The 70,640-nt window shown below is 44.5% G+C and overlaps 2 protein-coding genes across 4 annotated transcripts; one reads left to right on the forward strand and one right to left on the reverse strand.

Moving 5' to 3' along the window:
• Positions 1 to 264: 264 nt before the first annotated feature.
• On the forward strand, positions 265 to 30,382 carry AHCY (adenosylhomocysteinase). Its single transcript, XM_054081579.1, has 10 exons — positions 265 to 352; positions 2,580 to 2,770; positions 5,637 to 5,712; positions 7,831 to 7,983; positions 13,436 to 13,548; positions 16,029 to 16,236; positions 17,412 to 17,499; positions 18,665 to 18,782; positions 24,729 to 24,923; positions 29,410 to 30,382. Exons 1-10 carry the CDS (start codon positions 325 to 327, stop codon positions 29,539 to 29,541), a joined length of 1,302 nt encoding a protein of 433 aa, XP_053937554.1. The 5' UTR covers positions 265 to 324; the 3' UTR covers positions 29,542 to 30,382.
• A 9,620-nt stretch (positions 30,383 to 40,002) lies between these two features.
• On the reverse strand, positions 40,003 to 53,873 carry ASIP (agouti signaling protein). 3 transcript variants are annotated; one of them, XM_054081951.1, is made up of 4 exons: positions 53,664 to 53,873; positions 46,836 to 46,990; positions 42,254 to 42,315; positions 40,003 to 41,390 (listed from the first exon to the last, which is right to left on the reverse strand). In XM_054081951.1, exons 1-4 carry the CDS (start codon positions 53,831 to 53,833, stop codon positions 41,214 to 41,216), a joined length of 564 nt encoding a protein of 187 aa, XP_053937926.1. In that variant the 5' UTR covers positions 53,834 to 53,873; the 3' UTR covers positions 40,003 to 41,213. The 3 variants fall into 3 exon arrangements, with proteins under 3 accessions (XP_053937926.1, XP_009563673.2, XP_053937927.1); XM_009565378.2 differs by having other exon boundaries at positions 46,836 to 47,038; positions 53,664 to 53,801; XM_054081952.1 differs by lacking the exon at positions 53,664 to 53,873 and adding an exon at positions 47,115 to 47,528.
• Between the last annotated feature and the right edge of the window lie 16,767 nt (positions 53,874 to 70,640).

Genomic DNA, 70,640 nt, shown 5'->3' on the forward strand with positions numbered 1-70,640 from the left:
AGGCTCAGCCCTGCTCCCAGTGCCTCCATACCCCAGTGCGGGGCTGGAACAGGACCGAACCCCACTCCCAGTGCCAGCCTGGAACGGGACCCAGCCCGGCTCCCAGTGTATCCAGACCCCTCTACAATCCCTGCTCCCAGTGCCCTTAGACCGCCCTACGATAACACCCAACCCCCTCGCAGCGCCCCCACCCCCGCTACGGGGCTCAAGCGGGAGCCCCTCCCCCGGACACCCCCCGGCAGCTCCGCGCCGGCGCAGCCCCGCCCCCCCCGCCCCGCTCAAAGCTCTGCCCGCCCCGCGCCGCCCCCCCTTCGCTCCGCCGCGATGTCGGACCGGCTGCCCTACAAAGTGGGTGAGTGCGGGCCGGGGGAGGGCGAGCTCCGCCGCGATGTCGCGCTGATGCTGCTGCTGCTTCTCTTCTTCCTCCTTCCCTCGGGCCGCTCAGGGAGCCCCTGGGCTGCAGCAGAGCTTGGGGATCCCCGGGCGCAGCCGTGCCCGCTGCACCACCCCGAGCACCTCGGGTGCCCCCGCAGGGATGGGGACTCGCCAGCTCCCCGCGGAGCCTCTGCCGGAGCCTGAGAACTGTTTTGATAGAGAAACGCTCCCCGCTGTCCGACTGAGCCTGTCCTGGTGCAGCATGAGGCCGTTCCCTCTCCCCATCCGCTCTTCTCGCTGTGCTGCACGTGTCCGCAGAGGCTTTGGCTGTTCCCGCACACCCGAACCTCCCCAAACCCTCCCGTTTGTGTGCTTTGAAGGCTGCGTTTGAAAAGAACGTGTGCGCTCACAGCCCAGAAACCAACCGTGTCCTGGTTGCATCCAAAGCCGTGGGACCAGCAGGGCCAGGGAGGGGATTCTGCCCCTCTGCTCTGCTCTATGAGACCCATCTGGAGCCCTGTGTACAGCTCTGGAGTCCTGAGCACAGGGAGGACACGGAGCTGTTGGAGCGAGGCCAGAGGAGGCCATGGAGATGATCTGATGGCTGGAGAACCTCCTGTGTGAGGACAGGCTGAGAGAGTTGGGGCTGTTCAGCCTGGAGAAGAGAAGGCTGTGGGGAGACCTTAGAGCAGCTTCCATTCCTGAAAGGGGCTCCAGGAAAGCTGGGGAGGGGCTCTGGATCAGGGAGTGCAGGGATGGGACAAGAGGAAGGGTTTTCATCTGAGAGAGAGGAGATTGAGATGAGATCTTGGGGAAAAAACGTTTGCCTGTGAAGGTGGGGAGACCTTGGCTGAGGTTTCCCAGAACAGGGGTCGCTGCCCCATCCCTGGAGGTGTTCCAGGCCAGGTTGGATGGGACTTGGAGCAACTGGATCCTGGGTGCCCCTGCCCATGGTAGGGGTGTTGGAACTGGGTGGGCTTTGAGGTCCCTTCCAACCCAAACCATTCTAAGATTCTATGATTCTGTAAGCTCAGATTCATAAATAATTTGCCCTGAAAGCTATGAATGTGAAATGCTCCAGGATGTGTTTTTAAGGAGCACTAAAGCCCTAAAGAGAATTGAGATTCCAGATCCCTTTCTCTTGATACCCTTGTTTCTGTGGCCCTTCCGTTACTGGGCTCTGTTCAGTCCCTGTTGGGGTGAAGGCTGCACAGTACTTGACTACAGCGTTGGCTACAGTCTCAGTGGCCCCTGGGCTTAGATCTCTAGCCAAATGCAATTAGCCTGTCCACATTAAATGGAGTAGTCTGGCTTTGAGTTCCTGGTTTTCCTGAAGGCTTTAAACTGCCTGTGTTCACCAAGTAGGTGAGAGAAAAGTGTCTGACCGTGTCCTCAGTGAAACTATGAGCTTCTGAAATCTCCCTCAAAAGAGCTAACCAAGTAAGGAGGATGCTTGGTGTTGGCCGGTGCCGCAAAGCAGTGCAGCTCGGCGTTAGCTGTCTGGCCCAGGCCTCCTTAAGACTGGAGTCTGACAGTGGTAGTAAGTGCGGTATTTTCTACCCTGATCCAGCCTGTTGGAAGTCTCTCTTCAGTATTTGCTTAACTTTTCTACTATAGTTCCTTTTTACAAAGGCAGAAGTAGGCTTGTGACTAAGGTAGTTCTGGTGCCTTGAGAATAGTCTTTGTGGATCCGAGGGGGTAGGAGCCTTGCAGCCCCAAAGAGGGGAGCTGGGCTGGATTTGGCTCCTGGAATGCACAGCACGGAGCATGCTGTGTGTGTTCTCTGTGGAAGCTGTTGCTCTGCAGGCAGGCCCCACCATGTGCAAGTCTGAATTTTGTGGAAGTAAATCTGTCAGAAGTGTCAGGACCATGGGCAGTATTTATAGGGAGGAGCGCTTAAGGCTGGAGTTCCCTGAATGAATGGGCCCTCAGGATGTCTGCACACAGGATCACAGCTCCTTACATGCTCGTGCTTTCTTCACAGCTGCTGTTGAGTTTAGTCTAAAGTTGTTTGAAAGCCTGTGTGCCACAGTAAAAAAGCAGTGAGTAACTGGGATCAGGTCCATTTTTCCCCCAGTTCTGTGTCCCAGCTGCTGCTGGGTGTCTGGTTCAGCTGTTGCAGCCCATGCTTACCCACAAGTGTGTGAACAGACCCCAAGGTCTCAGCTATATAAACCCTGACACCTGCCCTCCTTCTCTTGCAGCTGACATCAGCCTTGCAGACTGGGGTCGCAAGGCCATTGAGATTGCTGAGAATGAGATGCCGGGGCTGATGAAGATGCGGGAGATGTATGCCGCATCCAAGCCGCTGAAAGGTGCCCGTATCGCTGGTTGCCTTCATATGACTGTGCAGACAGCAGTTCTCATAGAGACCCTGATTGCGCTGGGAGCTGAGGTAAGGTGTCTCTGGGTTTCTCCTTCAGCGTGTTCTTTGGTAACGCTCTGCCTGGGGCACTGCTGATGCTTTTATAACTGCCTGAGGGGGTCCTGGCAAATGACCGTACTTTTTGGGAAGAGACGGTGCTGCGATCTCCAGGTGGATGGATTTATGTCTTTTCTCCTGAAGCAAAAACCTTGTCACCAGTACTGCACGCACCTCTGGAGTGTGGTATGCATTTTCCCTCTGGACAAACAGCATCTTCGTGAGTGCCTGTTTGTGGTGGGGCCACTGGCTTCAGCAGCTCCATCAGCTGTGTGTACAGTGCCTTGAGCAGTGGTGCCAAAAGCTGCTCCCACGCACTCATGTTGTGTTCGGGCACGCAGTGCTGTTGGTGGTAATGCTGGGGCTCCGGTGATTGCCTCCAGCACAGATTAGCCTCGAGATCCACACCATGCCCTGGTAAAGTCAGTGAAAACTAATGAAGCTTTTTGAAAGCTCATGCTGGCCCTTGAGCTTTGCAGGAAAAAGGCAGGGAGACTGTGCTTTAGTGACCAAGGCCTGGGGGCTCCAAAGACTCTGAATTTGTGTGACTATGGACTTGGTTACCTCAGTCTGTATTAAAGACTGAGTTATGATCCTCTCTGACTGAGAAATGATCCTTTAATGGATCATTTACTGTGTTGTGGCTTGCTAAATAAAGTCCAAACATCACGGCTGAGTGCTCACTGTACAGGACATGAGGAGAGCCAGGCATCTCAGCACAATCCACGTAGCTTATGTGCTGAGCAGGGAGCTGACTGGAACTTGGTGATGGATTATGTTAAGTCTGTATGTGATCTGAAATTCCTTCTCCTGAAGCTTAGCTGCCTGAACTCAGGCTGCCCAGAGGTGCCCTTTATGGGGTTCCCTCCCTGGGGGTGGTTAAAAGAATTGAGCAGCGTTATGCTGATCAAAATGCACTGGGAGAAGGGGAAGCACTCTCTGTAGCAGCTAAGGCTCAGAAAAGGAGAGGGCAGGCCTGGACAGCATGCCAGGTCACCCTGGGCAAGATCCATGCTGCTGTGCGGGTGTTCTTCAGCTTGTTCAGCCCTGTTTTGTGGCTGCAAATGATGCAGTGCTAAGAGAGCTCTGATGTGGAGATACAGTCATGGCTCGATTCTGGCTACTCTGTCTGTGAAACTCTTGTTCCTCCACAGGATTTAAAAGCGAGCAGTAGCCACTGACATTTGGGAAGGTCCTTGCTGCTCCTGTTGGTTGCCATACTCCAGTGCGGCCAGCCTAGGCAGAGCTGTGTGCTTATTTAAACGCTGCCAAGCTGCTTTACTCTGAGCACAACCCCGAGTCAGTGCTGTATGGGATTCACCAAAGTCATTCAGGGAGATGCAGGATTGTTTCCTTTAAGTGTAAGTTAGGGTTTTGCCTTTAAGATGTGCCTTATTAGCTCCTTTCTCATCCTGATGCCTGCACGTTAGTTTAGGCTTTGACTGGAGTTGATGTTCAGCCTTGGTTCATCAGTTCTGAACTTTGATGCCTGGGAGGGATGGAGGGAGGAGTGCAGCTCTGATGAAACCAGACCCTACATAATGAGGATCTGGCTCACTGCAGCACAATGATCCTGGCTGAGTTAACAAAGACGGAGTAAATACTCTGTGTTTCAGAATACAATTTCTCCAACTGTAATAAAAATATGTTTCCTTCATAACCACTGATGTAAGTGTGTGGCATTGAGCTCACCAGGTACGCCAGTTTTTGTAGGGTCTGTACCGTTATCACAAATTGGTGCTACGGATCTGAGGATGCAGAGTTGAAGCCTTGTTTCAAGTGCTTGAAGTGTAAACAGCATACACCTGTCCTCTATACTTTAAACTTCATGACGCCTCCTGATGGTCATCTGTACTAGTATGGAGGGAGCGTAGGAAAACTCAAGTGAGGAGGTGCAGTGCTTTGGATCATGAATTTGGTTTTTCTGAGCTCCTTCCAGGTGTGTTTTCACTGACAAGTGTTACTTGTGTAGGCTGAGGTGAGGTGCTTCCTACTGCAGCCCTTACTCTGAAGTGTCAATTTTGACAAAGTGGAATGGGTACCTAAAAACAGCCTGCAGGATTATGCCTTGCTGCCCTCTCTCCTTAAAGTCCGTTACGAATAAGTGTGCAAATACTTGTCTGTCAGTCCTTTAGGGAGCAGAGTGAAAACTGGTGTGTGGCTCTGGGATGAGGTGGATTCTGTGCCCGCTGGGGAACTGCAGGAGCTATGCAGCTGCTTTTACAATGCAACTCAGCAATGTGCTGTTGCTTTTCTAGGTGCCTGAGCTTAGTTATGAAATCTGTGTGGAAAACACTTAGCTCAGCTGGAAAAGCTTCCATGACTGGAGCAGAGAGTGGGAGTTGGGTGAGCATAATCTTGGAGAATGCCCATTGATTGAGTGCAGTGTTTCAGCTGTATTTCTGGCTCTTCTGAGTGCCAGCAGGTGTGTTGCTGCATGTCTGTACCCCTCAGGGGACACTTGTTATGTGGCTCTTCTGAAAAACTGAACTTCGTTGACTATAACTTTCTAAACCCACCCTGCTGTGCACTTCCTGAAGATCTATAGCTGAATGTACGCTCTGGCTGCCTGGCAGAAGCTCTCCGGGGGGAGTAGAGAGATGCTTGACTATGTGGCACAGCTAAAGCTCCATTACATTCTCTCCCAAAGTGGCATCATTTTCCCTGGCCTAGTCAGACACTTGGTTTTCACCTTAACCTTGCAGAGCTACTGAGGAAGGCAGGAATCTGCACTAACACACCTTTCTACTCTTGCTGCCTTTTTAACTCCTGTGTCTGGAAGAGAGTGCCAGATATCTCAGAACTTTGTTCAGCAAACAAAACTTGGGTTGTTTTCCAGGTACAATGGTCAAGCTGCAACATTTTCTCCACTCAGGACCACGCTGCAGCTGCTATTGCAAAAGCCGGTGTCCCTGGTAAGTGTTCCGTGTTTTCATTTGGCTCTGATGAGCTGGGATGTGCTGCCTATTCTAGCAAAATCAAACTGCTTACGAATCAAGCTGTTCTGAACAAGCTTTGGGATAGAAATAACCCATCAAAAGCAATGATTGTTATAAACCAGGACATTTAATTCAAGCTGCATTGCATCAGACTATGCATAGTACTTCGGACAATGGCTGATGTTAGGCTGTGAAAGAGTCTGGCTTTCTGTTACCAGCTTTAAGCCTGGTCATTAAAGTGATTGAATGGGCTGGGTAATTAAATAGATTGGCATGTAGGTGTATGTGGATGGAGGTGCTTTCCAGCAAGCCTGGAGTTAAACAGGAGATGGGATGTTAACTACGACTGCTAGGTTACAGTGACAGGGTCAATACTCAAGATATTTTTAGTTTAGAGCTAGGCCAGCTGTGTTGCCGCCTAACATCCCTGAAGCCGTTTATGAGGATGCTGCTGTTGTGTTACTGTCATCCTCTAATAAAGAGCTATTCCTTGTGGATCGGTATGAATGCATTTAGCTGTCTGTTGTGTTTCTCAGGTTAAGAAGGTACACTCCTCGTGGCTCTGTGCTGGGAACTGCATGGCCTGAGCCCAGATGTTGGCAGAGGCTAAATCTGATTTCTGGCAGCCTGGTTCTTTGCTTTGGGAGGCGTCTTTCGTTTCTGCTACACTCAGCTTTCCCCAGATGTGGTCCATTCTAACGTAACGGAAGTGGTCCCTTCGTCAGCTGCAGGCATCCCCTTCTCTGCCTGCCTCTGGCATGGGATGTCTGGGGGCCAGGTGGGACTCTAGATATGATATTAGGATATTGCGTTCTTTGCAGCTCCCAAAATCCAAAACTCAGCTGAAGAGCAGTTTGCAGACAGAGTGTTTGTCCAAGTTTGACCTCTGCCCTTGATGCCCTTTTGGTTTTGTTAATACTGCACTTCGCACAGTGAATTTAGGAGGCTTTGGAGGAATGCTGGTCCTGTATGAGATACTGATGCACATGGGGGGCCTGAAGAAGAGCTGGGGAGGGGCCCTTGATCAGGGACTGCAAGGATAGGATGAGGGGGGAATGGTTAAAAGCTCAAAGAGAGGAGATTGAGATGAGATCTTAGGAAGAAATGTTTTGCTGTGAGGGTGGGGAGGCCCTGGCCCAGGTTGCCCAGAGCAGTGGTGACTGCCCCATCCCTGGAGGGGTTCCAGGCCAGATTGGATGGGGCTTGGAGAGACCTGATCCACTGGGAGGTGTCCCTGCCCACGGCAGGGGTGTTGGAACTGGATGGGCTTTAAGGTCCCTTCTGACCCAAACCGTTCTAAGATTTCTTCAGAAGGGTCTATTGCATGGTGGGATCCTCATGGCTCAAGAGTTAGTTTTCTGTGTAAAGAGTGAAAACATTACAATTGAGCAAAATATTGGGGTTTGTGAACCCTGTGCCCAGCATAGGTTTGAATGGCTGAGTGCCACTGAGGCTCAAGAAGCTGGTACAAATGTCTGGAAGGGCAAAAGTACTACTAGATGGAACATGTTGTGGTGGTTGTGGTGTGTTGCTGCTGGTAGGTGTACTTGTGTAGAAATATGCCCTAATGAGAGCAGACAGTGCACAGCAGCTTGGATTTTAGCACTGTGCTAGAGACTAGAATTTAAACTTAAAGTTGCTGGAGTGTTTGTAGTCTGGTGCTTAGCTCATGCTGAAGTCAAGTTGCTCTTTTCTGGTGTGCTGAAAAGTACTGTAGTTCTGTTTTCATTTGTCTGTATCAATTTATCCAGTGGCTATTCCTGGTAATGTAGTATGTAGTAGAGTGGCAAGTAGGGTGTTGTGGATGTGAGTCTGCTTTAGTTTGTGTTGTCTTCTCCCTATTAACACAGAAGAAGAGTAAAGAGAGTACTGAAATATCAAAATTTTGACCAATTTTGTGGCCTGGAACAAAAGTCAAAGTGATTTCACTTCAGAGCTCTTTTTTTCAATACAAGTGTCTTTTTTGGCCTGCAGGCAAAGATAGTCATCTGTCTGTCCGCTCTCCTACTGAGAGCTGCTGATGAAATCCTCCTTTGGCTGCCTTACCACATGCTGAGTAAGTAACTGGCTAATTGTGTGTTTGTTCCCATGTAGTGTTTGCTTGGAAAGGGGAGACGGATGAGGAATATTTGTGGTGCATTGAGCAGACCCTGTACTTCAAGGATGGGCAGCCCCTCAACATGATTTTGGATGATGGTGGAGACCTAACCAACCTTGTTCATACCAAATACCCACAGCTGTTGAAAGGTAACTCGGATGTTGTTCTGTCAGGTGCAGTTCTGCTTGGGGGGCTGTTTAGGCAGTCTTTTCTGTGGGAATTCCCTGCTTGTGTAAAAGGGCTGGGGGAGGAGGGGCAGGCGTGTGCAAACATGCAGACAATGAGTCTGTGAATGCTGCTTACAGTCCAAGACCAGAACCTCTCACCTGCCAGAGCTGTTTCCATCTCTGTGAGCTACAGACCTGTTCTTCCCAGTGTTCATTACCTGAGAGTGACCAGCGCTGATATGGACTTGCCAAAGCTTCCTGGGAATGGACTGTGTTTAGAATTGCTTAATGTCTTGCGATTAATATTTTTAACACCGGTGCTTTTCCTTCTCCATACTCTTAGCGCACCTCTGGATGAAGTCATGACAACCTGTAACATTTCTTGGATAGAGAACGGTTCTCTATTTTATATAAACTAAAAGGCATTAACTCATCTGATTTGTGTCGGTGGAGATTCTGATGGAGTCAGGGTTGGAACTCTTTGTTTTGTTGACTTAGTACTTGGAGTGTAAGTTAGTAAAACTGGAAACAGATCAGTGTGGTGTTGCTAGAAAAAGGTTCATCTGAAGGGAATTGGGCATAACCTGTGGTAGCACGCTGGCAAGCAGACCTTGGAGCAGCTGTCCTGCACTGAAAGGGGCTCCAGGAAAGCTGGGTAGGGGCTTTTTATCAGGGACTGCAGGGATAGGATGAGGGGGAAAGGTTTTGAGGTGAAAGAGGGGAGAGGGAGATGAGATCTTAGGAAGAAATGTTTTCCTGTGAGGGTGGGGAGGCCCTGGCCCAGGTTGTCCAGAGCAGTGGTGGCTGCCCCCATCCCTGGAGGTGTTCCAGGCCAGGTTGGATGGGGCTTGGAGCAGCCGGATCCAGTGGGAGGTGTCCCTGCCCATGGCAGGGGATTGGAACTGGATGGGCTTTGGGGTCCCTTCTGACCCAAACCATTCTGTGATCCTATGATTGTATGAAGTATGACAGATGAACTCTGCTGCCACAAGCTGTGGATGTCCGGTGTTGCTGAAGGGCACGTCTGATCTGTGATCTGAAACAAGTTGGATGGTGATAGAGGGTAGAACCTAAACTGATACAGGAGAGTGTGCTAATGTTTGTTCTTGGTCCTTAGAGGTGAGGTTGCTGTAGGAGACTGCTGGATCAGCTCTCTTTGGATTTAAGGGAAGCTGTGAGAAAGAGGTGTGAAGGCAGCATGGATAGGGCCCTGTGAGGGGAGGAGTCTGGGACTGCTTCCCATCCATGTGCTCATGTGAGTAGGGGCACAAGGAATAGAGCTGTGTAGCATCCATAATTTTTCTGTCTTGAGGATAACAGAGGCTGATACATCCTAAGGGCTTGTGGGGGTACTTGGTGTCTTTGGGGAGAGGTAGGACAAGAGTAACAGTAGCAGAGGACGCACAGTGTGTGAAGGATGGGATTGTGAGCACAGGAGACGCTTCGGCAGGCAGCACCGGAAAGTGCTGTTTGCCATTTAAGGACTGGGCAAGTTTTCTGGGCTAATTTCAAAGGGAATTGTCTGTCTTCCATGCTTCAGCTGCTTCTAATTTAAATAGATGTTAGTTCAGTCCTAGTGTGCAACTAATAGTTGAAAGTAGGGCTTGTTCAAGTCTGCTTGAGCAAGGAGATGTGTTAAATATCATACGGAAAAGCTCGGGAGGCTTTCCCTCTCCCTAACAGCAACTGCTGTTAGAAGGCAGAATGGCCTTTGTACTGTTGGCTTATTCCTCAGAACTAAATGCCCTTAAAATCAAAATAAATAAAGGTAGGAGGGGGGAAAACTAGAACTGAACAAAGGAGGAAGTCCTGAACCCATGCAGGGGGAGGTCTCTGGCGTCTCTGCAGAAAACTGCTGTTCTCTGGAGAAGATGAGATCACATGTGATCCACTGATGCAGGCTTGCTCATTGATCAGGTAAGAAAAGCAGGGCAGCACAGCAGGTCTGAGTTTTTAGCAAGGCTGTATCAGTTTAATTCAGCCTTTTCCTTGTTGTAGGCCCATCGTGGTTCTCCAGTCACTGAAGTCGCTCAGGTGGTGAAATCCAGTGGTGTAGGCAGCACTTTTCCTGGAGCTGGGATGTAGTTTAGCCCAGCTGTTAGGTGTCACCTGGGGCAGCAGGCAGGCGGCCTTCAGGGGAGAGTTGCTGCTGGTGTACTTAGTGCAGGTTTAAAGGGAATCTGCCAAGCTTAGAAGTGTCAGCCTGGAGACCTTTGAAGGATGAGATATATGTCTCTGAGTTGCCAGACAGACCAGAGGAGAGAGAACAGGTTTGAACTGAAGGTTTCTGCCATAACTTCCTAGAGGTTTCTTTCATAGGGAGTGATTGTGCTTTGGTCTAGGCCATAGCACTGGAAAATCGGTGCTTTTGGGGCTTAGTGCAGATGCTGCACTTCAGTGTGCACCAGGCAATGTTCTTGAAACTGTCCTATTGTCTCCCTGTGAGCTCTAAAGATGCTAAACCCTGAACTTGGTCTCTTTGCAGGTCAGCGTGTGGGGGGTGTGGTTACCAAAGGCTCATCGTGACGAATTTTTTCCCAATGTCTAATCTAAATCTTCCCTCTTCCAATTTAAAACCATTCCTTCATGTCCTATCACTCCACGCCCTTGTAAAAAGTACCTCCTCAGCTTTCCTTGGAGCTTCAGCCTTCTCTTCTCCCGACTGAATAACCGCAACTCTCTCAGCCTGTCCTTGTACAGGAGGTGTTCCAGCCTTTGGATCGTCTCCGTAGCATCCTCTGGACCTGCTCCGACACTTCTATATCCTTATGCTAGGGATTCCAGAACTGGACACAGAACTCCAGGAGCAGCATACGTGATGGGCAACAGTTTTCATCTGAAAGAGGCGAGGGGAGATTGAGATGAGATTTTAGGAAGAAATGTTTTGCTGTGAGGGTGGGGTTGCCCAGAGCAGTGGTGGCTGCCCCATCCCTGGAGGTGTTCCAGGCCAGGTTGGATGGGGCTTGGAGCAAAGGGATCCAGTGGGAGGTGTTGCTGCCCTGTGGCAGAGGGTGGGACTGGATGGGCTTTGAGGTCCCTTCAACCCCAAACCATTCTAAAATTCTATGATTCTATAAGGCTCAGATTCATAAGGAATTTGCCCTGGAGGCTATGAATGTGAAATGCTCCAGGAGGTATTTTTAAGGAGCCCTGGCAGAACTACTAAGCTTTAAAGATGAGTGAGATCCAGGTCTCTTTCACTTGATACAACTGTTTCCGTGGCCCTTCCATCACCCGCAGGAAGCCAGGGTGGCCTTGAGGACAAGGATTCTTTAGGAGAAAATGTTGGGCCAGGTTGAGGGGGCTTTGGGCATCCTGATCCAGCGGGAGGTGTCCCTGCCCATGGCTGGGGGGGGGACGGGGACTGGATGGGCTTTGAGGTCTCTTCTAACCCAAACCGTTCTAAGATTCTATGATCTGTACAAATTCTGATTTGAAAGCTGTTTGGATCGAAGCTGCCCGCGTTCCGGAGCTCCTCCGGCCTTCCCTCGGCGGGCAGCGTGTCTTGGAAGGGACAGGATGGCTTCGAACCGGGCGCGGGGCTGCAGCCGGGCCGCAGGGGGCGCTGTGGGGCTGCGGCCGGGAACCCCCTGCTCCCCGCTTTGTCCCCTCCTTCCCCTCCCTTTTGCCCCACCTTCTCCCTCTTCTCCTCCCCTTTGCCCCTCTCCCTTTTGGGCCCTCTCCCCCCTCCCCTCTGCTTTGCCCCCCCCCGTTTTGCGCCCCCCCCCCGTTTTGCGCCCCCCCCCCGTTTTGCGCCCCCCCCCCCGTTTTGCGCCCCCCCCCCCGTTTTGCGCCCCCCCCCCGTTTTGCGCCCCCCCCCCCGTTTTGCGCCCCCCCCCGTTTTGCGCCCCCCCCGTTTTGCCCCCCCCGTTTTGCCGCCCCCCCCCCCGTTTTGCCCCTTCCCCGTTTTGCCCCCCTTCCTCCCTTTTTGTGCCCCCCCCCCCTTTGCTCCCCCCTCCCTTTTGGCCCCTTCCCCTCCCTTTTTGTCCCCCCCCTTTTGGGCCCTCCCCCCACCCCTTTTGCCCTTTCCCCCCTTCCTCTCTTTGGAGAGGCCCTTTTGGGCCCCCCTGTTTCTTTGTCAGAGATTTTACATCGAAATGCCTGTAAAATCACTTTGCTTACAAGCATCTTTTCACTTTTATTCCGAGGTCAGCGTCAGAGGTCTCTTGCCTGGGGGGCAATGTCTTGTCTGCATTAATCTCTGGTGCGCAGAGAACTTGGTATTCGTTGTTTCCATATTTTCTCCTGTGAATCTGAATTAGCTCCAAGTGCCACATGGATCTCGTTATAGAGATGTTGCTTGTGTTGGTGGTTTCAGCCTGATTTAGCAGAATTCTTCTGTTTTCCCTCAATAGGTCAACAAAATAATTGTCTTGCAGTGTGCCTCCAGCCCTTAAGGAAGAAATGTAATTACTGTATCCTCTACCGTAGAAATTCATCCAGATGGGATAGTTCACTTTTGGATTTATTCTGTTTGTCATCAATTGTGTACCTTTTTATGTAGAGAGGTTTTATAAGTAATCGAGGAGTTGCACAGTATTGCAACTGGATGGTTTGCGTACAATGTCTGGTTTTGAGACATTAGGAGCAGAGAAATCCAGAAATTGTGTGCAATTGATGCCCCTTCTGAACAACTGCTGCTGTTGAAAGGTCCGGAAAGTGTCAGGACCTTCAAAGCAAGATGTGTGTTCACAGCTTTGGCTTCTTGGTATAACGTGGAGCCTGGTAACCCCACCACAGTTCCTGCGCTGTTGGGATCTTCGTTGTATCATGTTTGTGTTTCTAGATAGACCTTTCTCTCTGGTCTCTGCTTCCTGGAGTGTTTTCAGACAATCTTATATCTGAAATAGTGCTTTTTGATTGTGCTCGTTTTACCCACAAAAGTGAAATTTCCTGTAGCTGTATCCAGATTTAGAGGAGGTGTTGGCTGTTTAATCAGAGCTGAAGTTGAGTACAACCAGAGGACTGGGAATGGTGAACTGTGCATTTGGTTTGTTTTTCAGTTGATCCGAGTGCTTTAGGTCTCGGTGTGGTTATCTAGGTATCATCTTCTCTTGAGCCACCTTGCAAGGATGGACTACAGTGCACAAACATCACTGAGGCGAACATCGGTCCCTTTCTACGGAAGAGCTTGTTGCTAATTTTGTGAGAGAACAAATTACAGTGGGGTTGTCCCTGATTCCCTCGTCTAGAGCCTGGTCCCTTCCATTTTTCTTCCTATTTTGTCCTGCTCTTTTAATTACCTTGTGGGGTAAGCTGGTTTGTTATTTTAAACTACTGTTTGAGGATCCAAATAAGGGTTCGCGCCTCTTCTCTGCTTCCTGCAATGCGTTTGCTTACCTTAAGCCACTGGAGGATGTTCCGAGCACCTGGATGTGTTGGTTTGCAGCAGTGTTAACTCCAGCTAAGGTGAATCCTTTTATTCTTCCTGCAGGAATTAGGGGTATTTCAGAAGAGACAACCACTGGAGTTCACAACCTGTACAAGATGAAGGCCAATGGGACCCTGAAAGTGCCAGCTATCAACGTTAACGACTCTGTCACCAAGGTAATGCAGCTAGAGCCCTTCTGCTATCTTCTGCTGTCTGACTAGTTTGGTGTTGGGATGCTGTCATTCCCGTGCAAGTATGGCTTAAAGCCTCCAGGTCAGTGGTCAGTACCAGCTGGAAAAGTGTGACCTACATGAGCTTGTGGCTCGTAAAGGTTGGTTCATCTAACGTGGTATCTTTGTGAGCAGCATAGAATCATAAAATGGTTTTGGTTGGAATAGACTTTTAAGATCATGGAGTCCAACCATTGATCGAGCCCTGCTAAATCCGTCACCAGACCACAGAATCATAGAATAGTTTGGGTTGGAAAGGACCTTAAAGATCATCTAGTTCTAACATCCCTGCCATGGGCAGGGACACGTCCCACTAGATGTGTCCATGTCCCACCACGTCCCTAAGCATGACATCTACTCATCTTTTAAACCCCTCCAGGGATGGTGACTCAAACACCTCCCTAAGCAGCCTTTTCCAATGCTTGACAACCCTTTCAGTAAAGAAATTTCTCCTAATATCCAAACTAAATCTCCCCTGAAGCATCTTGAGGCCATTTTCTTCTGTCCTGTCATTGGTTACCAGGGAGAAGAGACCAACCCTCACCTTGCTACAACCTCCTATTATGTTGCTGCAGAGAGTGATGAGGTCTCCCCTCAGTCTCCTTTTCTCTAGGCTAAACAGCCCCAGGGCCCTCAGCTGCTTCCAGAACCCTTGTTCTCCAGACCCCTCCCCAGCTCCGTTCCCTTCTCTGGATGCGCTCCAGTCCCTCAATGTCCTTCTTGTACTGAGGGCTCAAAACTGAACCCAGGATGTGAGGTGCAACCTCACCAGCAGTAAGCACAGAGGAATGATCACTTCTTGGCGAGCAGCTGGAAAGGATAGGATGGGAGGTATTTGCTTAGCTATGTTACCGCTCCCTGAGACAAATCCTGGTGAACTGAGAGATTGAGGGGGAATGGTATTTAAAGGGTGCTAGTGCTTTTTAGATGAAGATAAATTACAGTGGGAGTTTCAGGCATACTCAGTTTATGCATCTGGATATCTTTCAAATCCAGTTGCTAAGTTTATTTCAAGTTGTTGCGTAAATGTTATCCTACTGGGCACAGCAGCTCTCACTGCTTCTTCTGCTTGCAGCTTCCTATCTGAAGAGTATCTCCTTGCTGCTCACAAAGATGCATCTGTCATTTTTATTTCATAGCTTGTGGACTGGAATCCAGTTGATCTTGGAAGAACCTTGTTTCTCTACATCCTTTTCACCTAGATTGCACTTCCTGCATAGTAACTATTAATACTGTTGAGTAGGTTCAGAAATGCAGATATTTCTAAAAAAGTGGATTTGGGTTGAGCTCACTTTAGGTTGAGCTCACTTCTTTAGGTTGAGCTCACTTCTTTAGGTTGAGCTCACTTCTTTAGGTTGAGCTCGCTTCTTTAGGTTGAGCTCGCTTCTTTAGGTTGAGCTCGCTTCTTTAGGTTGAGCTCGCTTCTTTAGGTTGAGCTCGCTTCTTTAGGTTGAGCTCGCTTCTTTAGGTTGAGCTCGCTTCTTTAGGTTGAGCTCGCTTCTTTAGGTTGAGCTCGCTTCTTTAGGTTGAGCTCGCTTCTTTAGGTTGAGCTCGCTTCTTTAGGTTGAGCTCGCTTCTTTAGGTTGAGCTCGCTTCTTTAGGTTGAGCTCGCTTTAGGTTGAGCTCGCTTTAGGTTGAGCTCGCTTTAGGTTGAGCTCACTTTAGGTTGAGCTCACTTTAGGTTGAGCTCACTTTAGGTTGAGCTCACTTTATTTTAGTGCCGGCAGTGCTTATTTTCATGGAGTGTTTGGTATTTCTGTAGTAAGAGACTTGTACCAAACACAGTTGCAGACCTCCAGAAAGAACTGTTGAACATCTGGTTAAGGAACGTGGACCTGCGTCAGGACACAAGAATTGTGTGTGATTTATGCTTTTACTTGATAAATTCAGGTTACCTCTAGCAAGCTGTTAATGTGTCGTAGCTCTGATCAGTAGACACAACTTATTTATGAAATGATTCTCGCCAGGGGTGTGCTGAAGCCTGTGTCTGGTGTCACTATAGAGACTGAAATTGGATCATAGAATCCTAGAATGATTTGGGTTGGAAAGGACCTTCAAGGCCCCCTCCATGGGCAGGGACACCTCCCACTAAGCCAGGCTGCTCAAGGCCCCATCCAACCTACCCTTGAATGCCTCCAGGGGTGAATCATCCATGACTTCCTTGGGCAACCTGTGGCAGGGCCTCCTCACCCTCATTGTGAAGAATTTCTTCCTAATGTCTAACTTAAGTCTTCACCCTTTCAATTTAAAATAAATAACCTGATTTGATGTTTTTATTTATCTCCTTCCCATCCCTCAATGGGGTTGAAGTATTTAGCTCACTTCTGCCTTCTGGTTTATAGTACTTGATTTCAGTCTATTTTGTTTCTCTAAGGAATTCTTACAGGAGTGACTTTGTTCTAAAACTGCTCCTTTTCCTTTCTCAGAGCAAGTTTGATAACCTTTATGGCTGCAGAGAGTCCCTCATTGATGGCATCAAGCGTGCTACAGACGTCATGATTGCTGGGAAAGTAGCAGTTGTGGCAGGTTATGGTGACGTGGGCAAAGGCTGCGCTCAGGCCCTGCGGAGCTTTGGAGCCAGAGTCATCATCACGGAGATTGATCCTATCAATGCGCTGCAGGCAGCCATGGAAGGTGAGAACTGAAGGAGATGCAGAAAGTAATGGGTCTGGCAGGGATCTCTGCATGTCAGTGTAGAGCAATAAATGAGTTGGACAAGATAGTCTCAGGGGGTTTCAACCCTGTCCCTGTTGAGGTAGAAGTGATTCCAGTTTAACTGTAGGGATTTTTTTCCGTATCGTTAGGGGAGTTTATTAAATAGGCCTTGAAGATAGGTTTGGAGTCCAGAATATAGAGACAATAGTTGGGTAAGGCCCCCATTTCACACCGCTGTAAGCCTGGTTTTGAATGGGAACTGGGAACTAGGGTTGTTTAGCCTGGAGAAGAGGAGGCTGAGAGGAGACCTTATTGCTCTTTACAACTACAAAGGAGGTTGTAGAGAGGTGGGTGCTGGGCTCTTCTCCCCAGTGACAGGGGACAGGACAAGGGGGAATGGCCTCAAGCTGCGTCGGGGGGGGGTCAGACTGGATAGCAGGAAAAAAATTTTTCATGGAAAGGGTCATTGGGCCCTGGCAGAGGCTGCCCAGGGAGGGGGTGAAGTCACTATCCCTGGAGGTACCTAAAAGATGGGTAGATGAGGTGCTCAGGGGCCTGGTTTAGTAGCAGGTAGGTATGGTTGGACTCAATGATCTAAGAGGTCTTTTCCAACCTGGTCATTTTATCATTCTATGAATGGGTTCGCTATCTTCGAGTTGTGTAACCTTGTGCAAGTAAAGCCCAGATCTTACCCTGAGCAGAGGTTTTAGGAGAGCAGCACTGTGCTCTCTGCCTTCCCAGCTGTGCTCACAGCCCACTCCAATGAGCTGTGCTCATTCTCTTCTGTGGGTGCCTCCAGTAACTATGCTGCTTAGTACCAGTTTGTCCCATTGCTGTTCATACTTGACCAGAACCTGCAGGTGTCGTGGGTGTATTTCCCTTTGCAAACTTGGCCCCAGTCAGAATCTAATCTGAGTGCTGTGCCAGATACCCCACCTATGGATCCAAGACTTTCAATGTATAGATTCACAGATTGGAAACGGGCGAGGGATGGATAATTTTTGTGCAATGTTGGTGTTTAGTGAGATGAGTATGGCCACTGCCTTGCATCCTCCATAGGCCAAGTGTTAGCACAGACTTCTCTCTCCCTACATTTCTACTTGTAATATTGAAGCCCATTTCTTAATAAACAGAATAACTTTTTCTTTTTTCAGGTTATGAAGTTACAACCATGGAGGAGGCCTGCAAAGAAGGCAACATCTTTGTTACCACCACTGGCTGCACTGATATTGTTCAGGGCAGGTATGGTCTAGCCACTTGCTTTCCTGAAAGCATATCTGTACAGCTAGATAGTCATAACTTGTCAGCGGTATGGTAGGGGTTAACACACAGTCTCAGGTCTGGATGACAGTATCAATGTAGGGAGAAATCAGGCTCTGGTCTTTGAATTCTGTTGGATATTGCCACATGGCAATTTTTCCTGTCTTACAGCATGTAATGAGGGAGAAACAAAAGGTGTAGCGGGATAGATAGACTTGTGGAGAGTGGGAACATCAGGGCTAAGTTCTGTGTTAGGACAGATAAATGTGAACAGAAGAGGAGGTAGGTAAAAGTTGAAAGTGATTCCATCTGTTAACACGCATAGCAGGCTTGAAACTAGCCTGTTCTCAATAAACTACCTTGCGGTGTTTTTTTCTATTGTGTCTTAGATCTCAATTTATAGCCCTTCCACAAACTCACTCCTGTCTTTGATGTTGTGATTGTACGTGTTGTGGTGGAAGATGAGATTGGGTGAGAGGAGATGAGCCCATTAGTCTCTAGTAAAACTGCTAGAAACTTTAAAGTTGGGAAGAAAACTATTCTGTGTAGCAAAGAATATCAGGTGTTTCAATTTTGACCAATTGAACTAGTTTTGCTTTCTGTACTGGGAACATATTTTCTCACCAGTAACCTCTTATATACTTGGGAAGCGTCCTTCCCTAGAAGATCTGGAGGTTTTCCCGATAGACTTCACATGCCTGCAAGGGGGCCTACAGTACTGGGGAGGGACTTCTTATAAGGGCGTATAGTAGGAGGACAATGGGGAATAGCTTTAAATAGGAAGAGGGAAGATCTAGACTAGACGTTAGGAAGAAATTCTTCACAGTGAAGACGGTGAGCCCCTGGCCCAGGGTGCCCAGGGAAGTGTTGGCTGCCCCATCCCTGGACGTGTTCCAGGCCAGGTTGGATGGGGCTTGGAGCAACCGAATCCAGTGGGAGGTGTCCCTTCCCATGGGAGGGGGTGGAACTGGATGGGCTTTACAGTCCCTCCAACCCAAACCATTCTATGATATTATGGCTCTGTCTTGTGAGAGTCAGATGCAGTCAGTGAGCCAGGCACTCTTCATTTCTTCTTAAGCAGAACATCTTCTGTGGCTGAACAAACATTTTTTGTACATTAACTATGCATATAACTTTTTTTTTGCAGACACTTTGAGCAGATGAAGGATGACGCCATAGTGTGTAACATCGGCCATTTTGATGTGGAAGTTGATGCAAAGTGGCTGAATGAAAATGCAGTAGAGACAGTGAATGTTAAACCTCAGGTGAGACAGTGCTTGTGTAAGCTATCCTGACAGAAAGAAGCAATAGCTACTCAGTGTCTGTTTCCAGAAAGGGAGATATTTCTCTTTGGGTACTTCATGTTTCTGCCTTTTCTTGGAAGCCAGTGTTGCTCTGGGCTGATCAGAATGGAGATTCTGCTCTGCTTTTCCCTTATTCACCTGGAACAAGCTGCACATCACACTTTCATATTGGCATTAGAGCAGCTGGTTCCTGCCAGTGCCCAAGTGTACAACGAGGTGCATCTTTCTTCATGTCTTACTGCTTGCTGGACGAACAGGACCACCCCTTAGTGGTGGTCGTGTAGGCAGTTAATTACATCGAGTTAATTTCTTACAGGTAGTCAGCTTTTATGTTTAGGGCATGATTGATTAGGTATGGAAATGTGCTTTCTTTGATAGTCCTCAGCTGAAAAAAATGCCATAACTCAGCTTCAAAAAGGAAGTGAGGTGGTGAAAGCAGAACAGATCATTAGAGACGGGATGAAACTTCTTGAGAACAGAACCCCTACGTTGCCTGCTGGCTGATTTGGATTCCCCCTATAGTTTGGAAGCTGCTTTGTACCAGAACAATCTTGGTCCTGGCATAGGGTGCCAGGATTAGAGCGAATCGCAAGGGAGCGTCTTCTGGGATTTTGTCAAGGTTTGAAAAAACTCGCACCTCTTTGTTTTAAAGCATTGTCTTTTACTCAGCGATTGAAGCCTCAGGAAAGCTTCTCTGGAACTCTGCCAAACTCAGGCTTTTCTCCCAGACTTAGTCGCTTCATTTTAGAAACCTGTATAGACCAGGAGTCTCTGCGTGGGCAGAAAAGGCGCAATGTTTTATCCTTGCTCAGCTTGCATTCTTGCATGTATTTACTTCAAGCTGTGGCTGTAGCTACACAGGAAAATAGGGATCTAAAAATTTCTGCTTTTCAACTGTGTCCTAAAGCAGAAAAGCAGAACTAAGCTAAATCATAATTGTTTATTATCAGCACAATGGGAGGACGCTACCTAAAGCAAAGCAGGCTTTGTCTGACTTGCCATGGGACTTGTAGTTACCTTTCAAAGCAGGAGGGTGCTTGCTGATAGCAGAATTATGGGGCAGGCTTTCTAATTTTTTAAAACACCACACCCAAGCGTGTGTCTTGGTGGATCTCAACCTGCCCTTCCAGTTTTCATAACCCCCTGGTGGCTTGTTGGCCACCCACATCAAACTTTTCCTAAGCAGTCTTGAGAGCCTTTGCAGTATCCTGTTTGCTGGTGAGACACTCAACATCGGCTCAAGTAAGTATGGAGTTTGTTCATTCAGGTCTCTTCTTGCCTGTGACCTTAGCATGGAGCTGACTTTGCTCAACAGCTCGTGTTCCGGAGGAGCCTGCAGACAGCTGCTTGCGTTCCAGTAGCTTAGGTTTTAAAACTAGAAGGGGGACTGCTCAAAAACTAAACATTTTTGAAAGCTAAATTGGATGCTAATAAGGTGACATACAGACTCTCTGTGCATGGCCATTCACCATGGCTTTTAAAGCCCATGTAAAATTGTCACTGGTGGAGGTAGCAGTCCCTTTTCCCGTATACTCTGTGTTGTAGGAGCCAGTCTATTACAGACGTAGTGGGTGCAATGGGACTGCAGTCTAGTCCAAGGTATGAAAGCTGTATCAAGTTTCTAGTTAAAAACAGAATATTACCTTTTCGAAAGGACTGAATTAGAGTCAAGGTCATCCATATGGTTTAATGTTGAAGATCCTCCTCCCTGGAATACCTCTGGGTCTGTTCTGTAAACTGCTGCTGTCACAAGCAGGATGTTCAGTGATGCAGAAACACCTGCTCACAGAGCAAAAGTAGTGGAAGCGGCTACCCGGCATGCTGAGTGCCATGAATGTGTGTGCTTGAAAGTCATCAGCTGAAGCTTGTAAAAGATGTTGCTGACAGCTCTGAGTACCCACCTCTGTCTCAGCTTGGCATCCAGATCGCTGAAGCTGAGAGGATTTATTGGGTAAATAGCACTTTACCCTTGAGCTGTTCTTGTGCTTTTCCTTACCCATCTACTGCTTACCCCTGGAGATGGGATGTATCTGGAGGTAAATCTGATATTATCTGCCTGTTCCACATGTTTGAAGCTTTAGTGAAGTGAGGATGGCCTATAAATGTCCGTATTGCCAACACCAGTAAAAGCTGATCCCCAGCTGAGGTTAGCACGTGGGTTTTTTTTGCCTTCTGGCAGTGAATATGAATCACTGTAACTTGTTTGCATCTCCAGCTGGACTTTGTTGTGGATGTGTTAATGCAGTATGTAGCTATACTGTGCTGGTGGGGCCCCCCTGTGCTCCCTTTTGTGTCTGCTTAGATTTCTTCTCCCTGAAGTTTTCACACCCACACGACAAGGTAAGGAGGTACCTTGTTGAGCAGGTGCTTCGTGAACAGATTCTGCTGTGTCAAAGCTTTGTTATTCTTCACTTTCATTCTCTGTGTCTGATGGCTGTGGTGGCTGTGCAGTTGAGCAGGGGTGGACTAATGCACATCATAAAAGCTTCCTCATTGTGAAAGGGCAGGACTGGGAGGAAAATTGTGACTTTAGAGCCCCAAATTCTATGCTTTAAACAAACTAAAATGTATTGAGTAAAAGTTGGCTGCAATTGGTTAACCCTTCCAGGACATGCATTAACTTTGGGTTTAGAAACAAGCTCCCACAAGGTATCCTGCAGCTTCTGTCTCTCGCCACCTGCATGGGAATTTATCTGTGTGTGGTGGGACCTTTCCTCAGGGCAGCAGTGAGGAGTCGTTACAATAATTGACAGAATTCCTCTTACACTGAAATCTGGGATGGAAATTATCAGGCTGCAGTTAGGCCATTGCGGGTTTCTCGGTTTTGTTGCTCCAGTTCATTAAAGGGATGCTGCTGTGATCATCCTGAGGTCAGCCCTGTGTTAAAGATCTGAGACCTTGCACTTGTCTTTAGAATAACATATATTTTTCACTTTAGTGTTCTGGATGAGGCATCCAATGTTTTACAATAACTGGTGCTAACTCTAAAAATTCCAATTTTCACTAAACCCAGGCAGCTTTTTTCCGTATCCTGTAACGGGGAGGGGAGTACAGTGCAAGAACAAAAATCTCTACTCTCTGATGAAGACATCTGTTTCTTGAACAGAGGATTAATCCAGAGCTGAGGGCTCTTAGACTCCAGCTAGAGGTATGGAGTTGTTGTGGAAGTGTCCAACATGGTAGATTTCAGTGCCATATGGTCTCCATTTACAAGTGGTGAGCTGGTGTAAGAAATGTTTAATGCTTGGGAAAGGAAAATGTCTTATTGTGCATTCTGACTAATCTGTTGCTTTCAAAGTACAGTTAGGGAGAAAATGGTCATTACTACAAAGCTGGCAGGCTGCTTTGAATGGGGGTTTGCACTGCATTCTGCTGTTGGAGACTGAGGCGTACCATAAGCTCGGGTCTGGAAGGGAAGGAAAGGTCAGAGTGGGATCAATGACATTTGACTCCAAAAATAAACTATTCATGTGTCATGGTGTGGAGGGAAGCGTAAAGCAGCCAAAAAAGTCCCCAGCAAGCTAAATGCCAATGGGGAAAGGGGAAGGAAGCATTTGTATGAGTGTGGAGATGAACTTAATGCTTGGATAACTTGAATTCTGTAGCAGTTTCTTGAGCTTATGAATCAGCCTGTTTATCTGCCTATAGATTGTGTTTCTAGAGGACTGATGTGAGCCTCTGCTGGTCCCACTGCTATTCTGTATTTATTTCAGTGCAAAGATATTAATTTGCATTTTCTGCCTTACCCTGTGCTTTGTGTGAGTCACGTCAGCAGGTCCGTGGGCGTGGGGTTCCATGCACATGCTGTGCAAGTCCATGCCCAAGCCAGCAGTTGTCCAAGTGCAAGCCGTGTGGATATTACACGGATATAATATTTTGACACCTAAACCATGCCATTCAGACTTCAAGACTGAAATACTACCTTGTAGTAGCTTGGTCTGTGAATATAAAGGAGATGAAGGGAGACCTCATTGCTCTCTACAGCTACCTAAAAGGAGGTTGTAGTGAAGTGAGGGTTGGTCTCTTCTCCCTGGTAGCCAGCAATGGAGCAAGGGTAAATGGCTTCAAGATGTGCCAGGGGAGATTTAGGTTGGATATTAGGAAGAATTTCTTTACTGAAAGGGTTGTCAAGCACTGGTAGAGGCTGCCCAGGGAGGTGATTGAGTCACCATCCTTATGAGACACAAGTAGATGTCGTGCTTGGGAACATGGTCTGGTGGTGGACTTAGCAGGGCTGGATCAATGGTTGGACTCAATGATCTTAAAGGTTTATTTCCAACCGAAACCATTCTATGATTCTATAATGTTAATATAAGTAATATTCTAGCTGTTCCCAAGGTTTTTAGTGTTCTACTTTCTGGCTTCTTCCTTCTTTGTTTCATTACTTTCCTCCCATAATCTTTTGCTAGCCCGTGTGGTTTTGGGGTGGACTGAGCACTGTTGCTGGTGACCCACAATGGAGAATCAGCATCCATAAGAACTATTGCAACTGCTCAGTGGAGAGCATTCTTACAAACCCTGCCTTGCTCTACAGCTCTTGGACAGAAGAAGTTGAAAATGTCATTTATGGTTTCTATTTGAGGTGATTACTGTCTGCATGTGTTGTACTGAAAACACCATCTGCTCTATGAACCCAAAGAGGGAACAGTGCTGCAATTGCATCATGGCTGGTGAAGGCGGGTGGAGGCACAGACCTGCTCCGAGGGCAAAATACCTCTTCTAATAGAGTAGTTTCTTTTGGTTTATTTATTACATCTCTGATAAAAAAAAACTGTGCAGAAGGTGGTATTTTTACAATTAAAGCTTCATCTCTTGTGGCTTTTAACTTACAGGCTAAAGCTTTAAGAATAAAGCTGAAAGTGAAGTGTGTTTTGCTTTGTAATAACTAACAATTGAGACTAAAAGTATAAATACAGCTGTGGGTAAAGGGACCCTTTTAGGTCTTTCACAGTTGCTGTGCTATGACAGCATCAGATAAATTCACTTGTCTATAGCATTAACCTTTGTCAAAGTTGGTCGTTGGTTATCTGAAGTCTTTCCAAAGGTGTGCTCTACTCCCACGTGCTTGGCACCATGAGAGCAGGAAATACCAGTGAACAGTGGATTTCCTTGTAACGTATATGGGCATTTCATTTTGAGCTTTAATACTGTAACCTCTTATGGGGCAAAGGCAGGGAGAGCAGAGCTGGTGGCTGGTGGAAAGGAGCAGCAGGGTTCGCTTGAACATTGCAGGAGCCCAATCTGGTCCAAACAACTGAGGCATATATTAAGTACGTTATTTCCCGAGTTGTGTTGGACTCTCATAGATGAGGACCCATCTCCTTAGCCCATCTGGGACTTGATTCTCCGTGTAGAGTCCTGTTGTCCGCAGCATAGCTTGGGAAGTCACTGAGTGGAGAACCACATCTTTGGCCCCTTGAGGGCAAAGGACAGCATGCCAGAAGCTAGGACAAGGGATTATCATGCTGTAAAGTGTTGGCCTTAGGGAAGTGAGAAGTTACAGGGGCCCAGTTTCAGTTGGCTGAGAACTCTAACTCTTACATGTTGTATGCAAGGGCTCTGGACCATTGCATGCGGAGAACTATCCTCTTCTCTCCTGTCTGTCCATGCCAGTTGTTACAATGAACTGTGTACTCTCCACTGCAGCCATGTGGAAAAACCAGAAGAACAGGATAATTGGTTAAACATGAAGCACATACTGAGATTCATGTTGTTTGAAGTCCAGGATAGCTACAGGCTTTGCAAACACCTGTGAGGAATTGAAGGAAGGTGTCGTAATTGTAATCGGTCTGTGCTGCAAGGCCACTGCTGAATTCTTAATGCAGAAAGAAAGCCCACCAAGCTTTTCAGAGTTTAAAATGCTCTCTTTACCCTGACGTAGGACTGCTCTTGTGTTTTCCCACTCAGGTGGATCGCTATACACTGAGGAATGGCCGTCACATTATCCTGCTAGCAGAGGGACGACTGGTAAACTTGGGCTGTGCCATGGGTCACCCCAGCTTTGTTATGAGCAACTCCTTCACCAACCAGGTGCTGGCCCAGATCGAGCTGTGGACCCACAGTGACAAGTACTCCGTTGGAGTCCATTTCCTGCCAAAGAAGGTGAGTTAGGAGAGCAGAAAGATCCAAGCTTGTAAGGAAGCCAGCTTGAGATGTGATCACGTAGATCTGTGTCGTTTGTGCTGGAGTTCATTTTCCTACTGAATGTTGTTGTTGCAAGGAGCTTCTGTCCCTCGGTGAATGCTTGGTTTGGTCATGCAGAGTCTGAAGTGGGCTGATGTTTCTGGCTGACCTGTTGTGCAGAAGAGTGGCTGGAAAGCTGCCAGGTGGAAAAGGACCTCTGGCATGTTGGTCAACAGTGGCTGAACATGAGCCAGCAGTGGCCCAGGTGGCCAAGAAGGCCAACAGCATCCTGGCTTGCATCAGGAATAGTGTGACCAGCAGCACCAGGGAAGTGATCGTTCCTCTCGACTCGGTGCTGGTGAGACTGCAGCTTGAATCTCGGCTTCAGTTTTGGGCCCTTCAGCACAAAAGGGACGTTGAGGGGCTGGAGTGCATATGGAGAAGGGAATGGAGCTGGGGAAGGGTTTAGGGCATAGAGGCTGTGGGAGTGGCTGAGAGCCCTGGGGCTGTTTAGTGTGGAGAAGAGGAGGCTGAGGGGAGACCTCTTCACTCTCTGCAGCTCCCAGAAAGGAGTTTGTGGGGAGGTGGGTGCTGGGCTCTGCTCCCAAGGGACAAGTGATAGTTGTGCCAGGGGAGGTTTAGATTGGATGTTAGGAAAAATGCCTTTACTGAGAGAGTGGTGAAGCACTGGCAGAGGCTGCCCAGGGCAGTGGTCACCATCCGTGGAGGGGTTCAAAAACTGTATGACCATGGCACTTGGGGACATGGTTTAGCAGGCACGGAGGGGTTGGGCTGATGGTTGGACTGGATGAGCTTGGAGGACTTTTCCATCCCTAATGATTCTGTGATTCATAGAATCATAGAATAGTTTGGGTTGGAAAGGACCTCAAAGCCCATCCAGTCCCACCCTCTGCCATGGGCAGGGACACCTCCCATTGGATCAGGCTGCCCCAGGCCCCATCCAACCTGGCCTTGAACACCTCCAGGGATGGGACAGACACAGCTTCTCTGGGCAACCTGGGCCAGGGCCTCACCACCCTCACGGTGAAGAAATTCTTCCTTGTCTAGTCTAAATCTGCCCCTCTCCAGTTTGTACTCATTGCCCCATGTCCTGTGATAGGAACATCCCATCACTTTTTGGCTCAACCTGGGGCTCTTCCCGAAGGTGCTGCCCCAGGATAGTCGGGGAGCTTCTCTCAATCAACTTGTACCTTCTGCTGAGCATCAGCAGTCGCAGCAAGTTTTCACATGCCTATCCAGCAGCAAAGTCCAGTGGGACAGAGTTGAAGCTGGAGTGAAACCAGGAATATCTTTTTCTGTGGTTGATGGGGTCTGGGTCCCATTTACACCTGACCACAATCTGATCTTAATCGCTTCACAAAATATTAGTGACAGATTGCCTCGAGTTTCCCTTTAAACTTATCTCTGCATTCTTTGTTCTTGGAAAAGTCTGGATCGTGTCACAACTCTCAAACTCCTTTTATGAGACTATTATCTGGTTTTAATTTTCCAAAACAAGCCTGAGAATTTGAGATGGTTATTTAGAGAGATGCTGGAGTTAAATCCCACTGCCTCTGGAATGCAACCAGGTGTGACAGTAAATGTGAAAATGCTTTTCATTTGGGAAGTAGAATGTTTGTGTTTGGGCTTAGTTGTGAAATATTTGCTGAAGGATGTAAGCTTCCAAACCCATCCGATGGTGATCAAGCAAAGCATACCAGAAATACAGCTCAGGAGTTGATTGCCAGGCTGATGCATAATCCTCTTCAAAGGAGAAGTTTTGTTGACAGATATTTTGAAAATGATAATCCAGTGTTACTAATGTGGCTTCATCCTCTTCCTGAGTAATGATTTTTAGGAAGCATACTTGAGCTGGAAATGCGAAGGAATCTCCAGCCTAGTTACTTAGAGTGGCATGTTAGTGGAGCATATGGCAGGGATCTTCTCAGGGCTCAGGTACTGTAACAAAATGCTCTATTTAACTTCTGTGCTCCAGACAGAATTTCAAAGAATATAGCAGTCACCTTGTCAGAACCAACAAAAGATGGGCAGGAGAGCTCTGTGTATTAATCTGGGCAGTATCTTTCCTTGAGCTGTGCGGTAGCTTTGAGGTTCAAATGTAAAATTCAAGAATTACCAAGTAACTAACATTGCACTTTATTTGCCTGCAAGAATATTGATTTCATGGTCAGCTATTACAAACGTGCCCACGTTCCTGCAGCGTGTGTTCCTGGAGATCTTAGAGCCATGGGATGGTTTGGGTTGGAAGGGATCTTAAAGCCCATCCAGTTCCACCCCCTGCCATGGGCAGGGACACCTCCCACTGGATCCGGTTGCTCCAAGCCCCATCCAACCCAGCCTGGAACACCTCCAGGGATGGGGCAGTTCACCACTGCTCTGGGCAACAAGCTGTTGTATCTGTGTTCTTGGCACCAAATCTATCCATCCTTACTCTCAGCTGTCTGATCTTAAGGTAAGAATGTCAGCTTACCTTCATGTATTTCTGTACCTTTTAATCTCAGTCTTGAAGTCCTCCAGCTGAAGCAGCTGTGAAACAGCTTATCTCTGCTGCAGTTTGAGAACCTGACCTGGGAGGTGTCAGGGGCTCAGCTCCCTTTCAAGTGGGTGTAATCTGTTTTAAACTTGCTTGAAATGCGCTTATCAGATGAGGTCAACCAGATATGCATTCAATTTTTAACACCTCTTTTTCCTTCCTGGCAGGATCTCAGCTTCCATCCTTGTTTCCCTTCTGAACACAGACTTTCCAGTTACCTTTTCTTTCTTCTGTGATTTTCCCAACTCTTGTGCAGCGTTTGGTGGCTTTCATGGTTCACTTTCGCATTCTTCAACTGCTTAATCTTATGTTTTTAGTTTTGCATTGTACATCTTTGGCTGTGTTGGCTCTTGAGATGTCAGCAGTTCCACAGTACTTATTAAGGGTAGGTTGACCTGCAGTGAATTATACTCTGTACAGCTGTAGCCATTTTCCCTGGTTCAGTAAAATGAGACAGCTTTGGAGTAGTTGTTACCACACTCCCTTTGAGTGGGAAATCTGGGACTAGTTATTGAATCACTTAGAGTGTGCTGGTTCACACAAGCTGAAGATCAGGCCCTTGGTTGTTTTTTGATTTATTGCCCTTCAAATACATTGCATCCTTTCATATCTGTTGAACTCACGAGGGAAAACATGAGTCAACATGAGCAAACAGTGTGCTGCAGCAGCCAAGGAAGCCAACAGGGTGCTGGGGTGCATCAAGAAGGGCATCACCTGCAGAGATGAAGAAGTCATTATCACACTCTGCTCAGCACTGATCAGGCCACACCTGGAGTGCTGTGTCCAGTTTTGGTCCCCACTGTAGAAAAAAGATGTGACCAGGCTGGAAAGGGCCCAGAGAAGGGGCGCTAAGGTGATGAGAGGACTTGGGAAACCTTCCATATGAAGTAAGGCTGAGAGAACTGAGTTTGTTCAGCCTTGAGAGGAGAAGGCTTAGAGGAGACCTTATTGCCAGTACCTAAAGGGTGTCTTCCAAGAGGATGGAGACTCCCTCTTTACAAGGAGTCACATGGAAAAGACAAGGGAGAATGGGTCCAAGTTGCTCCTGGGGAGATTCCAATTGGATTCCAGAAGAAAATTTTGCACCATGAGAGCAGTTAATCTCTCAGTTAGAGCAGGGTATAATCTCCCTGGGGAAGTCCTTTCTATCTTCGGATATCCTTAGTGGCTGTGCATCCCCCTCTGACTCTTCTGTGCCGATCTCCTGGAGCACTTAACTGTCTTGAAACTTTTCATGTTTCAATCCCTTGGGTTTGCGTGACTGTCTGACACCGCTGGGACAAAGTATATCCACATTTTGAGCCCGTGTCCTTCAGCCCACCTCGGCTTTATTCCTCATGAAGACACCACCAACAGATATTGGTATTCTTGCTGGATTAGCTATTCTGGAATTAATTTCTTAATACATGTACCCCAAAGATGGGATATCCAGAAAGGAGATGAATTTTTTTCCAGTATTAGAACTAATCTGAAATTGTAAGGTGATGGTCTGGTATGTCCGGGTGTCTTTGATGTGGAAACATGCCTGGAGCCTTGCCGTTCTACCAAACTGGGTATTCTTATCTCTGAATGGTTTGATCTCTGTTCTTCACTTGTTGGATGGATGCAAGTGTGTAAATTAGATCAAAATGGGCTTGGTTATATAAAAGTTGTCCGTCTCACTTAAGCTTGACTCCCTCAAAAGCATGGGGTTTTTCCATCTGAACGCAGTTCTGTGCTCAAAGCAGATGCCTCTGCGCTCAAGGAGGCAAAGTACGTTGGCAGGAGAAGAGCTGACTGTTTGTCTGTTGTTCGAAGTCCTCCGTGGGGCTGCTGTTGGTTTTCACATATTTGTTTCTTACCATTTACTGTTACTTCCTGACCTAACAGGACTCTGTTCGGCTAATATTCTCTTGATGTTTTGTTTTTCAGCTGGATGAAGCTGTGGCTGCTGCTCATCTGGATAAACTCTGTGTGAAGCTGACGAAGCTGAGTGACAAGCAGGCCAAGTACCTGGGCTTATCCAGAGATGGGCCATTCAAGCCAGACCACTATCGATACTGAGCAGGTGGCATTACCCAAAGACCAAAGTGCAGGGATACAACCTTCCAAAGCTCTTGTGTGTGCTGGGCTTCCGAGAACAAGCCCTTTACCATTCTCCTCTCAGTGCTGCAGAAGCCCACCCCTGACCAAGCAGCTTCAGGACCTCTTATGTTAGTGAAAGAGGATCACTCTAACCCTTGGAATTAGAATTAGTTACTTAAATAATGTCATGGTGAAAAGGATCCTATGCACCTTTTATTGACTCTTAATGTCCCGGTAAGGGGAGCAGGATAGAAAATTGCTAAATGAAAATGTGTAGTCTTGTCAACCATGTGGCTGACAGCCTCTTTGAACGAACTAACCAATAAAGATGGGGAACGATTTCTACAGGGAGATGCTTTTTCCATGCCCTGCTCAAATTTGATGGATCCTTTTAGGAAGCTGGCAGTGTTGAGCTTTTCTCTACAAAGGTGCCCCATCTGAGGTGCATGTTGGGAACCTGAGGGAAGTAGGGAGGAGTCTAGGTTGGTCAGTCTCCTTCCTGTAAAACAACTTAATGTCCTACTAGGAGATTAGGGCTGGAGTGTTTTTCTGGGTTAAATTACTCCATCAGGTTTGGTCAGAACAAAGACCCTTCTGTGCTGCTTCTGCCCCAACTCAAGGAGTGACTTCTAGTGGCCTTCTGGTGTGTTGTGAAGGGCTGAGAAGCCACTGAGGGGATGGTTTAGGGTTCTTGTTCAATGCTCTGAAGACACCAGTGGCATACTTCTACCCCCGACTTGATTTTTGAGTTGTGATGTCTGCTGTATCTTGTTTGTCACTGACTCAAAGTGCTTTTATTAAAGATCTGAAAGTGGCCTAATTTGGTTTGTGTAGTGAGATGCTTTTGAGTTTTGCCATGGATTTATTTACTTTTGTGTGATCCTTAAGCTACTGAAAATATTTAATGTATCCATAGTGTTGAGACCACACCTGGAATCCTGGGTTCAGTTTTGGGCCCCTTGCTGCAAGAAGGACTTTGTGCTAGAGCGTGTCCGGAGAAGAGCAATGAAGCTGGTGAAGGGGCTGGAGGACAAGCCCTGTGAGAGGCAGCTAAAGGACCTGGGGTTGTTTAGCCTGGAGAAAAGGAGGCTGAGGGGGAGACCTTATCACTGTCTACAGCTCCCTGAAAAAAGGTTGAAGTGAGGTGGGTGCTGGTCTCATCTCCCAAGTAACAAGTGATAGGATGAGAGGCAATGGCTTAAAGTTGCATCAGGGGAGGTTTAGACTGGAAATGACCTCATGGAAAGGGTGATCAAGCGCTGGAACCGGATGTCCAGGGAAGTGGTGGAGTCCCCAGCCCTGGAGGGATTTAAAAGCCACGTGGCTTTGGTGCTTAGGGACATGGTTTAGTGGTAGACTTGGCAGTGTGAGGTTTATGGTTGGACTGGATCTTGAAGGTCTTTTCCAAACTAAATGATTCCATGGTTCTATGGAATCACTCACCTTTATTGCTTGCTTGCTTTTTATTGGCAAGTGTGCATCTTATGTCCCTGGCAGTTTCGCTAATTAACTTACAACTAATTTTTTAGCTGTTTTCTTATCTTTTTTAATTTGCATGCAATTAATTTGGTGTGCAGTCTAGCCTGAGGTCGAGCATCTTGATTCCGTGAATATGGATTGTCAGTCCCACTGTGATCCTGTTTAAAGGGCTTCAACAGTAGATAACGAAGGAAGAACAATAGCAATGAAGAGAGCCGAGCATCTGTAGGTGTCGAGGCTCGTGAATGCCCCCTCTGAAGTGCTGAAACCCCATGCAGCAGCTCATCTGGCGTCCCACATCTGGCATGGTGAGTCATACAGTGACAGAGCGCGGCGTTTCTCACGTGGGACTGCACAGCAGATGTCACATCAACGGCTGAGATGTGAGTTGCCAGCTCTGACACGAGAAGAGGAGATGGGTCATTGTTGCTGGCTCTGACACGAGAGGGAGAGATGGGTCATTGTGCCGTATTGCGAATATAGAGACCACAAACAGGGATGAGAGTGCGAAGAAATGCGAATCTCATAGCAGTGGTTCCTCTTGAAGATCGTCTGAAGTTGCTCAGAAGCCAGTTGTGTTTTTCAGCCTATGGGGCTTCTTTGTTAAGATAAATCAAGTGTAGTACATGCATGCTGTAACCTCAGTAGTTCTTTGGTTCTTTGGACGACTTTTCACAACTATAGAAGCATCAATTACAATTAAGTTGCCTTTTGTAATTTTTTTTTGAAATCCATAACTCTTCTGGAGTGCTTGTGGTTTGCACTTAGAAACAGCAAAAACAGGACTGGAAGAATTAAAGTCTCATGGAAAAAACACTTCTAGAAGTTAATAGGGTGAAACCAAGAAGGGTTTAAGGTTTGCAGCATCCTTCACAGCTGAATGGGGTCTGACATCCCTTCTGCTTGTCCAATCCCCTGAACAGCAGGGAGATTAAACTCTTCAAGATATATAGAAAGTCTATAGCAAAGTTTTTACTCCTTGTTCCAGCTGTAGAATCCAGTGATGCTTTTCATCAAACCTTTTACTTTTCTGTAGTGCTCTGCTGGCTTCATCAACTGGGAAATCATTTCCATAAGGGAATATGACATGGGCCATATGCAGAGCCAATGCACTCCTTTTCCCTGATAGAACAGCAGCATTTTAGAAGTAAATAAAGCAGCATCTTAGTTGCAATATTGCAGATATTGGAAGCACACTTACATGCTTGTTAAACACCAGATTTTGTTTTGAGCCAGTGCTTATTTTTCCCAACCTAAATGATTCTTCCTTTTCCAAACTTAATGATTCCATGATCCTATGATTATTCTAGGTGTCTGCCTTGCATCGTTAATTTGATTTATACACTCAGAACAAACATTTGATGGTCTTGTTCCCTCCCCTCCAAAAAACTTGCTTCCTGTGTGTATTTTATTAACCACTGGATACAAATTCCTTTTGACCCTTCTTGGCAGTCAAGACCTTTGCCTGTGCTATTGTCTGACCTGTCACTGAGATGCCAGTTTGTTGATAAAGAACATCATCTCTGACCAAACCCTTGCACTTAGAAGCAAGCAGTAGTCATGGAGGGATGTAGAACAAGTTAATAAAGGGGAGTAAACCATTTGGTTCGTTCTTATACTGCTCCAAATATTTGCTTCCCAAATGGAAAAATTATTATGTATTTTATCTCAGTTTATAGCAAGAAGATATTTTAAATCATAGAATGCTAGAATGGTTTGGGTCAGAAGTGACATTAAAGCTCATTTGGGTTGGAAGGGACCTCAAAGCCCATCCAGTCCCACCCCCTGCCATGGGCAGGGACACCTCCCACTGGATCCGGTTGCTCCAAGCCCCATCCAACCTGGCCTGGAATACCTCCAGGGATGGGGCAGCCACCACTGCTCTGGGCAACCTGGGCCAGGGCCTCAAAGGAAAACCTTTCTTCCTAAGATCTCATCTCAGCCCCCTCTCTTTCAGCTTCAAACCATTCCCCCTCATCCTATCACTGCACTCCCTGATCCAGAGCCCCTCCCCAGCTTTCCTGGAGGCCCTTTCAGTGCTGGAAGCTGCTCTAAGGTCTTTGCGAAGCCTTATCTTCTCCAGACTGAACAACCCCAACTCTCTCAGCCTGCCCTCATACAGGAAGTGCTCCAGCCCTTGGATCACCTCTGTGCTCTCTTCTGGACCTGCTCTGACACTCCATGTCCTTCCTGTGCTGAGGACTCCAGAACTGAACAGAGGGTTCCAGGTAAGGTCTCTTACCTGGAGAAAGCAGAGTAGAGAATCCCCTCCCTGGCCCCGCTGGTCCCACTGCTTTGGATGCAGCCCAGGACACGGTTGGTTTCTGGGCTGCAAGTGCATGTTGCCGGCTCATGTAGAACTTCTCATCCTCCAGCACATGAAGTCCTTCTCTTCAGAGCTGTTCTCAATCTGTTCTCTGCCCAGCCTGTATTTGTGTTTGGGATTGCCCTGACCCAGGTGCTTTTGGTCAAGTACTACAACCTTCTAGCTTCATGTGATCTTGCTCTACCAGATGTTCCCGAGGCCTTTTTGGAGTAGGGGAGCTTTGGCTGTTGCATTATTTTGTATGTATCCACTCCTGTTTCCATTCTGGAAGGCTTAAAGAATTGCTGTCTTTTGCCAACGTGTCAAAGACCATTAGCTTATAAGGAAATGATATATTTTTTTTCAAATACCACATGTGTTTGTTATGGAACACAAGGACACATGTTCTCACGGCTGATTTCTGGCTGTTACTGTTACAAGTTGTGTAATGCTGTCATTTACCTGTTTGAGCAGAGTGAGAAGGAGCCCATCCACCATCACTGATGACATTGAACTGAGGAACCCACCAGAGGTAGCGGAGTACCACAAGAACTCTGTTAGCAGCCGAGTCTACCTGTTGGCAGAGAAAGCACGGAAAGTGTCTATTAAACTATATTAGAGTCAATAGATGATTTCTGTTCATTCAAAGGGCTCTGAACCGGATCACTAAGGAGGGTGTATTTTTGTCTTTTCCTGCCTTTATACGGATTAAATCAATGCCACATGTGAATTGTGTTATGACACTATTACGGCCATTTTAGGGCTCCCATATCTCATTTCAGGCCAGGATTTCACCTCAAAGGATTTCCTGGATAGGAATACGTGTGCATGTGCCGTGAGGCAATTGCACTATTTTTTTTATTTCGTTGAAAAATCTTGTATAACTGACCAAAGCCTCCTTTTTCTTCTGGGAGAGATGGGAGAGGGATTTAGCCATGTGTTGGCCATCTGCGTATCGTCTGAGAAGTTTGCCAATAAAAATGTCTGTATTATCCCTGAAAGTAATCTGCAGGCACTACAAGTTTCAGAAGGGCACTTTGAGAGTGATTGATGGCTCTTTCAGGCAACCCAGGGTGTCTCTGGCCTCACGATGTTCTTCGACATGGGGACGGTCTTCTAGACGTGTCCTGTGTCACATCTGCCAGCCCTGCATGGGTGTTGCTGATGTGTCTGCGATGGGATGGGCGATTCTGCTGCTGCTGAACAGTCCTTTTGTGAAATTCTGTTATCAGAGGGGTGGAAGGGGGAAGAGGGGAGAGCAAATGCTCATATCCCTTATCTTACCTCCTTCAAATGTAGCTCTGCAAGAAACAGAAAACCATTGGGTTGGAAGGGACCTTACAGATCATCCAGTTCCAACCCAGCTGCCATGGGCAGAGACACCTCCCACTGGATCCAGTTGCTCCAAGCCCCATCCAACCTGGCCTGGAACACCTCCAGGGATGGGGCAGCCACAACTGGTTCTGGGCAACCTGGGCCAGGGCCTCCCCACCCTCACAAGTTAAAAAACTCTTCCTAATATCTAACCTAAATTTTTAATCTAAATCTCCCCTCTTTTGGCTTAAAACCATTCTCCTTTGTCCTGATAACGAGCCAGTCCCCAGCTTTCTGGTAGGACCTACGTTGATTCTGGAGGACCAGAAAGACCTAAACAGATATTTGGATATCTTGCCCCCTAGGTCAGGGTGATCAGCTGAGGAAGGGGAAGAAAATTCCACCAAATCTTCTCTAGGTATAAAACTTCTCTCACTGTTGTTTAATGAACTGGGGCTAATCAACAACAGAGCTGCGAGCTCCTGCTGACTTCAGGTTTCTCAATGTAAGGGTGGATCTGAAGAAACTGGGAGCACCATTAAAGGCCATTAGATAAGTTATCAGCAAAACACCTCAGGATCTGTAATCTGGAGCTTTCTGGAGAAGGTGCTGCCTTTTTTGTTGTGTTCAAGAAAGGTATTCATCATGTTTCAATTCTGGGCCCCTCACTCCAAGAAGGATGTTGAGGCTCTGGAGAGTGTCCGGAGAAGAGCAACGAAGCTGAGGAAGGGGCTGGAGAACAATCTGATGAGGAGCGCCTGAGAGATCTGGGGTTGTTTAGCCATGAGAAGAGGAGGCTGAGGGGAGACCTTATCGCTCTCTAAAACTGCCTGAAAGGAGGGTGTAGAGAGGAGGGTGCTGGGCTCTTCTCCCCAGTGTCAGGGGGCAGGACAAGGGGGAATGGCCTCACGTTGCACCAGGGGAGGGTCAGACTGGACATCAGGAAAAACTTTTCACAGCAAGATTCATCAGGCCCTGTCAGAGGCTGCCCAGGGAGGGGGTGGAGTCCCCATCCCTGGAGGGGTTTAAAAGCCGGTTGGATGAGGTGCTCAGGGACATGGTTTAGTGGCAGGTAGGAATGGTTGGACTTGATGATCCAAGAGGTCTTTTCCAGCCTGCTGATTCTATGATTCTGTGTTGCTGTGTTGAAAGTACTGGAGTGTCCTGTGCTGCCCATGTGACCAACCTGTGTGAGGAGCCACAAGATTTTACTTCCGTTTTGCAGGCTGAAGGAGCCACCAGGATTGAGGAACGCGTTGTGAGTCTATTGCGTGTGTTCCTGTGCTTTGTGCTCTGCCTGGATGGGAGCTGATGATGCCGTTCAAAACTAGCTAGTGGGGTCTGCAAACTGGCAAAATGAAAGCTGAAACAGCTCAGAGTCAAGATTGCATGAACAGAGATGAAAGAACCACTCCTGGGAGGCCAAGATTTGACACTACCTATGTGTGGACCCATCTGTGATGCTTTCAGCAGGCTGGGGAACTTCACTCAATGCCTTTAGTGCGATGCCTGTCAAAAGTGGCACAGAATTTTGTCTTATCCCACAGTTAGAAAAGCACACAGTGGTTGAGGTGTTGTGCGTCTGACCCAGGAAGCAATTCTTTCTTTCCATCTACTAAATGTACTTCAAAAAATCTTGATCATGTTTGGAAATGGGTATTTTTTTTGCTGCACACGTTCAGTTTTGGTGATTGAGTGTCTGTGAACAACCTGTTCCCAGTATTATAGTGTTAATTGGGATTTTGCAATGCAGTAACCATGGTGTGGCATCCCACACGTTTCCTTCTCTGTGTTGGACGTCGCTGTGTGGAGAAGGCTGTCCAGAAGGGCAGCAGTTTGGGGTTCAAAGTAGGTAGAGAAAGTGCTCACATGTTTGTTAGTGAAGTTTTTTTCTTAATTATTTTCTTTCCTAGCTCTGGTTCTGCAACTCAGTCGTGTCTGAGTTAAATGGGATGCTGGATGTGAACAAATGCTGAACTGCTCTGTGTAGTGTCTTTGTAGAGTCATTTCTGGCCATGGAATGGCCTAATTCAACTTGAAATAACTATGATGAAAACTGTTGTCATTTAATGCTTTTTTCGCATTTCCCTTCGATGACATTTAACGTCCACACCCTTGTGGTGGGTGACCTCGACTGCGGTGTCTCACAGATAGGGTGTCCCACCATACTCTGAGAAGCGTGTTTGCTGTAGGACTAAGATGATGTAACTTTGACACTAGAAAGCAGAGCTTCCACAGGGTCAGCTGTTGGCACGGTGTGTACAGGTTCTACCTTGGCTCCCTGGTTTGGTTATACAAATCTCCATCTGGTTCTCCTATAACCCATTTAATCTTCAGGCTAACAGTATTTCTGCATCTCAAAGGGACTTAATTGCATCTTTCATCACCCACAGCCAAAGCAGCATCACAGATACTGTGGACTCATCTACACAACTTTGGAGAAGTCTTCTACCTTCTATTAAATCTTTATGGGAGAAGATCCTAAAGACTGACGTATGGGAAGTTGATAGTTTTCCTTCTGGAGTCTCCAAAACAGTTTCTGTGATTATTAAAGCCTGGAAAATGGTGAGGTTTTTAGAGCTAGTTTGGTGTAGTTGTTAAGATGTTAATTCTATCATTTGTTTTATCCATCAGGATAAACTTGGATTTTATGGTCTTTGAGTGTGAAAATATGCAATCAAGTCAGGACTTTGGATGGGAAAACACAGTATCAGTTCTAAATTCACACAAGATAGGCAGTATTCGAAAAGCTAATAGTGGTTTATTTATACTTAATCCTACTAAGCTGTAATGAGGGTAGAATTTCCGTTAGTCTCTAGGAGAAAAATGACTCTGTCAGGAACTATTCCAGGGTCTGTCTCTAAGCTTGGATTCCAACAAGTTTTTGGTAGTGACATTTTGCTGTGTGACAACTAAAACTGAAACCCTCCCTCTTGTCACGTGTATCTTTTATCATCTGGTGCTGGTGACATTTCAGACAGGTCCCTTGGGGAACTCTTCTACGTACAAACAACTCCTCAATATCTGTTCAAACTAGATAGGGGAAGCAAGTGTCAAGTGTCCGTGTTTTACTGATTTCTGTATCCTATCAATACCTCGTGCAAATGGTCTTTACCAGGAAAAGTGCAGTCACTAAAGCTACTAACAGAGTTCCTGCTTTGGTGTGATAGATGATTAGAAAGAAAGCACAGCTTCTTTCTAAAAGAGGGGATTTGTTTTTCAACGTATGAGCAGATCTTTCCTTTTCCTTCATGGCGTACGTGCACCATCCCTTAATTTGCTGGTTCAGCGTCTGTGTCTCTTGTTCCTCACTGTGGATCTAAGCACTTTCCATTTCTGGAGCTGATGGCCACAAGCTGTGACTAACATCTTCATTAGCGATCTGGATGATGAGGTGAAGTGTGCCCTCAGCAAGTCTGCATGTGAGACAAAACTGGGAGGAGCGGCCGATACACCAGAGGGTTGTGCTGCATCCAGAAGGACGTTGCCAGGCTGGAGAACTGGGCTGATGGAACCTCATGAAGTTCAACACCGAGAAGCGCAAAGTCCTGCACCTGGGCAGGAACAACCCCAGGCACCAGTATATGCTGGCACCCACCCAGCGGGAAGGCGGCTTTGCAGCCAAGAACCCTGCGCTCCTGATGACCAGCAAGTTGAACACGGGCCAGCAACGTGCCTTGGTGGCAAAGAAGGCAAACAGTGAGCTGGGCTGCATTTGGGGGACTGTTGTCAGCAGGTCAAGTTGATCCTTCCTCTCTGCTTAGCACTGGTAAGACAACATGTGGAGCACTGTCTCATTTGGGGCACTCCCCAGTATGAGGCATGGATAGACTGGACAGAGTCCAGCGTCAGAAAAGGGGGTTTTGTTTTTGTTTTTTTTTATGGCCAGGGTGATGGAGCACCAGCACAGACTGGAGATATTTCTTGGAGATATTCCAAAGCTTTCAGTACAAGGTCCTGGGCAGCCAGCTCTGGGTACCCCACCTGAGCAGGGAGTTGGATCTTGCAGAGGTCCTTGCCAACCTCAACTGTTCTGTGATTCTGCAAAGCTGGAGTAGGAGCCGCTGTCCTAGAGAACATCTGTTTGTTTGATCTCTCTCTCTACTTCCTTCCCATCCCTTTCCTCCTGCTCTCCTCCATCCTGGTCAAACATCAATTTCCTGACCAACTGGACACTTTTGTATGAAAATTATATTGTTTCCACCTGAGAAGTTATTGTGTGATTATTGATATGATTTTAGTAACAACCAAGGACAAATTCTTATAGTTACAAGAACATGATGGGAATCCATCTTTATCTAAAGAAGGGACAAAACGCTGTTTCCTAAGCCCACCATAATGTATCATTCTTCCTTCTCATCTTCTTTCTATCATAACTGAATGGCTTACAGATTCCTGAGCTACAATATCTCATTAAAACACATACGTACATTTAAAAGAATTCAAGCTTGCATCATGTATGACAGCTGATGTATTTTATAAAAGATAAGGAACACAATGCTATCCTGGTGTCATTTGGGCTCTTAGATTAAATCTGTCATGTATAAGATGAACAAGCATCTGCCAACATCTGACTCTGACCTGAGTTTTGAGCTCTGGACTTTGGATTGATTATTAGAAGAAAGAAACTGTTCATATGGCTTTACCCCTCCTTTAGAGTATCATCTGTATGACCTTTGCCTGCCTGGAAGGTTTGCGTAGCCCTCAGCTGTGCCTAGAAATAAATCAGTGAAGAAAATTCCTCTCAATTAGACTGGCACAGAGAATCAGAAAATTCAAGATTGGAATTAGAAATTTGATGGTTAGAAAATATCTGATTGTGGAAGCAAAAGAATGTTGTCAGGGACAGGGGTGCAGTTGTCTATCAAGCAGGTGGAGTGGACATGAGAGATGTGGTTTTAGCGCTGGAAGTGCCTCCCGTGATGACTGGAAATAGTGGGATGAAAGGGAAACATTAAAATCAAGAAAGGTCCACAGAAGAGAAAAAAGCATACAGGAGTAGGGGAGAGGAACATTGTAGGGACGGAGACGAGAAAATAAAAAGCAAGAGTTGGAGTCTGGCAGAGGAAGAGTCTTCAGCGTTGGTGATGGCTTCTGGGTCTTCTGCCTCCTTGCTCTCCTGTGATCTACCACATCTCCTGGTAGTTTATCCAAGAAAGGATTTCCTCCTCTGACATACACTTTTCTGCTGCTTTGAGCTTCATCCATCCCTTCAGAGCTGTTTCTGAGCCTTTAAGTGGTGATAGAGCCCTCTGTTTATTTTCCCTGCTGTCCCTGGTTACATGCAGGGGGTGGGTGCTGGGGGTTGCTCATAGTAACAATGGGAAATGAAAGAGAGATTGATTTTCTTTGAGGTGTACGTGTGCGATACGCATTCATATTTTGATGATTTTCGTTTCTTCCTTGGGGTCCTGGATGTGTGTTCCTGCTTTTAGGCCCTACAAGCACGGTGTGCTTGGTAGCAGGAGAAGAAGGGCTGAGGGCTCTATTCCTATGGATACAGCTGGGAAAAAAATGTCATTTTTTTATTTAAGTCATGGGGCACAGATACAATTAGAGTTTGAACATAGATATGTATTGTACACCTTGGAGATGCTGTTTACTGCCAGAAGGACTGATAACCCTTGAGGTGGATGGACTGATGCTCAGCTGAAAGTGATTAAAAAAGCTGCCTTACTGTTTTGAGTCTGTCTTTTCAGGTAGAGTAACCTATAGAAATTCTCATCCTGAATTGTGCTGGAGGTGTGAAATGGGAGTTAACCCTGAAACCTGCATTTTTAGCATAATATTTTGGCTGTGCTGGAAGCTGGTGCTGTGCTGTCTTTGTGGGCAAACCCAAGTTTTGACCCCTCACTGGATCAACCAGTTCTGGTTTAGTGCGGCAGTTTTTGTGCCATTGGTGCAGGTTAGACCATGCTGCAGTCTGGTGTTGGGCTCTTCTCCCAAGTAACAAGCGATAGAACAAGAAGGAACGGCCTCAAGTTGTGCCAGGGGAGGTTTAGGTTGGATATTAGGAAAAATTTCTTTACTAGAAGAGTGGTGAAGCACTGGCAGAGGCTGCCCAGGGCAGTGGTGGAGTCTCCATTCCTGGAGGGCTTCAAAAACTGTGGGCACGGCACTTGGGGACATGGTTTAGTAGGGTTGGGCTGACAGCTGGACAGGTGAGCTGAGAGATCTTTTCCAACCTTAATGATTCTGTGATTCTGTGGTTAATATGACCCTTCAACAAATTCCCCCTAACCTCAAACAAACAAGAAACCCCCCAACCAATAAGATCCTAAAATCCTTCCTAAAACGCAGGTCAATTTTGCTAAAAATACTTGCTCCATGTTAACCTCCTTGGTTGTCTGCTCTGTGAAGAAACATTCTGCTTATGATAGCGTTAACCCCATGAAAAAACACAAAATTATCCTTTTTTTAATATTAAGAGAGACAAGTCCAAGCTGCTAGCTTCAAAGCTCTCTACTTTGGTTGCTATACACACGAGGCAGTTGGAAATGCACACTTGAGAAGCTATTGAAAGACAGAAGCCTTATTGTGTTCCCACTTTGCCTTAGCACTTTGGGTTTAGCATTAGACATTGGCAGATGGTCTGAAAAATTCGGCATTTGCATAAAGCACAGTAGTTACAACATGAATTCAAGTGTGGTTTGCAGGTTTTGAAGTTTGGCACGCAGTCAGCAGCTGGGGTGGGTCTTGGCTTTGGAAGGGTCTTCAGTTTTGCGTTTTTCTAGAAGAAAAAGCGTGAAAATTCATATAAACTTATGAGTATGGGTCAGAAGAAAGCGTAGGTGCAAAGGAAGTGAAGCATGGGAGCTTGGGGTGATCGGGTGGTTGCTAGTAGTGAGACGTACAGAAGGAGCAGCAGTATAGGGAGGTGGGGGACTGGATCGTGGGCAATGAGGGCCGTGGAGGTGATCCGAGGGCTGGAGCACCTCGTGTGTGAGGACAGGCTGAGAGAGTTGAGATTGTTCAGCCTGGAGAAGGGAAGGCTCCATGGAGACCTTAGAGCAGCTTCCAGTGCTGAAAGGGGCTCCGGGAAAGCTGGGGAGGGGCTCTGGATCAGGGAGTGAAGGGATAGGATAAGGCGAATGGTTTTCAGCTAAAAGAGGGGAGACTGAGATGAGATCTTAGGAAGAAATGTTTTGCTGTGAGGGTGGGGAGGCCCTGGCCCAGGTTGCCCAGAGCAGTGGTGGCTGCCCCATCCCTGGAGGTGTTCCAGGCCAGGTTGGATGGGCCTTGGAGCAATTGGATCCAGTGGGAGGTGTCTCTGTATTGGCCTAAACAATTTTATAAATACTTAAACCAGCTCAAGGTTAAAGTACCTTCATGTAAGAGAGGACTGCAAAAAGCAAAAGCAAAGTCAAAACCAACAAGACCCCCAAACCCAAATAATAACCTTTAAATAACCTAAAAATGCATGTTTTTCTTTCTACCACTGATGTTTTTCATCCATCTTTAGAGCTTCAAACTGTCTGTAAATGATTTAAATTGGGGAATGGCTGAAAAAAACTTGCAAATGAATACACCAAGGAAAACTATAGAACTAATAAACCATGCTAATTCAACAATATTTTTTGAACAGTCACCTACCTTGGAAGATTTCTTGTTCTCTGCCTCTTTCCTGCTGACTTTCTGGGATGTTCTCCTTAAATCTTTAAAGAGAAGAACACAACATGATATGAAATCAATCTTACAGCACTTTTTTTTAATTGAGATGCTTAGCGCTGGGTTTGTGCCAGAGGAGGCTGCTAATCTGCATTGTCACTTCATCACTGCATGTTTTACAGTGAAGAAACTCATCTCTATGAGCTGTCCTTCCTCACACAGAGCACGTCCGAACTCACTGTTGGTTGTGTGAAGCAGTACAGCACTGATGATTGTATTCTAGGAAGGCTTTTTTTACCCATTCCTTGGTCAGATGTGAAGAAGGAAAATGATTTCAGAGAAATAAGTCTCAGTCTAAAAGATGGGATACTTCTGCATGTTTGTCACATCAATAAAATTAGGTAAAACATTTCAAATTCTGTATTTTTTTTTCTGTTAAAAGGTAGTGTTACTTGCAAAGTTTGGGAAGAATTTACAAGTTGACACCGTTTTTTTCACAGGGTGGGGAGGCCCTGGCCCACGTTGCCCAGAGCAGTGGTGGCTGCCCCATCCCTGGAGGTGTTCCAGGCCAGGTTGGATGGGGCTTGGAGCAACCGGATCCAGTGGGAGGTGTCCCTGCCCACGGCAGAGTGTGGAACTGGATGGGCTTTAAGGAACTTCCAACCCAAACCATTCTAGGATTCCGTAATTCATCTCTTCTTCTGTGTGGCCAACCAGAAGGAGCAGAACTTGGTATAAAAAAATGTGTACCAACACAGGAAACTCTGTCCAATATTTTTAATTTGAGCTGACGAGAACATTTTCTGTTAGTTCATACAAAATTAGATTATGTTTAACAGCCTGAGGAATAATAACTGATAAATTGTAAAGAAATTGCCTGTATTGGGAGAGGAGACTGTCGTTATTTATACACTCTCTTAATATTTGCTCTAAGTTAATAGTCTTTCTGAGGAAGACTGGACTGTCAGCCTTTTGCCATGACACTGCTGTTATAATAAATGCCACCACATGTAGCTTCATCCTCCTACCGAGTGCCAGGGGGGTTTTGCTGGGGCTGAAGGAGCCACCTCTGCACCTGCCATTCCACTTCAGTTCATAGAATCATAGAATCACCAGATTGGAAAGGACCCACTGGATCATCGAGTCCAACCATTCCTAACACTCCCTAAACCATGCCTCTCAGCACTTCATCCACCCGTCCCTTAAACACCTCCAGGGAAGGTGACTCGACCACCTCCCTGGGCAGCTGTTCCAGTACCCAATGACTCTTTCTGTGAAGAATTTTTTTCTGATGTCCACCCTGACCCTCCCCTGGTGCAGCTTGAGGCCATTCCCTCTTGTCCTGTCCCCTGTCACTGAGGAGAAGAGCCCAGCACCCTCCTCTCCACACCCTCCTTTCAGGTAGTTGTAGAGAGCAATAAGGTCTCCCCTCAGCCTCCTCTTCTCCAGGCTAAACAACCCCAGCTCTCTCAGCCGCTCCTCGTAAGACTTGTTCTCCAGCCCCTTCCTCAGCTTTGTTGCTCTTCTCTGGACACACTCCAGAGCCTCAATGCCCTTCTTGTGGTGAGGGGCCCAGAACTGAACACAGTACTCAAGGTGTGGTCTCACCAGTGCTGAGTACAGAGGGAGACTCACCTCCCTGCTGCTATCCTGTTTGCACCAGCTTCTCCCAACTGGGCCCGTTTCCAGCCTCCAAAGAGGCTCTCCAGGGCAGTCTCTTTGCCTCTCACATTTCTCTCTGCTCATTTCAGCATCTGGAGCCGGAAGGACATGACTCCATTTCTTCATTCAGTAGCCTTGTAATGCACAGAGCCCGGCAACAATCAGGGGAAAAGGCTCGGGCTCCAGTTCTGTTTCACAATACACTGACGGGAGGCAGGGGACGTTGTCACCAGCTTGCTGTCGTGATAACGGTATCTGCAGTCCCGCTCCTGCTCTCAGCCACAGGAATCAGCAGGCCTGGAGGGTCCCTTACTCTGCTAACACAAACCTCAAAGCAGCGTCTGTGCCTTTCCTCTCTCCTGTACCTTCTTTCTCCACACATTTGAAAGGTCATGACTAGGGACTTTCATACCTACTCGATGATCCTTTCATACACCAGGCATTAATACATGCTTCTGATTAATTGCTATCTAGTTTATCAAATTATATGTAAATTATTTTAGTTAATAATTGATAGAGGCAATGTGGCTACTGGTTGTCTGAAATAAAACCCAGAAAGTTCAAGCGTGTGGCATTTCACATCCATGATAAACCATTTCCAAACTTGGGTGAGATTCTACTGAATGAGAAAGAGAGGAATGATTTGTCTCAGGTTTATTACTTGCTGTGTATTTTTTCAGTTTCCTTTAGGTGTGGGATAGTGGAGGGTCAGACTAAACTCTCATGTTGGAACAAGTGGGCTCAGAAAGGCCTTGGGATAACTCTGGAAATGCCTCTTGCCCCAAGAAAGAGAGTGCAGCCTTGGCCAACGGCGTTGCAGTGGGGTTTGCATCTGTGTTTTCCTTTTTGGAATAGTCAGCCAAGAGAAGCTGCCTACAGAAGAGGTGAGTGTTATGCCAGGATCTGCTCTTTGGAATTATTCTCGCCCTTCTTGTCAAATGTTCATCCTGTTTGTGTGCACGTAGGAGAAAAACATGTAATATCGGTGATCTGGACGTTATGCTCTTTGCTTAGATTCAGCTCCCTAGTCTTCCGTGGATTGCTTTTCCTATCTTGGCTAATTGTTGGTGAAGGGTTTAGAGGGGAACGTGTATGAGGAGCGGCTGAAGCCACTTGCTCTGTCCTGCTTGGAGAAGAGGAGACTGAGGGGAGACCTCATAGCAGTTTACTGCTTCCTCACAAGAGGAGGAGGAGCAGGCACTGACCTCTTCTCTCTGGTGAGCAATGATAGGACTCAAGGGAATGGCAGGAAGCCAGGGAGGGTTGTGTTGGGTATTAGGAAAATGTTCTTCCCCCAGGGGATGTTGGAGCACTGGAACAGCTCCCAGCAATCATGGTGCTGAGCATGAGAGTATTCAAGAAGTGTTTGGACAAGACCCTCAAACACATGGTGTAAATATTGGGGTTGTCCTCTGCAGGGACAGGAGCTGGACTCAGCGATCCTTGTGGGTCCTTTCCAGTTCAGTATATTCTATGATTCATCTCTCTGTGGACTATACAATGGGAAAGCAGTGCCTCTGGGCTTCACTGTGGAGTGATGAGGGTACACGGACGCACTGTTCCTGCAGAATGAAGTGTCTCTTGCAGACAACCAAACAGGACAGAGAGGGAGGGAGGATTTTTTTTTGCAGAACCATTCAAAGCAAAAGAACCTGATGGGGTAAGTGGATTTTTGCTATCTTGAGTGCCTGCTAGTAAAGCGATATGGCATGATGCAGTCTATCTGCTGGGTTAAAGGCATGGGCACATTTCTGCGAGAAGATAGAGAAATCATCTGAAGGGAATGTATTATATATCTGATTTTAATTGGAACAAAAACTTATCAGAAGTGTGAAACTGAAGGCATCTAGGATTTCAAGGATCATGAATGATATGGCTTGGGAGGTGACAGAACAGCGCAAGCTTTAATAAACTTGCAGTTAAACAACCTTGGGTTAACTCAGGATTCAGAGGTTCAGATTTCATCAGAAACGCAGGTGAGGGGTGACATTTTCTTCTTAAAGAATCGTTGCCCCCAAGACCAGGTTGGATGGGGCTTTTATCACCCTGATCCAGTGGGAGGTGTCCCTGCCCATGGCAGGGGGTGGAACTGGATGGGCTTTAAGGTCACTTCCAACCCAAACCATTCTGGGATTCTATGAAATTGCAGGAAACAAGGTAAGAAACTAACCTGCTTTAAGCAAAAATCCTACAAGCCTGTAGAAAGGAGCTTTATTTTTTAATTATTAAAATTTGGACACAGTTACAAGTGATGACCTACAGATAATTATCCCCTCTAAGCTTCTTGAAGGAAGAAAGTTGACATAAGTGACATTTGAAGAATTAGGGCAGATACTAGGAAAGCATTCTGTGAAGAAGAGTTAAACATTGCCCTAACAAGGTTCTGCCCTGACAGGGCTGGTGGTCACCAGCCAGGAACTCCAGGGACATATCTGGTCCTGGCTTGGATAAGTAGGTGACCTCTGGCTCTCCCTTGCAGCACTCTTCTTCCCTTGGTTAAAGATCACTTGACACAGAGGTAAATTGTGATTATATTAACACTTCAGGGAAGTGGTGATTTCTCTGCCACAAAAGCAGGTGCTACAAAAAAATCTATGTCCACTTTTTCTATTTGTGCGAGACTTTTTCAAAGGAAGATTAATGCCCATATCAATGGGAAAACTCTTCAATATAGACAGACTTACAGTATGAGAGAGGCTGAAGTGAAATCTGTAAAACTAAAATATGTTGTCTGATGGTTATTTTTCTTTACTCTAACCTGTGCTTTGCCACGTTGCCTTTCTTGGATGCCGTGGCTGCATCTCCACTGCAGTTCTGCATGCATATAAGGCATTTATGTAGAATTGCAGTGTTGCAGTTAAGGCGTCTAAATACCCCATATTAACTGACAATTGATTTTACTCACCCACTATGGAGAGGGATGGGAGATCTTGGAGATTCATTTTGTTGCTCCTTGACAGGTTGCATTCTCTCTTCTCTTCAATTACCATGTGAGAATTGGCAGCTCTGAGCAAACTGCAACAGAGCAACAGGCTTAGGAAGAGGTTTTTGCTTTCCATCCTGGGAAGGAAAAGTTGCATTGTCATGAAAACCAAAGTCGGTCAGAGCCTGCGTGTAGAAGAGAGGCGAGAATAGGAATGTCAGCAACTGTTTTCTGTCATGGTGTGTAGCTTTAGCAACTTACCTTTGAGAATTCCTGTTTCCAGCACTTTGCCTCTGACACCAAAATACCTAAGGCAGTTCTCTGAGTGGAAAATTCTATCTCAGATATTACCACATTCAACAGTATCATTAGCAATAACATCTGCCAGCTCTCTCTCGGCACTCAAAAGTGCATCCTCTCGAAGCCCATGGATTCGTGGGTGTCCAGTCTGCCTAAACGATCTGTAATCAAATCTCGATCAAGGAATGGTCTTCCTTTCTCCAGACTCTTTCCTCCAGGGTTTGGGATTCCTGAGGGCTGGCCCTGGCAGCAAAGACTGAAGCAATGAAGTCATTCAGTAACTCCGCCTTCTCTGCATTCTCCGCCACCAGGGCACCCATCTCATTAAGCAGGGGGCCCACGTTATCCTTAGTCTTTGTTTTACTGCTGATGCATTTGAAGAAGCCCTTCTTGTTCTGCAACTTTCTTTTTCTTCTTTTTTTTTCCTCACTTCTTTCCTCAAAAGATTTATTTTCCCAAAAAGCTGTAAGTGAGTGCTCCCCACAGAGTATTACAGAGTTGTTTCTCTATGACCAAGGGGGAAAGAGCTTCTGCTGTCACTTTTGACCAACTCAACCTCATAATCAGATTTGTTTCCCAGAATCTCTTGTTTACAAAGTCGTGCTAGAAAACCTGGAAAAATAACGATCATTTTAAAAGCCCATGAACTGTATTTCATATTAGTTTTATCAATTTAGAAATAAGTAATGAAGAAATATTTAGTTTTATTACACCCTGAGGTGGCTGCTGTGATCCCACAGTGAATCAGAGCCATAACTCACGCAAGTTCTAAAAGGCCCAGTGCTGCAAATCATTTATGGGCCTAAGGATTTAGCATGCAAGGAATAACTTTGAAGATGTAGCAAAGTCAGTGGGATTTGACTAAAATATGAAGAAATTTGAGCTTTGCTGAATGTGGCCGTACACCTTGTAGGGCCAGTGTTCCTGGCCAACCTCTGCTTGATGCCGTGCACCGAAATAGCATATCACCATGCTGGCCTCTTTTTCTTGTAAATTCTTAACACTGTTGGAGTTTGAAGTTGGTTTTTATTTCCATGTGAGTCAGTTTTATGCTGTGTCAGAGTTATATGAGCCTTCTCCCAGAGACGCCACCAGCCTTCAGGTTTATGAGTTGCTTTTTGTCAGTGAAAAGCTACTGGTAGGAGTAAAAAGAGGGAGTGAAAACCAAATGTTTTGGCCAATTGGTCTGGTTGTAATGACTTAATTGTTAGAGAGTTAAAAGATGAGGAGCTTCTGCATTGTAAGACCTTCAATCACATCACTGTTGCTGAGTCAATGTTACATTTTTTAATCTCCACTGACTCACTTTTCCTTGCAAGATCATAGAATCATAGAATCACTAGGTTGGAAATGTCAAATACTATGTGTCTAATTCAAAGGACTTTGGTTTGTTTCTGAAATAGTCTGTTCTACAGGCCGTGCTTGTGTAACAAATCCGTGTTGGACACATCAATGCTGCTTTTATTGACGGTTATAGCTGTGCCATGAGGATACGCACCCCGATCTATTAGGACTCTAGCAGAATTTGCAGGGGCACACAGGCTGGATGCTTAGAGATTTAGACATCTGCATGAGCTGCAACTGATTTTTTTTTTGGCTCAGATATATCTGAGCTTGGAGTTTTACTGTAGATGGAATGGACCTATGGGGAATTGTGTGCTGCCGTGTCTGTAGTTCAAATGATATGCAGGTGGTGCGGTTCAGAGCTGGTATGAAAGCTGAGCCCCAAGTTGTGACTGTGGGTAGACGTACCCTTTCAGTGACTTGATTAAATTCTTGTAAGAGGAGATGAGAGGACTCTCTACTTTCATCCCAAATTGCCTACGGGGGGAGAATACACATCTTATTTAGAAGAAAATAAAAATGACAATAAACAAAAGGAACAAGTCCTGCCGTGAAAATTTGTTGTGATGATAAGATTGCGGGCTTGAATTTTCCTTTATTGTGCTTTAGTAAAGAACCAAGATGGCACGCGTAATTTCTGCTTAAAGGTACCTCTTGCATATTGGTGACACATGTTGGCCTGCCACAGCTGAGAAAGTGCTGAATGGGGGAGTGAAGGCCTTTCTGACATGGTCACTGATGACTATGGGGAGAAATAGTGGTTTCTGGACATGCCTTCCACACTGGGACAAGGTCATGTCATCCTGGCTGTGACACGGACAAATAATAACAACTGAAGCCATTAAAGTTTGCATTTGCTTATGGGAAACCAATTTATTGCGTTTACGTGCCCTTTCAGAAATGAGGAAACTGAAAATGAGAATGAGATCAACTGCATTGTTCTTGTCTGTGTGTGGAAAATCCTGGCACCAGCGACTCAGACACCGTGTACCATATGGGAGAAAGATATCAGAGCAGCCTTGAGTATCTACACGAGATCAATGAGAGATCTGGACTATCTCTACAAAGCGCTGGGATGCGCAGCTTTCTTCATGGAAGAAGGGAAATCCATATGTGGCCCATAGTTGGGAAATAAGGATAAAGACAAATGTCTGGAAGGTTAGTTGATAAACTACCCATAGGAAAACAATGCACATTCTAAGAATGAAATAATTATGGACAAGAAATGTAAGAAATAATATTGTACATCCAGGATGGGAAATACTGTTCTGGAAAACAGTGACTCAAAAGAGTTTGGGAATTGTGGTGCAAATGATCTCACAGTGTAATGCCGCTGTCAAAAGTTCTACTGTAGTTCTTGAATGAGTAAATAGGACCAACTGCAATAGAAGTGAGATTTATTTGAGATTGGTGCGGCTATTTTCTGCAAGACACTCCAAGAAAACCACTTGGAAAGAGTTTGAATAAACCATAAAAATGATTGAAGGAATGGGAAAGCAAATCTAAAATAAGCCCTCAGAGCTCAATCTCTCTAATGTCAGAGAAACTGTGGAGTGTCTGAGTTCTTGATCGTACTTGGCAGAGTTTGAAGGGATGGTGGAGAGAAAGAAGGGTTTTCAAGCATGATGACAGTGGTATAATGAGGTGAAGTTACTAGAAGTAGAAGCCTGGTCTATAAAATCCCCAAATTCTGGATTATTCTCGCTCGCTAACAATAATGCTTTAGAACAACCATCTATCCAGAGGCTGACGTTTCTACTGCAGAAACATAAAATAAGTTTTATTTTTTTTAATAAGAATTACAAATTCTAAGCAAAATTGCTGGAAGTTACGTCCTTGTCTGCGGAATGCGCTAGCTAATGATTAAAATTTCAGTTTTATTTATGATCTTACAAGTCTCTACGCCAGGAGCGCGGCTGTTCACTTCAGGGAGTACATGCTGGGGACTCACTTCTCCCAGATAATCCTAGAGACAAAGACGTTTTACAGTTATGACACCACCTCCCCAGTCATTTATTTCCAAGTGTCTTGTTTCTTTTCTTTTCTTTTTTTTTTTCAATTCCAAGATCTCTGACACTTCTTTAGCCCTAGGAAAATAAATCATTCTAATCCCCAGAGTGACAGGCTTTGAGTCAGATCTACTGAAGCAGCCCATTCCAGAATCTTAGAAAGCATACGCGGAAGTAACAAGCTTTGAAATTCAACATGCAAATGATAAAAAGCTCAGGGTAAATCCCTAAATAATATCTATGTCGATATTTGGGGTTATACATGTGTATAATACGTAGTAACTGCCATGTACTTTTTCCTCATGCATCATGTGCCCTGAAACGCCAAGTGTCTTGCTTTCAGATGATCTGCCCAACGTCACTTCTCTGCCGCTGTGTTTGAAAAACAGGAAATAAGACTGCAGATTCTGCGTGATTTAGGGCTCAGAAAGGTGCCTGTGTGGATAATTTCTAATGCACGGCTTTAATTGATGAAAATAGTGATCTAGATTTGCTCAGCACAGAGCTTGATTTCATGATATCGTATGTTACAGCCGATGATTCACCGTGAATGGTTCCCCACAGTGGCATCGGTCACCTTTGTCATTTCTCTTTTAAGCAAACATATTACTGCCAACAAGGAACTGGTGTTGTTCCCCACTTTAGCCTTCCCAGAGGGGCTGCCCTAAGGAACCCCTAAAGAACATCCCCGTTGCCATCAACATCTGGATACTGGACCTGCAGCTGCTCTGGGTAGAGCTCCTGGTCTCAAGGTTGCTTTACTCTGGTGCAGGAAATACCTCAATTATGGACGTCTTGGAAAAGTAGATGGTAAAATCCACTGAGAAGTGCAGGAAGAATAACACCAGGCTCATATGCATACACTTAATTTAGATATTTTGAACTGTAATGTTTCTATTGACAGGATGGAAATATACAATTTGCAAGACAATTAAAATTATCATGCTGAATCGATTTGAAATGCTTAATTAAACTCTATGACCAATGTAGTGGTTTCCTATGTATTTGTAGGTAAGGATGAGTCTCAGATTTTTTTCATGGTATGAGCATTTAAAACTGCAGAGAGGAGCAAACAGCAAAGGTGTAGTGAATGCTTCCTGACTACAGCACTGATCAGCACTGCCTTCTGCTTCTTATAACTCAAATTCCATGATCTTAATTCAAATGAAATGAAAGTTTAGCCACCTGAGTCGAAGAACAATGAGAAGAAACAATATGATTTTAAGAACAAATTCCACAAGCAAGCCCTGTTCAAGAAACTATTGGGTTTTCCTGTTAAATTTTTTTAAGAAAATAAGAAAAGTTACAACTTTTTATAAGAAAAGTTACAACTTAGAAAATATGGAAGTGATGTCATTCTATAGAGTATGTATACCACATGAGCATGCACGCTTCATTAGCAGGGTGTTAACTGGTTGAGAGTTTTAGGAAGTCTTTAATCTGCACAGTACCAGGGGGTAATTCATGCACGTAGCTCTATTTAAGCCTCTCTTGGTGCGTAACAGATTAAAAGGAACACTAAAGACAAAAAACTATATTGAAGGCAGCAACATTCTTCAGTTTGCAGTGAACTTTTTTTTTTCCGTGTACAAGAAAAATAACATTTTTTCCTCTGGTTAAAGTCCCTGTCTGTGATCATTCATGTTTTCGTGTGTAGGCCAGCGTGCTCACGAAAGCTGGGAGAAATGATATTCTGTGGAGTAAGAGATGGCGTAGAGAAGCGTGGCTTCGATGTTTTTGAAACCCAAAACAGAGCCATATACTTTGAAAGACACCAACAAAACAAACCCAAAACAACACCATGAAATTCCACCCCAAACTCTGCCAAGTGTCGCAAGACAAGAGGTTGCGACTAAAAGTGCCCAAAATGCAGACTGAGAGGTTTCAAACTATCCAAATAGGATGCACATAAGCGTAACGAGGGAGAAGCACAGGCACGCGACTCTACAGTCAAGTAACGTCTCTAAAGAACCCTTCCCATCTCTGTCAGAAGGGTTTCTGGTGTTAAGAAGGTGGCCCACAAGATACACAAACGCCAGCAAAGGCGCTTTAGAAGACAATGAGCTCTCCTTTTCTTTCATCATGTGTCTGAAAGTCAAAGAGAGCTGGATAACATGCGAAGAGAAATAAAGTAAGACAAAAAGTAGATAAAAATATGGAGAACAGAAAGAAGTGAATCCGTTTCAGAACACAACAAACGTAATAAAATGAACAATTTTATTGGGCATTTTCTAGTGGCTGCAGCCATGATAAAATTGGTCAAAACGCTGTAGAAATTTAGGTTGGAAGAAAAATGCTGGTATTGCAATTGCTGATCATAAATTATCCCTATATTTCATATCGTGGTAGATTTGTAAATCAATTCTTGCTTGCTAAACTTGCACACATTATATCTATATAATATTATGAATGGTAACGGAGGATTAGACATTTGGGTACATTTAGTTTTTGTGACATGCTGTAGAGAGAACCAACAGGGCAAATTAGATAAAGACTTACAGTCTGAAGCTTGAAGAAATATATTACCGCTCCTAAAATAAAATCTGAAAGCTTAAAAACTTTTAGGAATTATACGTGTAACTCCTATATTATATATAAAATGCATTCTGGAAAATAAAGATCTTATTCCAGTATTATATAATAATTTACCTGTCTTGGATAGCAAAAAAAAGAATTTAGCTAACAAACAGAAACAGTGTGAAAATATTGCTTAGTAATATACTTTGCTAACATTAAGATCACTCAATAAAAGGATGTATAGAGATAGTAAAGTATTTAAAATAAATTCAGAAAAAAGACTTAGTTTAGTCCAAGTAGACTAAACTAAAACAAAATTTGCAACAAAAAAAATGAAGAGCCGGATATATCAGAGTTGAAACAATCTAAATCACTGGCAAGACTGATAAAGAAGTTTTTGAAGTCAAACAGAAAAGTGGAGCAAATAAACACAGGACGAAAAAGTAAAATACCAAAGTAAAGAGAGTTTTAAAAGTTAACTGCTTCCCAGATCTGTGCGATAGATTCACAGAACTGATTCCAGCGTAAAGGAAGGCAAATATTCCCAGTGCCATGTAGCACTAAAGCCTGACCTTTTAAGCCCAAGGAGCACATTGAAAGGTGAATGAGCTGTAGAAGAGGTTAAATGTTTTGGTCCTACCGGAGCAGAGAGCTGTTGTCCTGGACATCAGGCTCTAATGAAAACCAACGCGGCTGGTCGCCCTTCTTCTGCTGATCTGCAGAGAATATATGCGAAGCTTTGGAGTTGTGGGTCGTCCCAAGCAGCCTGCCTTTAAATATCACCTCCTCCCAAAAGCGATGCAGAAGCATTTACCAACTTTTAGCTGACAAATCTCTAACGAGGGTGGACAGTCTATTCTTTTGTACTTGAATATCTGCTTTCTCTTAGTGCCTTTTGTTTTTTTTTTTTTCCCCTTCTCTCTTCCACTGTTCTGAAAGAAATCTGGTGGAAAGTTGACCCTCAGCCCCTCCTTTTTCTCCCCATTTGCAGACCATAGGGACCGTCCGGATCCAGCAGTTCAGGCACAGACGCTTTCATCTGATGGCAGCATGGATTTGCTGTCACTCCGATCGCAAAAACTACAGAACGGGGGAGAAACGGAAAAGACCTGCCGATAAAAAAAGAATCTGCTGTGCTTTTTAGGTCTCATTACTGCAAATTTCTGTATCTGGCAGTCTGGCTCCCTCAAAAGACCTTTGCAAACCCCGGGCATGTGCACGAACAGCTCCTCAGCTGTTCCTGAAGCATGAGGATGGCGGAGTTTTTAATTGATTTACTCCACTCCAATGAGAGTTTTGTGGAGTGCTTAAAAGTAGGAACACAGTGGAAGAAAGACTTTCTTCTTCAGCTTGATAACTGCACGTACAACTGAGTTTATCAGAATGTGGACACAATGATTAAAAATATATGAAATTTCCCTTTATAACTTAAAGGGTTTAGTTCTACGTTTCAATATTGCTTTAATAAGTTTTGCTGGTTGTTTTATAGCTGTGTGCACCTCGTGCAGAGCATGAAGGTTATTTTATGTGGACTTATGTTCCGCGCGAGGGGATTGACTGAAACAAGGAACAGTGAAGCGATGCGACAGCGGACAAGACAATTTGCATTTGTAGTGAGGGCACAAGAACTTTTAGGTTGGCACAAATAAAAAAGCATCAGTGGATTTTTGGAAGCCGAGTGATCAAATGTTGTTTAATAGCCCCAAGGGTGTTTGTATGAAAAAAGACAATGGAAGGAGAAAAGGTCATGGTAGGAAATAAAACTGCAGCCCCTCGTATTTCTCTGTGTGATTATCAAGGCTGTTCAGAGTTCCTGCAGGATCTCATTAGGACTATTCTTGGGCTGGAAAACATACGTCTCTTGGGAGATCTTTTTATTACTTTTTTTTTTTTTTCTTGGTAAGCCTCTCAAAATGTAGTAATTAAGGTGAGAAAGCTGATCCTCAGGTAATACAGGCTGAAACATCGTCAGAAACTGCAGGGCCATGGGATTTGCTGCTTTGGAGTTGGAACCGCTCCTCCCAACCTACAGAAAACTTTTGTAAACGTAAACAGTTTAAAGATTATCTATTTTGCTACTTCTGGGCTAAGGCACTAACAGATTGTGAAGTGGCTTGTTTGGTTTTTTTGAGCGCTGTGTAAACCAGTGTCCTTTTGGCCAGATTGGGCACCGGAGACTGTTTCTTTTGAGTAAATGATCCCAGCCCTTCCCCGCCTGCAGCCATTTATTTAAGTGGGTTAAAATCCTGTGCTCTGGTGCTTGTCCTCAATATCCACTGTTACTGATTTCCTGGGACACTCCTGTCGCTAGCAGGATTGTACGTGTATTCTGTAAGTAGGCCAATTTTATTTATTTATTTATTTTCCTTCATTAAAAACTATTTTGTCCATTTTTTGTACGGGGATTTTACCTTTCCAGTGTCGTAACTTTAGCTGTCCTCTTCCGTAGTGAAACAGGACAACAAACAGCCCACGGTCACACAGTTTGAAGAAGGATTTGACACCGATGTCAATAGTAAGAGGGGACAAAAAGCACATAACGATGCACTTCAGGTGTGTAGCTAATCTATTAAAATGAGTGAAGTTATTAAAATACTTAAAAGTGATCACAGGTTTGTATGTTTTCCTGATTTGAGGCCATTTTTTTTTTGCAGTGACAGAAGTTTAAATACCAGATTTATAAGGAGATGGCCATAAATCAGCTTTTCAGAGTAAGCCTTACATGACCATATCCTATCGCTATACAAACACAATGCTGCGGAGCATTACTACTCGGTAAACTGATAGCAGTAATGTAGGCTTTCAGCATCTACATTAAACCCACCAGGGTGAAAAAGGGCTGTTGACACCTTTTTGCTTCAAACTGAATAACTTTATAAATCAAAGAACCCCTCCTGCATCCCAGATGCCTCTTTCTGCAACAAAATTTGAAGAAATGTGGGGTTTTTTCCATTCTCTATCCTGACGTCAATTGAAAATTTCTATGTGCCTTCAAAGTAGTAGATAGGAATTTAATATTTACATCATTATACAATAAAAAAGGTAACTAAGCTGCACAATTGTGACACACTTTTAGTGTTCTGTGCTTTGCAAGCAAGCAGAAATGTTCCAGGACTCAGCCAGGGGATACGCAGACAGTTATTTGTTAAACATACTGATAGTGATGTGACTTGTGCCACGGAAAATCGAGATGCTTGGGGCACTCCTACATGCATGGGCCATTTTCTTGTAAACCTTTGAACATCTAACTGAAAGTTAGTTTCCCCGTTGGATTTGAAGTATGTGTACATCACCCTGCCTAAAGTTTGTGACATTAATTTAAGTAACTAAATTCAGTTTGAATGTTGCTCAGTTCAAGTTCAGAATATTCTGACTTTATCTTTTATCCCATTTGAAATAAAAAATAACTCAGTCAAAATTTTCCATTAAGGAAAAGTTATTTTTTGGGCACTGCTGTTATCTGAATTAGGACCAAATTCTGCTCTTAGCTTCTATTCCAGACAGAAGGCACAGAATTTACATCTCATTATATTGTAGACATTTATGGGATTTAATGAATTTTCTCATTTTAAAAAGGAAGAAATCCGAGGGATCTGTGCTGCTTTGCTTTGAACTGGATCTCAGCTGTGGCTGTGGAGGATAGCGTGGGTTGTCAGACAGGCTGGTTTGCACTCGCAGCACCGGCCACTGGAGCCTCGTGAACAATCTGAGGTGTTTGTCCACTAGTGTGTCTTTCTCTTCTTTGTATCATCTCAGTGATTAATTTTCTCCCTGTTTGGCTCATCATATATTCTGTTGTAAGTTTATAAAAACCAAACATTTATTTTGCCTTCCCTTTTCCTCCTTATTTCTTTCCTCTTTCCATAGTTGGCACAGCTTCGCTTTTGTTCCTCCTCTACTGTACTGTCTTAGGAACTTGCTGTTCTATGACATTCGTTTTTCCATACTTCCTATTCTATCCAGCTGTTTCTTTTTTCTCTCTTTGATATGTTTTCAGACTCTCTTTTCTTTCTTTCTTTCCTTTGTCCTCCTTATTTTTTTTATTATCCATGCATTTTATTCTCTGTCAGTCCCCTCCATTTTCTCATCCTCTCTGTCTCATCCAAAGCATTCATCATTGTCTCTCACGACATTCATTCTTGCCTCTAAATTGTCAAGACACGGATTTGACAGATGGACTATGTGGTGGGCGAGGAATTAGCTGGATGGTTGTACCCAAAGAGTTGTGGTCAACAGCTCATTGCCCAAGTGAAGACTGGTGATCAGTGGTGTTCCACCGGGGTGTGTATTCAGCCAGTGTTGTTTAATATCTTCCTCACAGACCTGGACAGTGGGATCGAGGCAAATTCCTCAACAACACGAAGCTGTGTGGTACGGTTAACATGCTGGAGGGAAGGGATGCCATATAGAGGGACCTTGAAAGGCTTGAGAGTTCATCCTGTGCAACCTCATGGTGTTCAATAAGGTCAAGTGCAAGGTCCTGCACCTGGGTCAGGGCAATCCCAAGCACAATTACAAGCTGGATGGAGAATGGATTGAGAGCAGCTCTGAGGAGAAGGACTTGGGGTGCTGGTGGATGAGAAGCTTAACACGAGCCAGCAACGTGCACTCACATCTCAGAAAGACAAACCGTGTCCTGGGCTGCTTCAAAAGCAGTGGGACCAGCAGGGCCAGGAAGAGGATTCTGCCCCTTTGCTCCACTCTGGTGAGACCCCACCTGGAGCCCTGAGTAAAGGAAGGACATGGAGCTGTTGGAGCGAGTCCAGAGGAGGCCACGGAGATGATCCGAGGGCTGGAGCACCTGCCGTACAAGGACAGGCTGAGAGAGTTGGGGTTGTTCAGCCTGGAGAGGAGAAGGCTTCGCAAAGACTTTAGAGCAGCTTTTAGTACTGAAAGAGCCTCCAGGAAAGCTGGGGAGGAGCTCCTGATCAGGGAGTGCAGGGACAGCATGAGGGGGAACGGTTTTCAGCTGAAAGAGGGGAGATTGAGATGAGATCTTGGGAATAAATGTTCACCCACGAGGGTGGGGAGGCCCTGGCCCAGGTTGCCCAGAGCCGTGGTGGCTGCCCCATCCCTGGAGGGGTTCCAGGCCAGGTTGGATGAGGCTTGGAGCAACCGGATCCAGTGGGAGGTGTCCTGGCCCATGGAAGGGGTGGAAACTGGATGGACTCTAAGGTCTCTTCGAACCCAAACCATCCCACGATTCTGTGATCTCCTTGTTATCTCTTCTGGTGCCTTCACCATGCCCTTATCCCACGCACACACTGTTGGGTGTCACCCTGACCCTTTCATGCCTGTGTCCTCCCTGTACCTCGTACCCTCCTGACATGCACATCTTTCTGCAGATGATAGGAATTGCATTAGGACTGGAATCAGACAAGCTTTTTCTCTTGTTCCAATAAGGATTTGGACGGGTGTGTGGTCTGTTTGCTATTCAGACAAGAATCAGTGCGCATCCAGTGCCTGAAAGGTCCATTGAATGTTCTGTGGATACAGATCAACTTTTTAACTGCCTCATACTAGCTTATAATAGGATTTGATGTCTCTCATGGGTATGTGAGACCAGACTCCTCTTGGCAATGCCTCTTTCATTTTAAGTTCTGTTTGTGTGACAGAAAGCAGCCTGATCCATCCTTCTTCTGCTATATTTATGTGGTGCAAGAATGTAATGTTTCTAATTTATTTTTCCTCAGTTGCAAATGCTTTTATCATTGCTGTTCTGAAAACCTTGGCAACTTGGCACAAGGTAGGTTTTCTATTGTACGAATAAGAAAGAAGCCCAGCTTAAATAAACATTGCTGTTATTTACGAGACTGTCACCGGCTTTAGTAGGAAAAAGGTTCTCTGCTTGTGTGATGTTTATATCGGCAGTTGATCTACACATATTTGCTGGAAGGACAATGAGAAGGGACAGTTACAGAATTCACCTGAACATGCTGCTCTCCTTTAAGAAGTGAACCAACCTGTGTCTTTGGGCAACAACACGGTGTAAGGATGGGAAACCCTTTCTGAGCAAAAGCAAATTTCTCTATTTCCATCCTATGAGACGCTTACGAGCTTGCTGAACTAATTTAAGTCAATGACATATCTTATCAAACATTTTCTGATTAGAAACCTTGATATTTTTCACATAAAATGAGTTCTGGGAACGCAAATATTAAATAACTAAAAATATCTTTTAATAGAATGAACATCAGAGAAGAATTTTCCATTTTATATACCTAGCATTTTTAAAAGGGAACAGTTTATTACATGCCAACAAATCCTTATCTACACATGACAAAAACAGATATAATGAAGTGTCTGAAATATCACGACAGGAGGAGATTTGAACAGTATAATCAGCCATTAAAGCATTCATTTGCAGAAGGGCTATCACCTCCCAGTGACCTTTCTCATTCTCTTAAAAGTGATGTTGTAATTCCTCCTGAAAACTGATCACTTAGTTAAACAGGTTATATCTGATCTATGTGTGGGAATAGATGTAACAAACATTTCAGAGATATCACTTTATTCACACTTAAGCTTTGCAATTATCACTGGAAGGTAAGTGAAGATTATTATTTCGGTGTACACTTCTTGCTCTTAGTTCTGTAGGGTTGCACTGTTAGGAAATGAGAGGATTTTCTGTATTAAGTAATGGAGAAGATGGCGTATTTTATTTTATATTTATGTAGAAGTGACATACGTGATGGGATATTTTGTTATACATACATAGAAGTGACATATGTGAGTGAAGCAAATGAAATCGAATCGATTTATGGTTTTGAGTGAAATGGTGTGAATAGTAAAATAGTATTTGGTAAAATAATGTTATATCTGTTCAGAAAAATATCTTACCTCTAGGCTGGAGAGGTCTGATATTTAATGGTTTATCCTAAAATCTGAGAAACCAAAGAACACCGTTTCACTGGAAGCGGTCAAAAGGAGTAAAGCCCACACGCGGCTACAGATTAGTACTGGATATACCACTGTGTTTATGCAACATAAAAACCTGCCAAACTCATCCTCCCATCGTTGTTATTACCACAGCTTCTGTCATTCCTTTTCATTGCCAGGAAATTCAGAACATGGGTTGCCTTTCAATCTCATGATGACCTGAAGTCTTTCAGTCAGGTTTGACCTCATTTCCTTACCTGTTGCCCTCACTTGCAGAACTTTGTGGCCAATGTGATATAGAAGTTTGATTCACAATTTAAACGTTTTGCTCAGAAAAAGGGGCATACGGAGAGTAGAGTGATCGTAGAACTATTGGAGATGTGGAAGCTTCAAGATTAGAACAATATGAGGCAAAGTATTGATTTAGAAACTTAGAAAATTAATCCATACCACCTTTCGAGATGTTTTTCTAATAACGGCAACCACCCATGGGCAGTTGGTCCTGACCTTCTTTTTGTGTTTCTTTCATACTTAATCAGAAAGTGGTTTAACTGGCGGCTAAATATTTCACATTTGTGTTATAAACTTCTCTGTCTTACTCCTGCTTTTATGAAAGCCGAAGAAATAGGAAAGAAATAAATAGTGAAACTTCACAGGATGTGTCCTTAGTTAAAAGTTTCTTCACTTGCCTGAGGAATAAAGACAGCAAGAGCAGAACAGGTAGGGTGGAGAAAGAATAATGCAGGGAACAAAGAGGCAATGAGGACAATGAACTTAAAGGTGGCGGTCAGGCATTAATTACTGCCAGTAATGTTTTCTAGGTATGTTACTCGTCACATCTGGTTCAGCTCTGCTCCTGTCCACAATAGGTTTTCAGGACTTTAAACTGTAGATGGTTTTGGGAGAGGGATTTTCATTGCCCTTTGAAGTACCTGCTGTTTTTCTGATCACCGCAAAACTAATACAAGGTGCGTCGCTATGCTGAAAAATGTCAAATCTGTGCGGCACATACATCTATTCTATGCACATAAAAAGCATTTGAATATTTTACATTGAATTCTTATATTCTTTACATGTTAACTTATAAGCTCTAATGATAGTCGTAACCAATCCATGAAAGGAAAAACATATTTTAATTAAATAGCTGACCTACACTCCGCACTCATGGCTTCGTTGTATTTGTGCTGCACTTATAACACTCTTCACATGTTATTGATTTACTGTGCTTTGCAGGATGTATCTAAGCGTTAAAACTGTGCTGTTGGTATATTGGAACCTCCTAAATGAGTTTTAATTTTCCTACTACATTTTATTTTCTAGCTAAACATAAAAAAGGATTTTAAGTACCGCATGATAGTCAATTAATAGTCTCACCATTCTGCCTACTGCAACAACATTTTGTACCGGACAGTTCTCAGTAGAGTTACTCTGTGTTTTCAGTCAAACTGTTACAGTCTTAGTTGCAAAGGAACTTGGAAAGGAGGGAAAAAAAATCCCTCACAAAACCAGTTTTACAATAAATTTTGCCTTTTTGCCCCCCTTTTTTTTCTACCGTTCGAAACCGAAAGCTTGTAGAAATGAAAGTGATTGATCTAACGGCCCTACAAAAATCAGCGCAGCTTGCCATCCTCCAACAAATGGAGCAAGCATTCTCGGAAACTCACTGGAATTAATCTTAAAGCATAAAGTGTCCTAGAATCTCTTGGTTGGAAAAGACCTTTAGCACTTGTGCGAGAGCCACAAAACTGCACACACGTGAAACCAAGCACCACATTCAAACACGTGTTTGTTTGTTAAACTCTCCAAACGTTCAGACCTCACACCTTCTTGTTTCCTCTACGAGGAATGCGACAGACATCTGATCCTGGTTAATGTCATCAGTGGGTTTACAGGTTTCACAATTATATGTACATCATAAAAACGTCTTGTATAAATCTGAATATATATGATGTAGAATGTTTATAAATGAGGAGTTGCTGGGACTGGAAGAGGGCAACAAAAAATTTGGAAGCGGCTTAGAAAAACTCAATCTAACATTCAGTGAAATCCCTCTTGAAACAGAAAACAAGGTTTGACTCTCCATGACAAAGAAACTGCTTCTTTTCCCCTTACAATACCAAGAATTTGAGGCCAGTATGACACTAAACTCTAAAAGCAGTGGAAGTATGTTAAATAGGAAAAGATATCTGTAAGTCTTAACTGTTCGGTTTCTAAAGGCAATAATCTGAAAAGCAGGAATAAGACTTTCTCATGCTCATAAAGAAGAATTGCACCAATGATAATTTTCATTTAATTAAAACGCATTGCCTCCTCTTTTAATATACCCATTTTTTATTTCACAAAAACTGGCAAGTAGTTTTTACCTGTCATGGCTCAACGGACCAGTGCTGCTATTTCTAAAATAGATGTCTTATATGTGTTTATAAATACGTATAAGTAAAGTGCTTAAACCATAGATTTCTCTGGCCCCTATAGTTTCATTTCAGCTTGCTAAACAAATCTGTATCACACCTACAGTTCTCGATGGAGCCTGATCTTCCTAAAAGATATTGTAATTTAGAAAAAGAGTAAAAAAACGTAAGTTTATGAATAATTTATGAATAAAAGCAAAACATCCACTTAAATAACAAATCATTTACTCACCCCAGGCATGTAGCTGAGGAGAATGCTCTTCCAGATTTGAAAGTCATAGCTGAAGTGCTGTACAGTGTTTGGCAGTTCTGACTTTTGTGATTACCAGAAATTTCATTGTGGGTCAAGCAAAGCTAATCCTGCTAAATCTTTTGATTTGTCTAGAGCTTTCTAGGTAACTCAGGGTTTAAGGTCTTTCTACAGATTTATTTTTAAGAGAAATAAATTATTTTTAGAAAGTAAAGAAAAACAAATCACCGTAGAACAAGAGGTGACTGCAAGAACTGCTGTAGCGCAAAGGCATCCTGGCACTGCAGTATCAGCCTGGGGGCAGCAAGGAATAGCAGGAGAGCTCAATATATGTTGTTTAGCTGCATCAGAAATGCTCCTCCGAGCGCATTTGCTACAAGCCTTCCTTATAGGTCTTCCTCTCTCTCACTTTTTAACGTTCGAGTTCTGCTTCCTTTTCATATAAAACAGAAGTTCAACTTCAGTCTGTGAATTAAAGAGCTGAGAGGGCCTGCTTATATGGAATATCCAAGACGCATTGGCAGGTGCCATGCTTCAAAAGGGTTATAATTTATTTTCCTCCCTCTCCAAAGCAATGTCGAATGGCACAACTGGTGCCAGTTCACATGGTCCTTGTACTGATGCAATAAAAGTTTATCCATCAGGTATGTAACATGTAGGAGACCCAGTGTCCTTTCCTAGGGGCGCAAACAGGTGATAATAGAGTTTAAGTCTATGTACAGTTATTTTTCTACAGCTGTGACCTGTTGGTTGCTTGTTTGGTGCCTTTGGGAGTGGCAGCTGTTAAATGTTGAAAGCCAAGACCTGAAGACTATATTCTGTATCCTCTTGATAGCAGGTTACTTCTACAGATCCATCATAGATGGAAGACTATCGGTTTGTTACTGTTCTTTCTGGAAAGAAGAAGCTGGAGCTACACCCTCCAAAGCAATTCCTAATTCCTACTTCCTATTTTGGTGAAATCTTACTCCTGAGAAACTTCCTTGACTGATGATCCTTGTGCCTCTGCTAACGAGGCCCAGGGTGAGTACTCCTCTTGCATTCCCCTTTTTGCAGCTCTACCTTTCTCAACTGCAAGGGTACATATTTGGAAGGAAATTTTTATTTAGCAATTATGAACGATGAGCAAGCATTGTCCAATCTTAAAAACCTTCCTGTCTTTACTGAAGGCAAAGCTGGTTGAGTTTTATTTTAGCTAGAGGCACCACAGCAATACTGGGTTGAAAGCATCGCACAGGCAGAGCTGGGCTACTTTACAGTCCAGAATGTACCACACATAGGCTGTGCGAGCGTGTCAGTCGACGCTAAGTACGGGGACTGGAAAGACATATGTAAGCAATCTACTCATTCAGGTTTTCCCATGAAGAAAATAAGAAAACAGAACGGCAACTTGAAGCAGATAAATGTTTAATGGTTGGGATCTTAAAGAAGATGGTGAAATAGAGTCTTGGATATTCAGTGAGAAGCATTTTCTAGGGTCTTTTTCTTAAGATCAGGGGCTGCGCAGGCTCTTGGACATACAATCTTCAACAGCTGGAAGTAAGGCTTTCAGTAGATGAAAATATTCTCTGTTATCTAGTTATACAACTGTTTTGAACAACTTCTGTTGTAAGCCGTCAAGGTAGAGAATGTTTAATGTGGAATCTACATTTTAACTAAGGATTAATTTGGAAACGTATCCATATAAAACCTTTGTTTTATTTTTCAGGGGTAACCACGTAATTTATCTTCCTTTTCAGTATTACCCCTGCTTTTTGCCCTTGTTTAGGTTTATCTGGTTTGCATCAGGCTGAACCTAGCCAAACAGATGGCGAACACGCTGCCTTTCCAGGACCAGCTGGAGCCTCCTCGCAGTTGCCTGAAACCGCTGATTATTTCAGCTTCCTGTGACAGTGATTACGCAGGGAATCTGCCCTAGGGAATCTGGTTGTCTATTTACCAAATGTGACTCTTAAGTCGTGTATTAGAAGAAAATCAAGCTGAGAAGGGCACTGACATGTTTTTGTCACTGAGGCTACTTTAATCAAAACCTCAGTTTATTTTCTAGAAGCGTTTTAATTCTGATTGTGCAAGATGCTCCCCTCTCATTTTTCTACTGTCCTCTTTCACAAAACACAGTGATATTGCTTAATTTTTTGTGTTAGCCTAGAAGTAATACTATTTAGTATGGAGTAAAAATAATTAATATTGAGGAATAAGTCCAACTGGAGTTGTCATTTTAAGCCATCTATAAATTTTGACCTCAACATTCTTTGTAGCTGGTATAGAAACTCGTAATAATACTAGTTTGAAAAGCTTCATTGCAAATGGCCATGCACGGCCAACTTTGAAAGAAGAAAAGAAGAAAAGCCTAACTTTGAAAGAAGGAAAAAAACTGGTTTTTTTCAGGATAGCCTATTAAATTCCACAACCTCATCAAAAGCTGCAAGTCTCTTGCCTTTGTGCTTACTGGAAGACTAAATGGTAGCATCTTTATGGCCCAGATGCCCTACATTGCCTATTCTTTTTGAACAGTGGTTTGTGGAGCATTTACTGTCTTTGCCTCATTTTCTTTTTAAATAGAGTGGGATCACTATGATGGAAAATTACATCCTAATAAAGCATGTATCAGAGGTCTTGCTGAGAATTATGCATTTGGTGAAAGCAGTCTATTGCAGAAGAAACTTCATTGCCTTGTCATTAAACACGTACATCAATTTGTTTCAGAACACAATGTAGCTCCTATTGGGGCTGTGTTTTTCTTCTCAGCACTGTAGAGGAAAAATCCTTTTTGTGTGAATAATTTCTGCTTTTAGAATCCTGTGGTAGCACAGAGTCATAGAATGCTTTGGGGTGGAAAGGACCTTTAGAGGTCATTCAGTCCAACCCTCTGCAGGTACAGGGACATCTTTAACTTGATCAGGTTGCTCAAAGCCCCATCCACCCTGACCTTGAATGTTTCCAGGGATGGAGCCTCCACACCTCCCTGGGCAACCCGTGCCAGAGCCTCACCACTCTCAGTGTAAAAAATTTCTTCCTATCTACAGTCTAAATCCATCCTCCCTTATTTTAAAACCATTATTCCTTGTCCTGTCAAGGTGTCGAGGTGTCTGTATTACTTCAGTTGCCCGACGCTACACATCGCTACAACCTACGCTGCATGCTAGACATTCATCATGAGTTCTGCAATGTAGAAGGGCTCTGTCTGAGTGAGGATGCAAATGCACTCCCTGAAACCTGGATGTTTGACAGGTGTATATATATATGTGTGTGTGTTTGTCAAATACATACTCCAGATTACCTAGTATCTCATGCAGGGTGTTGTCATGCTCTTGCATAGGAAAGCAGGCTAATACTTTATTCAGAGGGCCAGGCAGCTTCTAATGTTCTCCGTGCCAATGCACTGCCCCAGCGCTGCGCAGGGTTTCCACGTGAGAGCTGCTGGATGGGGTTTTTTTTTTGTGCAAATTATAGACTTCCCAGCAGTGTCCCTGTTCCTGGTGGAGACAATTTATATACCCAAAGTACACAAACTTCTTTAAAATGGGAGAATTTGATCATTTCTGTTTATTTTCTCTCTGATTTTTATGTTAGTTCAAAAGTGTGGGCTCTCGTGGGACTCAGTGTGACTTCGTTAATATCTGCTTAAATGAGGAGACCATAAATATGGAAAGCTATGCTTAGGCCAGCTAATATTCCTCATAGGTAAGAGATTTGCTCAAGAGTTGAGTTTCTTTGTTCTCCTTTGTTATCTGCATTTTTTGCATGGATCTGACTGTTGGCCATCCCACACAAGCCTGATGAGAATGGGATGTTTTAGCTCCTGCATCATGGTTTGATGCTACACATTGAGCTCACCTTCGTGGCAGTCATGCCTCAAACTCATTGGTGAGGAGGTTGGCATTCTGGAGACATGAAATCAGCCTCATGTGAACCGTGTGAAGTTCATTTGTTTTAAACCTAGTAAAAACAACTGAGCCATAGGTACGGCGCTCTTTACCCGGAGCTTTTAAATGAATAAGTAGAAATGCTTAGTATTCAGTCAGAAGCTGCAGTCTTTATGAATAGAATTAATGGAACTAAACATCAATGTCAACAACTAAACTAATCAGCCCGCAATTCTTTTACTGTCAGAAGACAGAAAATGGTGCATTTAGAGTATCTTTTCCTAAAAGGAACATCTGACACAGGTTGGATCACTTACACCCTGGAAATGCCTGGTTTTCTTCAGTGGTTAAAAAAATGCATTTGCAGATGTGTAGACTGATATGCAAATAAAAAAATGATATTGCACAGACTACTTGCAATGAATAATTCAAACACGTAAACTAAAGCAGAATGCTTTGTTATAACAGCAAATATTTTGGAAAACTTAAGTCAATGTAAGTTCATTAGTGAGTCAGCAAAGAATCAGACTCAGGAATTTTCTGTTAGACAGATGTTGAGCACAAGAAGTGAGATTATAGCATCTAGTTCCTTAAGACAACATCTAGCAAATGATTCATTGTGTATACGGGTATCTGTGCTTATGGGCTCTCTATGAAAATAATGAGATAATAACTCAGAATTTGGCTGTCTGACAATGCAGATAAGTGAGTGAAGTACAGGAAAACTTCAAAGATTGAACCTCCAGGGATAGAATGAATAGGTTTGTTGCAATACATCTGGTAAGCACCCAGGATATGGTGTTGCCATGTTAATATCTTGGTTCTGTGGTCTTTCCAGGACCCAGAACAACACCTGCCCTGCTTTTTTAATTCTTGAAATGAAAACAGTGTTCATGTCTTTGGACCAAGTCTTGAAAGGCTTCATTTATCAGGGTTTAATAAAGGTATGAGTGCGTGAAAAGAGCAATGGAGCGAAAACACTATCACCATTTTAGGCTGACTATCTATAGAAGCATCTGGCCTTGATATCCTCTTAGATCTACTATGGATAGACTCTGATGTTTGAAACTCTGCTGCAGGAAGGTCACATTCCCCTCCAGATGTTGCATAAAGTTCTTCTTTCAGCTGACTTATAGATGGGACGTATCATCTCCTCATAACCTGTCAGTTTGAAATGGTACAGTCTTCGAGTCTGAGGGGAGAGTTTCATGGCAAAAATCTGGTAAGTCCTTAAAAAATAGTTCTTAGGCTAAGAACACTCTTTGTTTTCGTACTTTGGTCCTTTGCAAAGAAGTCAATGCTTTATTGTTGTTCTCTTAATAAGTGACACATTTTTTTTTCTTCTTTATTCTTCCTTAAGGGCTCAATTTTGTTAAATATTGCAGTGTTTTGTCTAGGTTGCCTCTTTTGCACCATGTTGGGTGTAGGTTTTCTTAAGGATAGGAAAATTAAATAAGGCAAGCGTCAACTTACCATAAAGGCACATGGAGCCCAGTACCCTTTCTGTATTCAGAGCAAAGATAATTTAATTATTACCTTTTTTTTTTTCTTTTTAAGGTCTAGAGGATGACCAGAAAAATGTGAAGGCCGTGGGGGTTGCTTTCCTTTTCAGAACAATTCTACTGGTTGAATTGCACATAGAGCTTCTAGGTAGATAAATTCTTACTGGCTGGAAACTCAGGATAATCAGAAATGCAGTTGAATCAAGTAAATTACCATTCTCCTTATCTGACAGATACAGACAACTTGGCCCAGATTGCATGACTGTAAGTATGGAAAGCAAATCAATCAGATTGGGTTTATTACATGTGGAGCAGAGAGAGACATCCAAAGCTAGAGGTGTAGTGCAAGATCTGAGCGGGAGATGGGGGACAGAAGCAGAAATAAACATACTTGCTTGTAGGTATGTATGTAGAGAAATGGGAGACAAGCCCAGGGCAGAAGTAGTCCTGAATGTTTGTAAGTAGTATCTATTACAGATTTGGTCATAAATCAATGTGAAAATGGAAAACAAATAGAATTTGAACTCTTCTTCATCTGAAGTCGAGAAAATCTCTTCTGCTCAGAGGTAGGCTATTTAATTTTCCTGAATACAGTCCTAACAAAATAAACCTCAATTTGATTCATGATTGCAAAACAGTCATGGTTGATTATTAATAGACTAGTGGTCTTCCTAGTTTATTGTTCTCCTTTCTAATTACAATTAGGATTGTAATGCCTTCTGCTCAAGTCACCCAGCCAAATTAACAAATCAATCCTCTGGTGATGGATAGCACTGCAGACAGCGTTTGGTTTCATCAGGATAATGGAGACTGCTGGGGTTGGTCTGAAAAACATTTTCCAGGCAAAAATGCTGCGGCATTTTTTCTTTTAAGTGAGATGTTTTGCAGAAAACCAGAAATTATGATGAAATTTCTTTTTGAAGAACGAGAGTGTGGTCCATTTCTTAACTTCTCTAGGAGACAACACGTTGCTTTTGCATTTCAAGATGGCATTTCATTTCAAATTGTGCATTTCAGTTTTGTCCAGCCAAAGGATTTTTTTTGCTAACACAACATTATTTGTATGAGATGGAAAAAATTGGTTCCTCTCTAGCTACAAAACTCTTTGTTGGAAATCATGTAATTTCATGTCCTGATGAATAAACCTTAAGTTATAAGTGTTTAAAATGTGCTGGGCTGTAATGGTTAGGTCTAAGGCTGGGCTGAGCTAGACCCAGTGGTCAGGCTGGGTCATTCCAGTGTATGACTTTTCCTGAGTGTTTTAAACCACAAAACCCCCAGGACCCCACCTTCACCCTGCTCGGAGTAATATTTGACACTTTTTCCCAAGGGACTGCAATTACTTTAGAAACCTGCAGACTACAACTTGGACTAGATTTGGTTTTGTCAGCATGCTCAGGATAGACTAAATTGTTCTGAATTTGCCTTTTATGGGATTAAAAGTCAGAAACTCAAAAGAGTGTTTGTAATGTGTCGGTCTCCCTGGTAGCGAGGGCTCTGATACCAACTCCATCCATTTCCTTCAGGAGTTCACTCAAAAAAGAAATCCTCTGGAAGGGGACTGCATTTCAATATGTGTCAGAGATGGGTGTGTGGAAATTAAATTTGTAATTTTTAGTTACAAAAGGTTTGGGTTTGGTTTCCTTTCCTTCTAGAATAATCTTGTTTTCTTTGATGAGTTTCCTAGCTGGTTAATTCAGTTGTCCCTGAGAAGTCAAGTGTTCCTCAACAGTCATGAAAGTAAATAGTCTAAAGAAAGTGATGATGAAGACATACTCAAAACCAGAGGAAGGCCTTAAATCCCTGGATGTACAGTGTGTTTCCCAGCTTGGGCCTGACCTTGTCAATCATCATGAGACAGCCCTTGTTGTAGATCATAACTGAAGTTCCTCTGAAGAGGCGATCCACAAACTTTCGTTATTCTGTTCAGGTTGTGTCAGACTTCACTGCCTCTTCTCGACTGTTTTGTAGTATCAGATTGTCAGACATTTAAGTCTTTAATACAAGTTCATGCAAACTCTTCTTTCAGACCCTTGCTTTGGAAGCAGCCCTAGCTTTAGGGGATTGATGGCGTGGTCCCGGCTGCTTATTTGCTTTCTTTTCTCATTAATCATTTGGCCAATAGTCAAGCAGCCAGAACACACTATTCTATTGGGAATACTTGAATGCATTTACAGATTTGTAGACCTGAACCAATTTAATGTGTTTCAAGTCTGGGCTGGAATTGAAGATCTTCAGCTGTGCTAAAGATTGGACGTGTTTCTTATACGTCCACTGGTTACGTTCAGCTGACTGAGAGGAGAACATATGCTGATCACTTGCTGAGCTTACACTGCTGAACGTTGGGAAAAAACACATTTTGAAACAATTAAGCTGCATACACTTGATAGTGAATGACAGAAGGGTAATAGCATGGAACACTGCTCAGAAGTATTGGCAGAAAACACAACTATTCTCACTTCAAGTCCTGTTTATGACTGCTTTGTTTATTTCTTGGTGAACTGAATCAAACTCACATGCCCCACAACCTTTTATGGGTAATTTGATTTTGTATTGCTCTGTGGTGCTTAGAATGAAAAATGTGCTTTTCATAATCACGTAGCATAAACGGAGTGACAAGTTGAGTGTTCAGATTATTGGTAGCTGTTTCCCAAATCTTAAACAGTTAGTTTTTACTGTGCAGGTTTCATACTGAGAAAAGAGGAACCA

Source organism: Cuculus canorus, chromosome 16 (genome assembly GCF_017976375.1).
Source record: "Cuculus canorus isolate bCucCan1 chromosome 16, bCucCan1.pri, whole genome shotgun sequence".
NCBI classification, from domain to species: Eukaryota; Metazoa; Chordata; class Aves; order Cuculiformes; family Cuculidae; genus Cuculus; species Cuculus canorus.

Coding starts and splice junctions, on each gene's coding strand:
- ASIP (XM_054081951.1), bottom strand. CDS start 53,833: ATGCTTCTGCATCGCTTTTGGGAGGAGGTGATATTTAAAGGCAGGCTG. Junction 46,991..53,663: donor GACAACAGCTCTCTGCTCCG/GTAGGACCAAAA, acceptor TTTCCTTCCCAG/GATGGAAAGCAAAAACCTCT. Junction 42,316..46,835: donor CCCATCCCTCTCCATAGTGG/GTGAGTAAAATC, acceptor TTCTCTTTAAAG/ATTTAAGGAGAACATCCCAG.
- AHCY (XM_054081579.1), top strand. CDS start 325: ATGTCGGACCGGCTGCCCTACAAAGTGG. Junction 16,237..17,411: donor GCTGCAGGCAGCCATGGAAG/GTGAGAACTGAA, acceptor TTCTTTTTTCAG/GTTATGAAGTTACAACCATG. Junction 17,500..18,664: donor ACTGATATTGTTCAGGGCAG/GTATGGTCTAGC, acceptor TTTTTTTTGCAG/ACACTTTGAGCAGATGAAGG.